Genomic DNA, 72,089 nt, shown 5'->3' with positions numbered 1-72,089 from the left:
AGCCGCCAGCAGTGGTGGATGTGAGGACAGAGATGGCGGAGTTTGAAATTTGTAAAAATTGATGTCATGAGCTGCTGTATATATTATGACTATTGATGACTATTAAGGTAAATACAGTGTTTGTTCTCTATTAATATCTTTCATTTGCTAACTATCCCTATCAGTAGTTAGTGCCTTCAGTAGTTTGAATCTTTTATTTAGCTGGCAGTAGTGGCGCTCGCCGTATTGCCGTAGTTCCAGTAACGAAGATTTTTGTGAGGTAAGTGATTTCTGAAAGGTGTAGTTTAATGTTACTCAGGGCCATTCCTTTGTAGGGATTTCTGAAAGTCAGATTGCGTTGCGCTAAAAATACTGTGTGTCAGTTTAAGCACAGTCATATGTACAATTGTTCTAAGTGGACGTTTCATATGTCAAGTTGTTCAAAGGGGACGTTTCATATGTCGACCCTTAGCCTAGGATACCTCACTGGAATCTTCTGATTTTTTTTTGTAGTTTCTGTAATTAGTGTAGATTTTGTTTATTGCTAGTGCGTAATTGTAGAGGGAATCTCCTTGGTAGTTGCAGTCTTTCATTGTTGTAATGTAAAACAGTTGTGGCATGCATGTAGATTTGCAACAAGTATTTCGCAGCTGCGCTTGTAATTAACTACATATTATTTTCAGTGCTATGTTAATGTGTTCTCTTATTTTTGCTCTTCAAATTGTGTTTTTCTGTGTTATCGTGTGAAATATTGTCACAATAATGGCGTGTGAAAAACGTAACACTCGGCTCCAAAGTAAAATGAGAAACGACAGTGAAGACGAAAGCAATGTGTTAGCGCCACTGTGTAATGAGTTAACTAATGTTCAAAGTAGTAATTTGGTAACTGTGCATAGGGAAATGGAGCGGGCGTCAAACAATGGCGTAGACAGTCAAACAGGTAGTGAACAGGGAAGCATTATCGATCGATCGGTCGGCAACAGCTCGCCTCAGGAATCCGAAATGATAGGACACAATTTTGTAAATACTGTAGATTCAGGTTTTGCGTCCTCACCGTTTTCTCAAATGAGTCAAGACACATTTTCTGCTTGTCAAAATGTGAATGTTGCTGGTGCAAATGCACTGCCGAAAAGCGTAGAGGAACAGATTCCAGACACTAATGCATTGTTATTACAATTAATGCAACAGATGGGACAAAATCTTCAAAAGTTAGACACAATGGAACAAAATCTTAAAAAGTTAGACACAATGGAACAACACCAGAAACAAACACAGCAACAGTTACACACAATGGAACAAAATCAGAGACAAACACAGCAAAAGCTTCAAAAGTTAGACACCACACTTGAACAAACACGTGAAGATTTAACTGCTGAGTTACATAACATTGAATCGAAATGTCAAAAGGTCTGTAATGACGTAAAAACACAAATTTGTGAGCATTTCCAACCTATTTTTTCGCGTCATGAAAATGCATTACAGAATCATGAAGCAGCCATAAAAGAACTGCAAACTATTGTTCATGAAAATCACGACACCTTGCAAGCTAAAATTGACTCAGTTGCATCTACCGATTCGGTAACGCAACTTGCAAAAACTCAGGAAAACTTAAAGGACACAGTAGAAAGACACATGGAGGAAATTAGTTCATTATCAGAGAAAGTAGCCGAACTTTCGGATCAGGTCACTAATTTATCTACAAAGGTAGATGATGATCTGAATGACACAAGACCCGTAGCCTTCACTGACACAGAAGAGTATGAACAAATAAGAAAATTCAAACAAAATCAGAATCAAATTAATACGCAGTACAAAAGAGAAATCCGGGAAGTACAAGATCAGCTGACACAGGTAATACAAGAATTACGTATTTCAGAGGATACTCGCGCTCCAACACGGGAAGAGGAACTTAGAAATACGGAAAAGCCACAAAATAATAGCACAGGGCATTTCGGTAATTATGAAAGAAATTGGCAAGGTACACCGAATTTTGAGATGGAACCGCCGACACGACGTAACAATGACCGATATGCTACTCGCCGACACGATGATTTTGACTATAAGCTGTTCATTACTACACGTAAATTCAAAACATTCAAGAATTCTGCCAACGACATTCATCCACAAGCGTGGCTCCATCAATTCTCTCATTGTTTTCCTCCCAACTGGTCATTAGAACACAGATTAGAATTTATGTGCGGCTATTTGGAGAATGAACCAGCTGTAAGAATGCGATCGGTCATTCACGATTGTCACAGTGAAGGAGAATTTTACCATGCGTTCCTCTCAGCATATTGGTCACAAGCTACACAAGATCGCGTAAAACATAGCATCATGATGATGAAACACTCTGAACAATCTGAATTTTCCAGTCTTGTCAAATATTTTGAAGACATGTTGCACAAGAATCAATACCTGTCAAACCCATACAGCCCCTCAGAACTCATCCGCATTTGCTTAATCAAACTGCCCGAACATTTGAGACATATTATTTTAGCAGGACGTTGCAAAGACGACATTGAAGCTTTTCAGGGACTGTTACAAGAACTGGAAATTGACACAGACAGTCGCGGGATGCGAAAACAGGAAAACAATCACTACAGGTCACATCCGTCACAATTCCGTGACGACAGAAACAATAAATGGCCACGACAAACCTATTCTTACAACGTAAATCGTGACCAAAACAGACACCACCCATATGACAACCACTGGCAGAGTAATAGTTACAGGGAAAGATCACCTCTCCGCAGTAATGACTATCACAGAGACAATCAGAGAAACAGACAATATGGGAACCAAAATAACTATTATCAAGGGAGACAGAATAACTTTAGACGCAACGGTCCAGCGCGTAGTTACGATTCAAGGAGAAATTCTCCACCACGTGACCGACAAGAAAGAAACTATGGAATCTACCGACATGACGACAGACGATATGATCGTAACGACAGACCTGAATTGCATCAGAACTGGCGAGATTTAAACAGAGCTGGGCCCTCTCGGCAAGGCGAATTTGTGGAAGTTAGGCCTCCAAATCCCAATAACGACGTGCGCCAACAAAGAGACAATAGGCGATGACTCACACCACTGGCAGCCACAAGACGTACTTATGAAACTGATGACGCAGCTGCCGTAGCTAGTAATTACGTAAAAATGGAAGACATTAGGGACATCTTACTCCAGGAACACGACGTAACACGTAACAACATTGCATATCCTGTGATTCACATTACTGTAAATGACGTAAAATTTACGGCAGTACTTGACTCTGGCAGTCCCATTTCAGTAATTAGCGAAACAGCTTTTAGCAAATGCAACAAAGCGAACGATTGCCCCACACTTCCGTTACGTAAGATTAAATTACAAGGTGCAATCTTTGGAAAAAGTGTAGATGTACGCCAACAAACCAATTTAGAATTCTTTTGTCAAAGCCACAGCTTCTCTATGAACTTCCTTATTGTTCCATTATTGTCGACGGAAATTATACTGGGAGTAGACTTTTTGAATGAATACAAAGCAATCTTAAGCTTTCACGATGCTGAAATAAGTTTAGAGAAAGAAGGTAAGTCAATAGCTTTGAAATTTGAAGACTGGCTCTCAAACCATGATGAGGAAATTAATCGGCTTTACGTTCTGTTAGACAACAGTTCGGAATTTTCTACGGAACTAGACACCAACAATCACTCTGCAAGTACTGACAGGGATGACATCGACGGCATATTTGAAATTAATGAGTTAATTCAGAATAAAATTCAGACAATTGAGAATTGTAATGACACTGATAGGCAGGACCTTTTTGAGATTTTACAAGCACATTCCACAGTTTTTACTCACAAAACAGGAACAATCAAGGGATTTCAATACCAATTTCGTGTTCGTGAGCATACTAAATTTTGTGTTAGACCATACGTAATTCCGGCACATTATAGGGACCGTGTTAGAACAGAAATACAATCTATGCTTGACGAGGGCATTATTGAGCCTGCAGTAAGCTCATACAACAATCCATTACATGTTGTTGAGAAGAAAAATGGATCGATCAGGCTTGTTTTAGATTCGAGACAAATCAATACTATCATCATTCCTGAAACAGACAGGCCGCAGACGATGGAAGAACTTCTTCAAAATTTTAATGGTGTAAAAGTGTTGTCTTCCATTGATCTCAGATCCAGCTTTTATCAGATCGAACTTCATCCAGAATGCAGAAAATACACAGCTTTCCTTTGTTTCGGCGTTTGTTATCAGTTTCGGAAACTTCCTTTTGGTTTGAACATTTCTTCAGCAGCATTCATTCGTGGGTTAAATTCCATATTACCTGAGTTCTTAAAACGTCACATCACTTTATATGTGGACGATATTCTAATAGCAGAAGCTTCATGGGAACAACATAACCGCATCCTCAACAGTTTGTTACGTATTTTTGCAGAATCTGGAATTACAGTTAACTTGGAAAAGTCAGAATTCGGTAGGTCAAAGGTGAAGTTTTTGGGACATATTATTTCTTCTGAAGGCATTCAGCCGGATCCAGAAAAGTTAGAAGCAATCAGAGCCATTCCAGTTCCATCCACAAAAAGACAAGTCCGCAGTTTTCTAGGTCTCGTAAATTTTTACCGTCGTTTTCTGAATATGCAAATTCTAGTTACACCAAAACTTTGTTCTCTCACTGGAAAAAATACTATTTGGAACTGGGACGAACAAGCACAGTTGGAATTCAATTCTTTGAAAGAAGCGTTACTTCACGCGCCAATACTAGCTCATCCAGATCTGTCACAAGATTTCTGCCTTAGCACGGATTCTTCTAAAGTCGGTCTTGGTGCCCACTTATTTCAAGAAGCCATAGAAAATGACACTACTGTTCAGAAAACCATTGCTTTTGCTAGCCGAGTGCTAACAAAATCTGAAAAAAATTATTCCGTTACTGAATTAGAAGCTTTAGCTATCGTTTGGGCATTTAACAAATTCCGTTTCTTTCTTTCTGGTAAGCACGTAAAAGTATACAGTGATCACCGTGCATTACAATTTCTTATGTCTTCAAAATTAAATCATGATAGGTTAAAACGTTGGGCATTGTTTCTGCAAGAATTCCGCTTCACAATAGTCTACATTCCCGGCAAGGAGAACATTGTTGCGGACGCGCTGTCACGCGCACCGGCTGGGCTTGAGAAAAGTAACACAGAAGGCAACCTCGAGAAAAATTTCAGTATTCTTTACATTCAGAAAGTCGCCTTTGAAAACTTCATCACCACATCTTTAAAGGACATTGCTCATGAACAAGATAAAGATCCGATTTGGAAAGATATCAAAAGTAAATGGCATGAAAAGACACACACTCAGATTCGGCATTATTACCTGGTTAGAAACAACATACTCTTCAAACGCTGCACTGTTGATGACAAGCTATGGGTACTTTGCATTCCAGACGATTTTGTTAATAAGCTCATTTGGTACATTCATTTCAGCTACGCACATTTTGGCCCACGAAAATGTTATCATATTCTTCGAACGACTTGTTATTTTAACAATATAGAAAAGCGAATTCGAAGAGTCTTGTCTATTTGTAAACTTTGTCAAAAGGCGAAACCATCTACTATCTCACATCGTGCTCCGTTATTTCCTATTATTCCTTCTAAATTAAAAGAATTTGCTGCTGTTGATCTCTTGGGACCCCTTGTCAGAACATCGAATGGATTTTCGTACGTTCTAGTCGCTGTTGAACTTACTTCAAAATTTGTTTCTTTCACTCCGTTACGTAAAGCCACTGGACGGTCTGTATCCAACGCCTTTGTTAAAAATTTCTTACGTGAAGTTGGACACGTTAGTAAAGTCATTTCAGATAACGGACCGCAATTCAGATCTGCTGTTTGGTCACGCATGCTTCGGAATCATAAAATCAAACCTGTTTTTATTTCATTGTATTCACCACATTGTAACCCGTCTGAACGGATTATGAAAGAAATCAATAAGCTTTGCAGACTTTATTGTCACAGAAAGCATCAGCATTGGGACAGATATTTACACTTATTTCAAAATGTGCTGAATGAAATGCCTCATGATTCCACTGCTTTACCACCTACTCTTGTACTGAAGAATGAAGAACCTCCGAACAGAATCAGAGAGCTTGTACCTTTCCCGAATACACGTAAACTTCGACACAAAGACATAATTGATTTGGCTCTTAAAAATATAAAATCTGCAGCAGACAAAAGGAGAAAACTACACGGTAAAGCAAATGCAAAGAAATTATATATTGGTCAGAAAGTTCTCATTAAAGCTCATTCATTGTCACATAAGAAGAAACACTTGAGTCACAAATTCTTTCTAGTTTACAATGGACCTTACAGAATCCGACGTATACCACATGATAATTGCGTTGAAGTTGAAACTCTGCGTACTAGGAAGAGTAAAGGTTTACACCACATTTCTCATGTAAAACCATTTATTGACAGATAATCTGCTTTTTAACTTAGTCTTTGCAATTTTCACTTCACGCTACTTGTACAATTTGTCACACTGAGAAACTGTTAACATGCAACTATGTTTTAAAGCTAACTAACCATCCAGTCAAGAACCAAGAGAAATTATTTAGACAAGTAATTACGAATGCATTGTTATTGCGAACAGACGACACAGTGTAATTGTGTGTGTACATTCTTGCTTGTTAGTTGCACGATTAGAACATTTACCAGCACTGCTAATGAAATTTTCATGCAACATTTTGGTTTGCTTGAGAGTGGATTCAGGATTTGAAGTACTTTCTGTGAGATTCAAGATGACTTAGTATTTGGTTTCTTTGACAGCTACACGATTATATCACGATGTTACTAATGAGTGACAATTTACAATGTTGCTTTTGCGGTGTATCTGTTTTATATCTGCACAGTTTTTTCTGAATTCTTCTATAAAGTGAGACATGTTTTAGTAGTAACTTTTGTGGTATAGCTACAATGAGACAGCCTTTTCCGTAGCACAACAATACTTTACAGCACAATAATTCCTTCATCGCGGCAATAAGCGTAATAACTAAGTTATCTATACGCAAAGCATTTCACTTTGTTTATCATGAGGTAAGTACATTGACTTCTGCAGAACTTAGCTTTCGGAGGACAATAACTACGACACTTCCCAGAGATTATCTTACAGCAAGACGCACATTTAGCGCCACAGGACACGTATTTGAGTGATTAATTTTGTACTTAAAACATTTATTTTTAAAGATTTTTGAATTACAAAGAAAGTTTTTCTCAATACATTTCATTCCATTGCTGAAACCTGTAACACCTGAGGGTATAATTACAATAAACCTCAGGGGGGTACACGCCTACTTTGTGTACCATGTGTTTGGCAAGCACAAGGAGCCCTAGCTAATATGGTATTTGCTTATACAATTTAACACATCGGTACCATATTTCTCTAACACATAAATTACACAGCTATCTGATCATTTAACAGAGAAACTAACATCTTTTTACTACGTCAGTGACACATGTTTACGTAATTACAGAATTGGATTATTTCACACTTAAGAAATTGTATTTTGTCTGTACTGTGTGAACTCTTCATATTTTTTTCGGAACCATTGTGATACTATGAGAGCTTTGATTGATGTATTTGGTAAGGGAGCATGATTTTAAAGTACATTTGAGGTAGAATTCTTCTATTTCAATGAGCAGAGAATTTTTTTTAGGTTTTGAAATTATTGCAGAAAGGTACGACTTTTTTGAGATTTGACTGAGGTTTTATGATGTTATTTTTACGACGACGATGTGTATTATGCTGCTGAGGTATGTTTATGATTAATAGGCTGATGCTATATGAGTTATTTGATTATGCTACTTATCTGTTATGATGCAATATTGAAGAAGTGTCGACGAATAAGGTAAGGACGTAATGAAAGAAGTTAAGGACTCTTGACTTGTGAAAAAGGATGTTGGAAACCAAGAATCGTACTTTAAGAGTTATGAAATGTGTGTAAATGCGTGAATGTATCACAATGCCACCGAAAATTTTTTTGGAGACTGTTATATTCATAGGATTTTGTTTCTACACATTTGCAACGTAAATTCTCGACCTGTGAAATTTTTATATGAGACTGTCAGTGTAGCGAAAACTACTGTCGTAAATATTTCCGTAAGAAAGTGACCACCTGCACGTGCGTCGTCGGCACACAGCTGTGTCAGACACCTGGAGAACAAGCCATTAGGGTGTGCCTTCCCGGAAGCCTATATTCCGCTAATGACATTCCTTTGTAGAGGGCATCGCTAATGCGACACGCTCGTTACTTGAAAACATATGATTTTTGTAATGCGTTGTGGGCACACAGCTGTGTCAAACACCTGGAGAACAAGCCATTAAGGTGTGCCTTTCATCGCTAATGCGACACCCTCGTTACTTAAAAACATATGATTACTCGCACTTTGTGCTAATTATTGAAATGCTTATGAATTGATGGGAAATATTCGTACATCTGCACACCTGATTATGACAAGTGTCTTTCTACGAGAGATTTTTCTACTGACTTACGAAATGCCACATGACTATTGAATGATATTTTTATGCTTTGCTTTTCGTAGTTGCTTATTTCACTTGATATCTGGTTTCCAGCTGTGTTGCAACATTGCTTTTATAAAATGAAAAGCATTTGCTAATGTGAACTCTTTCTGTCAACAGATTTATTAATTAATTATTTTATGATCCACATTCTTTAAAAAGGAGCACTTGGAAAGGAAAGAACAATACGAAGGAACTCGTAACAGTAAAACATAATTTTCTTTTCAAGTACATGGTAATATTTTTTTACAATCAGTTGTTGTGGTGCACCACTTTAATTACATAGACATTAAGATGTGAATATGCATTTCCCTTGTCTGCATTGTTGTTTTTACTGTAATATTTTTTCTGCTTGAGCTATGTCATGTTTAGGTATAAGTTGCTGCTGTTTGTCAGGCATAGTGTTACTGAATTTGACTTTGTGTTACTCTTCTAAGCTAGTTTTTCTTGTTTCCTGCATTGCCTTATATTATTTGTAATATTGCACTTGCTTTGCTAATTTATGCTGCTTGCTTTGCCATTTCTATATTTTGTCATTGATGTTTGTGTTAATTTTTTTTTTTTTGCTGCATTGCCTCGTCCCTTGGTATATATATCTGAGCTCAGTAGATTTAAGTTAGCTTAAGAGGGGGTAGACTATATAAGAAACTGACTATGGAGAATAGGTAAAGAATGCATTGCGAAGAGAGATTTGGGCCCCAAATGAGTATGGTACAATCAGAAATAATTATTTTGAAAGAAATATGAATAGAATACCGGAACGAGGTATAGGTAGGATTATCTTGGAAATAAATAATGAGGTAAGAAATATGTGAACACATAAATACAGAAAGCATGCTTGGATAGGATTTTTTGGTGGAAGCAAAGGTTGAAATAAGACGAACGATCTATGGAATGAAGGGAGATCTCCAAGCAAAATACTGCAGTAAACCAAACCCTGTCCTTTCCTCTTTGCTGCCTTTTCCAAATATGTAATTGTGTGTTGTCCTTTCCTTTTGTGTTATCCCACTATGTGTTTGTGTACCCTTGTGTATTTGTGTTTTCCTGTCTTTATGTGTTTAGCTGATGAGAGCTATGTTGTAGAATTTTTCTAATACTCTGTTATTTTCTTTGTAAAGATGCTTAGACTTTATTTATTCTGTTTTGTTTTAATGCTCATGGGTAAAGTTGATGTTTCAAAAGTTATTCTGATCTTTTATGTATTTACTTATGTCATAATTCCTGTAACACTGATGTATATGTTTATTTCTATTGTTTTGTAAAGCCTATATTACTAAAAATGTTATCTGTATTGTTATGTTTTTAATGATGTATTTTGTACCTTTGTAATTGTATTCTTACGTCATAAAATTGTAATTGACACCAGTTCATCATATTATTAACTTGTAAGCATTCATTTCACTGCACACTTTTCTGTTGGTCATACTATATGGACACTATGTGAGAAGTAGGGACTGTTAGTGTTTGCACGTGTGTTACTAATTCAGCAAGGGACTGGATAACAGCATTGCTGGTTCTAAGGACAATTCCCAAAAACTTTGTGAATGCACAAGTGGTGGTTATGGACTTGCTCTATTATCCGCAAGACTCTTCAATGGTGATTGTGCACCTGCACAGTCGCAACAGATGGCTGCTGGCCATCTCTACAAGGACTACAGTGGGTCTACACCTCTGGTGGCCCACAAATACCACAATCTCTACCAGGACTACAGTGGGTCTGCTCTGTGATGACCTACCTACCAATCTTCTTCAAAACGTCGAATGACTCTGCTGTGGGTTTGCTCTGTTGTGGCCCATTACCTGTCAGCATGTCAAGAGTCAGCACTGTCTTTCCGTTGGAAGGACAACACTACTTCTTCAAGACTGCATGGAAATCCACTACTTCTGTGTGCAATTTCTTTTACTAATGAGAAACTGTAATTACTATTATGATGAATGATCAGGACTATCTTTATGGACTGTGAGAAAATTTTAGCTTTTGACCAACATTGTATAAATAAGTGTGTGCATTTGATATCTTTCTTACTGTAATTATGAAAAAATTTTTCAAATCTGTATTGGCCACTGGCCAAAAAAAATTTTGTAAAATTTTTTGTGGGGAGCATGGGGGCTATGTAAGTAGGCTGTTTAGATTTTTATATGGGTAATGCCACGTAGCGCTCTCTGTATGAAAATCACTGGCTGTGCTGTGTGCAGTATGTGGCTAGTTTGCATTGTTGTCTGCCATTGTTGTCATGAACTGCTATAGCTGGATGCGAACAGCGCGTAGCGCTGGGCAGTTGGAGGGGAGCCGCCAGCAGTGGTGGATGTGAGGACAGAGATGGCGGAGTTTGAAATTTGTAAAAATTGATGTCATGAGCTGCTGTATATATTATGACTATTGATGACTATTAAGGTAAATACAGTGTTTGTTCTCTATTAATATCTTTCATTTGCTAACTATCCCTATCAGTAGTTAGTGCCTTCAGTAGTTTGAATCTTTTATTTAGCTGGCAGTAGTGGCGCTCGCCGTATTGCCGTAGTTCCAGTAACGAAGATTTTTGTGAGGTAAGTGATTTCTGAAAGGTGTAGTTTAATGTTACTCAGGGCCATTCCTTTGTAGGGATTTCTGAAAGTCAGATTGCGTTGCGCTAAAAATACTGTGTGTCAGTTTAAGCACAGTCATATGTACAATTGTTCTAAGTGGACATTTCATATGTACAATTGTTATAAGGGGACGTTTCAGTGTTATTGGCAGCCGGCCGGCGTGGCCGAGCGGTTCTAGGCGCTTCAGTCTGGAACCGCGCGACCGCTACGGTCGCAGGTTCGAATCCTGCCTCGGGCATGGATGTGTGTGATGTCCGTAGGTTAGTTAGGTTTAAGTAGTTCTAAGTTCTAGGGGACTGATGACCTTAGATGTTAAGTCCCATAGTGCTCAGAGCCATTTTTTTTTGTTATTGGCAACGCTGAATGTTTGTAACATGTTTCAGGTAGACACGCCATTTGCTGAGTCGGAGCGTAGGAGCGGGCCTGAACGTGGTGAGACTGCGAAAGCCTTTTACACTAACGATGACTGTGTTCCTGCTGCTAGACAGGAATTCCGTCGTCATTTCAACCCTAGACGGAATTTACCATTGAGACATGCAATCAGGTTACGGGTGAAAACTTCGAAGCAACAGGAAGCTCGCTTAAGCCGGAGTCACCAGGAAGACGCAAAAAATTTCGGTTACAGGAACGAACAGAGGAGGTGCAAAATGTTGAAACAAACATTTGAAATAGTTCTATGTGCACATCGTTCTTACTGTGGGCATAATTTTACGGAATGATTTATAGTTGCAACTGTAGAAGATCAAGGTTGTGCAACAATATATGAAAGTGATTGTGAAAAGCGAATGACTGTTGACCTTTTGATTAAAATTATTGACAATGAAGGTTTCTTAAATTTGCTATAGATGAATGACGAGGCACATATTAATCTCACTGGTTATGTTAAGAAGCAAAACTGACGTTAGTGATGCGAGGATAATCCTGATGAACTCCATCAACGCCCCTTACACATTTAGAAAGTCACAATCTGTTACACTGTCTCGCCAGTGGGCGTAATCGGCCCTTCCTTGGTTCAAATGGCTCTGAGCACTATGGGACTTAACTTCTAAGGTCATCAGTCCCCTAGAACTTAGAACTACTTAAACCTAACTAACCTAAGGACATCACAAACATCCATGCCCGAGGCAGGATTCGAACCTGCGACCGTAGCAGTCACGCGGTTCCAGACCGTAGCGCCTAGAACCGCTCGGCCACCCCGGCCGGCCGGCCCTTCCTTTTTTGAGGTTTAAAACGAACGAGCAACCACGGTCGCATCTCAGCAGTCTGCTGCCGTGGTTCACACATTCCTCGCATGTGAACTTTAACAATTTCTTGCAAATGAGTATCGATTTCACCAATATGGTGCTACGTCTCTTTGTGTTCCAATTTCAGTGGCAGCAGTGTGCAGAGTGTCTGTTTGGTAACCATATAATTTCAAGGAAAAGGGACATTTTATGGACGCCCGGATCTCTCGACTTAACCAAGCTGTGATTATTTCCTTTGGGGGTCCCTGAAATACAGGGTGTGTGCTAGACATCTCCACACAATTGCGGAACTGGAATACATAGTTGGTGCAGGAATCAGAAATATTCCTATACATATGCTTGAACATATCATGAACGATTTACACCGCAGGTTATCTCAGTGACAACGTAACTACGGTGGTTGCCTACAACATATCATTCTTGAAACATGAACAATGCATGAAATGGCAATACGTCAAGGTTTCGTTGCTGTATTTGAAAATGTTTTACGATATAATCCTCGGCCTGTTTCGCTAAATCCGAATCGGCCCGTTTCTCCGCCGCACCATGTACGAAAATGCAAAGAAGAAAAAGGTACGCAGCAGAGGACCAAAAGAAAAATATCGATAATCACTGGAGAGCGGAATTACGAGTACCTCTCAAATTCCAGAAGCGGGAAGTTCCATATTTGTCTGTGAAGAAATAAGCTGGAGACTCGAGCCCACTGAATACGCGATAAGTCGCTGTACCTCAGTGGTGGAATTTAGTGGTAAGCAGTTAGGGGGTTGGAAAGCTGGCGAGGTTAAAGTTGTAGAATGTTAATAACATTGGTTTTATGTACAAATCTTTAAGAATTTTGGTGAGAGGATTGCGTCGGCACAGGGCCGGCCGGCCGCGCCACCGTTGAGGGCTCCGTCCTCGTGCAGGCGCTAACGAAACCGATGCTCGTCTCTCTTCTGGCTCTTCTCAAAAGAAACCAAACTGTCGAAATTCCCGCACGTGCTCATAAATACTGCTTCGGGCACTGTACGCGCCAACTGCAGCAAGTTTTCTCAGTTGGCGTTGCTTTTTTTTTTTTTTTGTCTCGAACGGGTTCTTTCCAAAACAGGTACGGGTGAAGCGTGTTAACTGAGGATACATCATATTTTCGAATTAATTGCTTTTTCTGGCTTTGAATATACGAGTTGGAGACAGTCAACCCGGTAACAAGGGGTGAGCAAGGTAGCAGAAGTGGAATCGAGCAAAATTTTCCAAGTGAACGTAGGTTGGAAATGCATCATTGTCCACCTACAAACATAGAGCGGCAGCCGACCAGCGGCGAGCACGTGGAAATGTTTTCGGTAAGCGTACGTGTTCGGCTGTGTTTAGCAGTGGGATTTTGTTCATGAATTTGAGAGAGAGACAGTATCAGTCAATTCTTGGACGATTCAACTTCGTAGTATCGTTTCTACTCTTTTCCAGTGTGATTAAAATAATATTTAAATCTGTTCACGAAACTTCAATGATGAACGTTGGTGTGGTCGGCGTAAATAATTCTCAGTACCTTGAGGAATCTCAGAAGCTTAGTGAATTAGCGTTGTGTAAAATAATTATTAACAAACAATGTAAAATGGTTTATCACTTTCGTTTGTCTCTTGTTTGTAGTTTTCTCCATATTTCTCATTGTCACAGTATATTTAGAAGTATGTTTACTGTATGAAGATCGTGGTTTTGGGTGACGCACCAACTTTAAAAATGATTTGTTGCGATATTTCCTCTCATTATTATATCTATCATTTAATACTTTTTAAAGAGCATATCATATCACACACAGAATCTTGAATTACAAAAAAAATTCTATAAAAATGTTCTCCTTAACACCTCGGCGGCTTACAACAAATCATTCTTAAAAATGACTGATGAAAATGTATATAATTCGGGATATACGACGTTTTGAGGGAACTTGATTCTTTAAGGAGACGGGGGTGGGGATTTACTGGTTTAAATTTTCTATGCCATTGATTATGCGATCACCGCATCTCAAGCCGGTCGGAGTGGCTGTGCGGTTCTAGGCGCTGCAGTCTGGAGCCGAGCGGCCGCTACGGTCGCAGGTTCGAATCCTGCCTCGGGCATGGACACGTGTGATGTCCTTAGGTTAGTTAAGTTTAATTAGTTCTAAGTTCTAGGCGACTGATGACCTCAGAAGTTAAGTCGCATAGTGCTCAGAGCCATTTTTGAACCACATCTCAACAGTATTTCGCTTCTACAGCTGTTCCATGTCAGAAACTGTCTCCACCGTCTTTTGTTGCAATGAAGCGTCACTCTGTTTCTTGTGTGACTCTGTAGCGAAGTGCGTAAGTGCCAGAGTGGTTAAGTGCCAGAGTACAAATTCAGAGATCAAATTTGGGTCCCCAGTCGGTCCTAGAATTTCTGTTCTGTCCCTTGTTCCTTCTTTCATCTCTGGCAACTATTTTCCCTCTTATAACTGATTTGGATAGTCAGTTCCAACGCTAGAAGAAACCAAGGACACAGTATCTGCAATAGAGTCACGTATAGCAAAGCATTGTGGTACTCATACAACTTGAGATTGAAGACAGATTTGCTGCCGGCCGTTGTGACCGAGCGGTTCTAGGCGCTTCAGTCCGGAACCGCGCTGCTACTACCATCGCAGGTTCGAATCCTGCCGCGGGCATGGATGTGTGTGATGTCCTTAGGTTAGTTAGGTTTAAGTAGTTCTACGTCTAGGGGACTGATGACCTCAGATGTTAAGTTCCATTGTGCTTAGGGCCATTTGAACCATTTGGACTGATTTGCTTCCAGTTTTGTGTAAGCCATAACCTAACGTTATCCACTGCGCTGTTTGCTAACTCATTTACATTACATTTCTCGTTCTTCACATTCACACTTATGTCGTCTTCAAATAGAAAAAAAAATTTTTTTGAATCACCTGTCATGTTTAGTGCTAGCTCACTGATGTACGAAAGCGTGATGAAAAATAATGCCTTCGAAATTTTTATGTGAAAACTCTTAAAGCTTTTTAAATAAAAGAAACATAATTAACCTTGTACATCGTTATTTTCCAGTCTACATATCTGCAGCCCTCTGTCGCTAGAGGGCTCCGAACTGTAGACTGTAACAGGGCGGTGTGTAACGTAGCTACGTCGGTGCGTGAAAAACAACTTACTGTAATCGAGTTTCAAATTCGAAAAGTTCATCCAACATGGAGAACCCTCTCTTTCAGCATGACAATGTCAGAAGATACACGAGCGCTGCGACATCTGCAACAATGTGACACTTGGGTTCACTCTCATCGTTCATCCTCCATGTTGTTGTGGTCTTCAGTGCAGAGACTGATTTGATGCAGCTCTCCATGCTACTCTATCCTGTGCGAGATTCTTCATCTCCCAGTACCTACTGCAACCTACATCCTTCTGAATATGTTTAGTGTATTCATCTATTGTTCTCCCTCTACGATTTTTACCCTCCACGCTGCCCTCCAATACTAAATTGGTGATCCCTTGATGCCTCAGAATATGCCCTACCAAACTATCCCTTCTTCTATTGAAGTTGTGCCACAAATTTCTCTTCTCTCTAATTCTATCCAATACCTCCTCATTAGTTATGTGATCTACCCATCTAATCTTCAGCATTCTTCCGTAGCACCACATTTCAAAAGCTTCTATTCTCTTCTTGTCTGAACTATTTATCGTTCATGTTTCACTTCCATACATGGCTACACTCCATACAAATACTTTTAGAAACGACTTCCTGACATTTAAATCTATACTCGATGTTAACAAATTTCTCTTCTTCAGAAACGCTTTCCTTGCCATTGCCAGTCTACATTTTATATCCTCTCTACTTCGACCATCATCAGTTATTTTGCTCCCCAAATAGCAAAACTCCTTTACTACTTTAAGCGTCTCATTTCCTAATCTAATTCCCGCAGCATCACCAGATTTAATTCGACTACATTCCATTATTCTCATTTTGCTTTTGTTGATGTTCATTTTATATCCTCCTTTCAAGACACTGTCCATTCCGTTCAGCTGCTCTTCCAGGTCCTTTGCTGTCTCCTCCATACAATCCTGAAACGGCCCAATCCGATTTTCATTTGTTTTCAAAAGTTAAAAAACACCTTCGAGAACTTCACTTAGATTGTGCTGAAGTGGTCAAAGCAGAGGTGAGGCAGTGGCTCCATCAGCAAAGTCAAATACTATATTGTGACTGTATTAGTGAACTGGTCTGTCGTTAGAACAAATGTGTTTGCCGCCAGGTGATATGTTGAGAAATAAATATGACGCGTGAAGGTTAAAGTTGTAGAATGTTAATAACATTGGTTTTATGTACAAATCTTTAAGAGTTTCACATAAAAATTCGGAAGCACTACTTTTCAGCTCGTTCTCGTACATTAAGAAAAGCAACAGACACCGAATGGAGTCCTGTGGACTTTCCTCCCGCTTCTCTCCAGCACCTGCGTATTGATCAACTCTGCCCCAGTTAATTCAATAATGTTTCAACTTACGCACCGACTGAGCTCTCCAGGCACGACTCCCTACTCTCTTCACAGTTTTAATCTGCCAGGCAATAGTATAGTACCATACTTGAATTAGTGAGGAAGTTTCATTCCATCATATATCTTGTCCTGCTGAAGATAATGTATTTCTACTTGATGGCAGGAGTAGGTTTTTAACGTATCCGATTTCCCCCAGTCGCCGTTGTGCGACTGTTTACCGTTGTGCCCTGGAGAGCTGCATAAGTTTCCGGAACAGGCCTGCGCTGCCGGGAGCTGGGGGAACCGGATGCAGCCGCACCCTAAAGCCCGGCTGCGTGCAGGGTAGCTGCGGATGTGGCCGTTCTCTCCCCTACCGCGTTGCAAAGTAGCCCCCGCTATTGTCAGCCGTCGGCGCGCACGAGACCGGTTACTGTCTCACAGCTTCTTGAGCGCATTGACCGAGCACGAACCTGCCGCGCTGCCTTTATGTGACCTGTAGACTTTCACATGGCAGAGCTGCGTTGCGGTCTTCTTTGACTGGCGATGTCTATTATAAAATACGTATGGCTTGACTCCGTAGCGCCGTGATAGGCGAAGCACACGAAAGACAAAAGCCTACAAGGATTCCAGTTAAGTGAGGGCTGCCATACTGACATGGATTCATGTTCCTTGTCTCACTACCCGCGCTATAAAACGGGGATGCTGGGATAATTATCCCCTACTGCAAAAAAAAAAAAAAAAAAAAAAAAAAAATCTGAGGGGTCAGAGAAACTGTTCGACTTTGTTTCGTTCGTAAATGCAAATTATTTTTAAAATATTGTTACTATTGTCACCGTTTCATATGCCTGTAACAGTGATGTCGTAATTTGCCAGCAATTACATTTTTTTTTCAAGTACTTCACTACTGGCCATTAAAATTGCTACGCCAAGAAAAAATGCAGATGATAAATGACGGCCTTGATACGCCTGGCCATTGATGGCGTGTACAGGTACAGCTGCCCATGAAGCTTCAACACGATACCACATTCATCAAGAGTAGTGACTGGCGTATTGTGACGAGCCAGTTGCTCGGCCACCATTGACCAGACGTTTTCAATTGGTGAGAGATCTGGAGAAAGTGCTGGCCAGGGCAGCAGTCGAACATTTTCTGTATCCAGAAAGGCCCGTACAGGACCTGCATCATGCGGTCGTGCATTATCCTGCTGAAATGTAGGGTTTCGCAGGGATAGAATGAAGGGTAGAGCCACGGGTCGTAACACATCTGAAATGTAACGCCCACTGTTCAAAGTGCCGTCAATGCGAACAAGAGGTGTCCGAGATGTGTAACGAATGGCACCCCATACCATCACGCCGGGTGACACGCTAGTATGGCGATGACGAATACACGCTTCCAATGTACGTTCACCGCGATGTCGCCAAACACGGATGTGACCATCATGATGCTGCAAACAGAACCTGGATTCATCCGAAAAATTGACGTTTTGCCATTCGTGCACCCAGGTTCGTCGTTGAGTACACCATCGCAGGCGCTCCTGTCTACGATGCAGCGTCAAGGGTAACCGCAGCCATGGTCTCCGAGCTGATAGTCCATGCTGCTGCAAACATCGTCGAGCTGTTCGTGCAGATGGTTGTTGTCTTGCAAACGTCCCCATCTGTTGTCTCAGGGATCGAGACTTGGCTGCACGATCCGTTACAGCCATGCGGATAAGATGCCTGTCATCTCGACTGCTAGTGATACGAGGCCGTTGGGATCCAGCACGGCGTTCCGTATTACCCTCCTGAACCCACCGATTGCATATTCTGCGAACAGTCATTGGATCTCGACCAACGCGAGCAGCAATGTCGCGATACGATAAACCGCAATCGCGATAGGCGATACGACCTTTATCTAAGTCGGAAACGTGTTGTCTTCCTGTCGGTTAAATTTCGCGTCTGTAGCACGTCATCTTCGTGGTGTAGCAATTTTAATGGCCAGTAGTGTAGAATTAATGTGTTGGAGTTTACTACTTGTGGAATGAACGTATAAAAGGACAATGGATTGGCTGAGCTGTCATTCGTACTCAGATGATTCATGTGAAAAGGTTTCCAACGAGATTATGGCCACACGACGGGAATTAACAGACTTTGAACGCGGAATAGTAGTTGGTGTTAGACGCGTGGGAGATTCCATTTCGGAAATGGTTAGGGAATTCAATATTCCGAGATCCACAGTGTCAAGAGTGTGCCGAGAATACAGAATTTCTGGCATTAGCTCTCACCACGGACAACAGTGTGGCGCAGACACATAACGACCGAGAGCAACGGCGTTTGCGCAGAGTTGTCATTGTTAACAAACAAGGAACACGGCGTGAAATAACCGCAGAAGTCGATGTGGGACGTTCGATGAAGCATCAGTTAGGACAGTGCGGCGAAATTAGGCGTTAACGGGATATGGCTGCAGACGACCGACGCGAGTGCGTTTGCTAACAGCACGACATCGCCTGCAGCGCCTCTTCTGGGCTCGTGACCATATCGGTTAGACCCTACACGACTGGAAAACCGTGGCGCCTGGTTAGATGAGTCCCGATTTCCGTTGGTAAGAACTAACGCAATGAGGAGGTTCTCCGCAGAATCGGGGAGGAAAGGAACACACGGAAAATCCTGTAGAGAAGAAGGGACAGGATGAGAGGACATCTATAAAGACGTCATGAAATATCTTCCTTGGTACAAGAAGGAGCTGTACAGGGTAAGAATTGTAGAGGAGGGCAGAGATTGGAATACATCCAGCAAATAGTTGAATACGTTTGTTCCAGTTGCTACTTGGAGATAAGAAGGTTGGCATAGGAGGGCAATTCGTGGTTGGACGCGTCAGACCAGTCACAAGACTGATGACAAAAAAAGAAGAAAGCAGAAGAAGAGAACTGATAGTAGGGTTCTAGTGTGGCGCAGACCCCGCGAAGCCACAGACCCAAGTTGTCAATAAGACACTGTGCAAGCTGCTGGTGGCTCCATAAGTGTGTGGGTCACCGGTACATGGAGTGAATTGGGTTCTCTGGGCCAAATGAACCGATCATTGACTGGAAATCTTTATCTTTGGCTACGTGTGAACCATTTGCAGCCATTCATGGGCTTCATGATACCAAACAACGATGGTTTTTTTTTTATAGATGACAGTGCGCCATGTCACCGGACCACAGTTGTTCGCGATTGGTTTGAAGAACATTCTGGACCCAGATCTCCCTACATTAATCCCATCGAACATTTATGGAGACATAATCGAGAGGTCAGTTTATACACAAAATCCTGCACCGGCAACGCTTCCCCAATTACGGACGGCTATAGAGGCAACATGGCTCCATATTTCTGCAGGCGACTTCCAACAACTTGTTGAGTCCGTGCCACGTCGAGTTTCCGCACTACGCCTGGGAAAAGGAGGTCCGACACGATATTAGGAGGTACCCCATGACTTTTGTCACCTCAGTGTAGTCGACCCATTACACACTTACGTTGTACCGCGTATCTATGACAATAAAAGTGGGACATACACATCATATATGCTTAAATAGCTCATGAATAATCCATCTTCACGGTCTCGGTAGTTTCCACAATAGACCAGAAAATGTTCCACTATTCGCTTCGCAACAATCTAATTGAAAGAAAAACACTGCAGTAACTACGAGGTCTGTTCAAAAAATTCCGAAACATTCATAATTTCGCGCCAATGGTGTGTTGGAGTGAACAGCGTTTGGAATCCCTGCAGACGCCTGAGTGTAATATGTAACTGCTGGATGTTTCGTTGTCGTGTGTCTGTCAGTTATTGTTCAGTGCTGTGTGGAGTCGCACAGATTGCGAATTTCGAGATGGCAGAGTTGGAGGGGCAACCCATCTGCATTAAATTTTGCGTGAAACTCAAGAAAACCTTTACAGGGACACATCAACTGATGCAGGAAGCCTACGGTGATGAGTGCTTAAGTCGTACTCGGTGTTACGAATGGTTCACATGGTCTCAAAATGGCCGCACGGAAATTAAAGATAACTCTCGTTACTACGCTCTTTGGCATCTATCGAAGACTCTCATGTCAGGAACTTAAATGAAATTTTGCGTGCCAATCGAAGTATGACTGTCCGAGAGAATGCAGAAGAATGTAGTAGTTCAGTTGGACCTTGTCATGAAATCATGACCCAGCATCTTGTAATGCATCGCTTTGCCGACAAGTTTGTCGCACGACTCATGAATCAAAACCAGAAAGACCTCTATCTCGCGATCTGTGAAGAGCTTTCGGATCGCGCAAATGAGAACAAGATGTTCCTTAAGAGAATCATAATTAGTGATGAGACATGGGTCTACGGTTATGATGTTGAGACCCAGGTTTAATCCTCGCAACGGGTCGTGAAAGGTTCTTCGAGACCAAAGCAAGCTCGTCAGATCAGGTTAAATGTCAAACCTATGCTGATTGTTTTCTTTGATTGAAGGATTACTTTATCATGAATTCGTGTCACAGGAAAAAACTGTTAATCTATGGTACTAACGGGACGTGTAGCGACGCCTGCGAGAAAATGTGAGAAGGAAACGGCCTGAAATGTGGCGAGACAATTCATGGCTTTTGCATCACGCTAACGCACCCGCACATTCATCTCTGTTATCCCTAGTATGTAATGGCAGTTGCACCGCTGTTAGGTCTACACAGTATTATTGTCTACTAATTAAATAATTGACAGCACTCATGTAACTTCTATTACACCGCTATAGGTTCTACACTGTATTAACTAATTCATTAGTTGACAGCGCAACAGAGCGGTAACCATATAATGGCTACCATCAGGGTGTGTTAAGAAGTAATGCCTCCGAATTTAGTATTCTGTTCTCAAGATCGGTTGAGGTATCACATGTCATGCACTTTACTCGGTCAACTTTCCTGCTTCCGTGACACAAGTTGCAGTCTTCTGCCACTAGAGGGCTCCGAATTGACCCGTGTAACATGGCGATGTGTAAAAAAACTACGTCTGTGTGGCGTAACAGAACTACGTCTGTGTGTGAGAAGCAACGTGCTGCGGTGTCTGGCGTTTATATAGTATCCAATGTGGTGATTGTCGGTTAGTTGATTTGGGGTGAGGGTACAAACAGTGAGGTCATCAGTCCCATTGGATTAGGGAAGGATAGTGGAAGGAAGTCGGCCTTCTCTTTCAAAGGAACCATCCCAGCATTTGCCTGAAGCGATTTAGGGAAATAACTGAAAACCTAAATCAGGATGGCCTCTTGCGGGTTTGATCCGTCGTCCTCCCGGGTGCGAGTCCAGGGTGCTAATCAGTGCTCCACCTCGCTCGGTGCAGACTGCTGCGATCGAGTTTCGAATTCGGAAAGTTTGTCCACTCATGGAACATCCTCCCTTTCAGAATGGAATGCCAGACCACACAGGAGCTCCGCGACATTTGCAACAATCCGAGAGCTTAGGTTCACTGTCATCGATCGTCCTCCATACAATCCCGACTTGTCCCCATACGATTTTCGTCTGTTTCCAGAACTTGAATACCTTCGAGGAGTTCACTTTGATAGTAATGAAGCGGGGCGAGCAGAAGTGCCGCTAAGACACCAAAGTCAATCTAGTGACAGGCATCAACAACCTGGTCTCTCGTTGGGAGACATGTGCTCGAGGCCAGGTGACGGTGCTGAGAAATAAAAATGAAGGATAAAGCTGTAGGAAGTTAATAAAATTGTAAGTAGGCTGTTTATGTTTTTTATTGGCAACGTTACATAGCACTCTGTATGAAAATCACTGGCTGTGCTGTGTGCAGTATGTGGCTAGTTTGCATTGTTGTCTGCCATTGTTGTCATGAACTGCTATAGCTGGATGCGAACAGCGCGTAGCGCTGGGCAGTTGGAGGGGAGCCGCCAGCAGTGGTGGATGTGAGGACAGAGATGGCGGAGTTTGAAATTTGTAAAAATTGATGTCATGAGCTGCTGTATATATTATGACTATTGATGACTATTAAGGTAAATACAGTGTTTGTTCTCTATTAATATCTTTCATTTGCTAACTATCCCTATCAGTAGTTAGTACCTTCAGTGGTTTGAATCTTTTATTTAGCTGGCAGTAGTGGCGCTCGCTGTTTTGCAGTAGCTTGAGTAGCGAAGATTTTTGTGAGGTAAGTGATTTGTAAAAGGTATAGGTTAAAGTTAGTCAGGGCCATTGTTTTGTAGGGGTTATTGAAAGTCAGATTGCGTTGCGCTAAATAATATTGTGTGTCAGGTTAAGCACAGGCTTGTATAATTGTTCTAAGTGGACGTTTCACATGTAAAAGTGTTCAAAGGGGACGTTTCATATGTCGACCCTTAGCCTAGGATACCTCACTGGAATCTTCTGATTTTTTCTTGTAGTTTGTGTATTTAGTGTAGCTTTTGTTTATAGCTAGCGCGTAATTGTAGAGAGAATCTCCTTTGTAGTTGCAGTCTTTCATTGTTGTACTGTAAAACAGTTGTGGTATGCATGTAGATTTGCACCAAGTATTTCGCAGCTGCAATTAACTAGATATTACTTTCAGTGCTATGTTAATGTGTTCTCCTATTTTTGCTCTTCAAATTGTGTTTTTCTGTGTTATCGTGTGAAATATTGTCACAATAATGGCGTGTGAAAAACGTAACACTTGGCTCCAAAGTAAACTGAGAAACGACAGTGAAGACGAAAGCAATGTGTTAGCGCCACTGTGTAATGAGTTAACTAATGTTCAAAGTAGTAATTTGGTAACTGTGCATAGGGAAATGGAGCGGACGTCAAACAATGGCGTAGACAGTCAAACAGGTAGTGAACAGGGAAGCATTATCGATCGGTCGGTCGGCAACAGCTCGCCTCAGGAATCCGAAATGATAGGACACAATATTGCAAATACTGTAGATTCAGGTTTTGCGTCCTCACCGTTTTCTCAAATAAGTCAAGATACATTTTCTGCTTGTCAAAATGTGAATGTTGCTGGTGCAAATGCACTGCCGAAAAGCGTAGAGGAACAGATTCCAGACACTAATGCATTGTTATTACAATTAATGCAACAAATGGGACAAAATCTTCTAAAGTTAGACACAATGGAACAAAATCTTCAGAAGCTAGACACAATGGAACAAAATCAGAGACTAACACAGCAAAAGCTTCAGAAGTTAGACACCACACTTGAACAAACACGTGAAGATTTAACTACTGAGTTACATAAAATAGAATCGAAATGTCAGAAAGTCTGTAATGACGTAAAAACACAAATTTGTGAGCATTTCCAACCTATTTTTTCGCGTCATGAGAATGTATTACAGAATCACGAAGCAGCCATAAAAGAACTGCAAACCATTGTTCATGAAAATCATGAGACCTTGTGGGCTAAAATTGACTCAGTTGCATCTACCGATTCGGTTACGCAACTGGCAAAAACTCAGGAAAACTTAAAGAACACAGTAGATTCGATTTCAACACAAATGGACACTCTGAAACTTGGTTCAGAAAAACACACTGAGGAAATGTGTTCACTATCGGAGAAAGTAGCTGAACTTTCGAATCAGGTCACTAACTTATCTACAAAGGTAGATGATGATCTGAATGACACAAGACCCGTAGCCTTCACTGACACAGAAGAGTATGAACAAATAAGAAAATTCAAACAAAATCAGAATCAAATTAATACGCAATACAAAAGAGAAATGCGGGAAGTACAAGATCAGCTGACACAGGTAATACAAGAATTACGTATTTCAGAGGACACTCGCGCCCCAATAAGGGAAGAGGGACATATAAATACGGAAAAACCACAAAATAATAACACAGGGCATTTCGGTAATTATGAAAGGAATTGGCAAGGTGCACCGAATTTTGAGATGGAACCGCCGACACGACGTAACAATGAGCGATATGTGACTCGCCGACATGATGACTTTGACTATAAGCTGTTCATTACTACACGTAAATTCAAAACATTCAAGAATTCTGCCAACGACATTCATCCACAAGCGTGGCTCCATCAATTCTCTCATTGTTTTCCTCCCAACTGGTCATTAGAACACAGATTAGAATTTATGTGTGGCTATTTGGAGAATGAACCAGCTGTAAGAATGCGATCGGTCATTCACGATTGTCACAGTGAAGGAGATTTTTATCATGCCTTCCTCTCAACATATTGGTCTCAAGCTACACAAGACCGTGTAAAACATAACATCATAATGATGAAACGTTTCGAACAATCTGAATTTTCCAGTCTTGTGAAATATTTTGAAGACATGTTGCACAAGAATCAGTACCTGTCAAACCCATACAGCCCCTCAGAACTCATCCGCATTTGCTTAATCAAATTACCTGAACACTTACGGCATATTATTTTAGCAGGACGTTGCAAAGACGACATTGAAGCTTTTCAGGGACTGTTACAAGAACTGGAAATTGACACAGACAGTCGCGGGATGCGAAAACAGGAAAACAATCACTACAGGTCACATCCGTCTCAATTCCGTGACGACAGAAACAATAAATGGCCACGAGAAACCTATTCTTACAACGCAAATCGTGACCAAAACAGACACCACCCATATGACAACCATTGGCAGAGTAATAGTTACAGGGAAAGATCACCTTTCCGCGGTAATGACTATCACAGAGACAATCAGAGAAACAGACAATATGGGAACCAAAACTATTATTATCACGGGAGACAGAATAACTTCAGACGCAACGGTCCAGCACGCAGTTACGACTCAGGCAGAAATTCTCCACCACGTAACAGACAAGAAAGAAACTATGTAAACTACCGACATGACGACAGGCGATATGATCGTAACGACAGACCTGAACTCCATCAGAACTGGCGAGCTTTAAACAGAGCTGGGCCCTCTGGGCAAGGCGAATTTGTGGAAGTTAGGCCTCCTAATCCCAATAACGGCGCGCGCCAACAAAGAAACAGACAATGACTCGCACCGCAGGCAGCTGCGTGCGCCGGCTGGCTCCGAGAAAAATAACATTGACGCTAACCTTGAGCAAAATTCCTGTATTCTTTACGGACGAATACCGCATGATACTTGCATTCAAGTTGAAACTCTGCGTACTGAGAAGAGCAAAGGGTAAAAGATTGCACCACATTTCTCATGTAAAACCATTTATTGACAGATAATCTGCTTTTTAACTTAGTCTTTGCAATTTTCACTTCACGCTACTTGTACAATTTGTCACACTGAGAAACTGTTAACATGCAACATTTTGGTTTGCATACGAGTGGATTCTGGATTTGAGGTGCTTTCTGTGAAATGCCAGATGACACAGTGGTTGGTTTGTGTGACAGCTACACGATTATATCACGACGTTACTAATGAGTGACAATTTACAATGTTGCTTTTGCGGTGTATCTGTTTGATATCTGCACAGTTTTTTCTGAATCTTCTATAAAGTAAAACATGTTTTAGTGGTGACTTTTGTGCTATTGCTACAAGGAGACAGCCTTTTCCGTAGCACAACAATACTTTACAGCACAGTAATTTCTTCATCGCAACAATAAGCATAATAACTAAGTTATCTATACGCAAAGCATTTCACTTTTGTTTATCATGAGGTAAGTACATTGACTTCTGCAGAACTTAGCTTTCGGAGGACAATAACTACGACACTTCCCAGAGATTATCTTACAGCAAGACGCACATTTAGCGCTACAGGACACGTATTTGAGTGATTAATTTTGTACTTAAAACATTTATTTTTAGAGATTTTTGAATTACAAAGATAGTTTTTCGTGATACATTTCATTCCATTGCTGTAAGCTATTATACCTGAGGATACAATTACAATAAACCTCAGGGGGGTACACGCCTACTTTGTGTACCATGTGTTTGGCAAGCACAAGGAGCCCTAGCTAATATGGTATTTGCTTATACAATTTAACACATCGGTACCATATTTCTCTAACACATAAATTACACACCTATCTGATCATTTAACAGAGAAACAAACATCCTTTTACTACGTCAGTGACACATGTTTACGCAATTACAGAGTTGGATTACTTCACACTTAAGAAATTGTACTTTGTCTGTACTTTGTGAACTGTTCATATTTTTTTGGTACCATTGTGATACTATGAGAGCTTTGAATGATGTATTTTGGTATGAGATCATGATTTTTAAAGTACGTTTGAGGTAGATGACACTACTGAAATGAGCAGAGAATTTTCTTTAGGTTTTGAAATCATTGGAGGAAGCTACGACGTTTGACATTTGACTGAGGTGTTATGATGTTATTTTTACGACGACGATGTGTATTATGCTGTTGAGGTATGTTTATGTCAATAAAATTCTTGACCTGTGAAATGTTTTTATATGAGACTGTCACTGTAGCGGAAACTACTGTCGTAAATATTTCCGTAAGAAAGTTAAGTGACCACCAGCACATAATGTGACGTGGGCACCCAGGTGTGTCAGACACCTGGAGAACAAGCCTTTTCAGACGCTCAGGTAGAAAAGAAAGCCATTAGGGTGTGCCAGAGGCACAGGTGGAAGAGAAGGACAAAGAGAGGCCTAGACCTCTGTTAATGACATTTCTTTGTAGAGGGCATCGCTAATGCGACACGCTCGTTACTTGAAAACATATGATTTTTGTAATGCGTTGTGGGCACACAGCTGTGTCAAACACCTGGAGAACAAGCCATTTGGGTGTGCCTTTCATCGCTAATGCGACACCCTCGTTACTTAAAAATTTATGATATTTACTGAAATGCCTAATAAAATGACAAGAAATATTTTTACATCTGCACACCTGATTATGACAAGAGTCTTTGTACGAGAGTTGAGAGCAATTAAATTATGAAATGAAATGTCACATGACTACTGAATGACATTTTTATGCTTTGGTTTGCGTAATTGCTTATTTCATTTGATATCTGGTTTCCAGCTGTGTTGCAGCATTGCTTTTATAAAATGAGATGCATTTGCTAATGTGAACTCTTTCTGTCAACAGATCTATTAAATGATAATTTTGTAATCCACATTCTTTAAAAAAGGAGCACTTGGAAAGGAAAGAACAATAAGAAGTAACTCGTAACAGTAACACTTAATTTTCTTTTCAGGTACATGGTAATATTTTTTTACAATCAGTTGTTATGGTGCACCACTTTAATTACATAGACATTAAGATGTGAATATGCATTTCCCTTGTCTGCATTGTTGTTTCCTGTAATATTTTTTCTGCTTGAGCTATGTCATGTTTAGGTATAAGTTGCTGCTGTTTGTCAGGCATAGTGTTACTGAATTTGACTTTGTGTTACTCTTCTAAGCTAGTTTTTCTTGTTTCCTGCACAGTGCCTTATATTAGTTGTAATATTGCACTTGCTTTGTTAATTTATGCTGCTAGCTTTGCCAATTTGCATTTTTTGTCATTTCTGTTTGTGTTGATTTGTTGTCATGCTGCATTGCCTCGTCCCTTGGTATATATATCTGAGCTCAGTAGATTTAAGTTAGCTTAAGAGGGGGTAGACTATATAAGAAACTGACTATGGAGAATAGGTAAAGAATGCATTGCGAAGAAAGATTGGGCCCAAATGAGTATGGTACAATCAGAAATGATTATTTTGAAAGAAATATGAATACAATACAGGAACGAGGTATAGGTAGGATTTTCTTGGAAATAAATGATGAGGTAAGCAATGTGTGAACATAAATACAGAAAGCATGCTTAGATAGAATTTTTTGGTGGAAACAAAGGTTGAAATAAGATGAAAGATGTACGGAATGAAGTTGTGGGGTGGACTGCAGTACCAAATGTTACACTGAAAACAAACCCTGTTCTTTCCTTTTGTGTTATCCCACTATGTGTTTGTGTACCCTTGTGTATTTGTTTTCTTCCTGTCTCTGTGTAGTTTCATAGAATTTTTCCTTCTAATACTAAGCTACATTCACTATGATGAGGAATACTGTTCTCCTCAAATATAATTGGCATTAATAATATGGTATTTTCTTTGTAAAGATGTTAGACATTATTTATTCTGTTTTAATGCTCATGTGTGAAGTTGATGTTTCGCAAGTTATTCTGATCTTTTATGTATGTACTCATGTCATCATTCCTGTAACACTGATGTATATGTTTATTTCTATTCTTTTGTAAAGCCCTATTACTACAAATATTATCTGTATTGTTATGTTTTTAATGAAGTATTTTGTATCTTTGTAATTGTATTCTTATGTTATATAACTGTAATTGACGCCAGTTAATCCAATTAAGCAACTTGTACGCATTCATTTCACTGCACACATTCTGTTGGTCATAGTATATGGACAATATGTGAGAAGTAGGGACTGATAGTGTTTGCACGTGTGTTAATAATTCCGCAAGGGACTGGATAACAGCATTGCTGGTTCTAAGGACAATTCCACAAACTTTGTGAGTGCACAAGTGGTGGTTTATGGACTTGCTATCTTCTCTGCAAGACTCTTCGATGGTGATTGTGCACCTGCACAGTCGCAGCAGATGGCTGCTGGCCATCTCTACCAGGACTACAGTGGGTCTACACCTTTGCTGACTCACCAGTACCACAATCTCTACAAGGACTGCAGTGGGTCTGCATTTATGATGACTCACCAGTACCACAATCTCTACCAGGACTACAGTGGGTCTACTCTGTGATGACCTACCTACCAATATTCATCAACTTCGACTGACTCTGCTGTGGGTTTGCTCTGTTGTGGCCCATTACCTGTCAGCATTTCAAGAGTCAGCACTGTCTTTCTGTTAGAAGGACAACACTACTTCTTCAAGACTGCATGGACATCCACTACTTCCGTGTGCATTGCCTTTTATTGCTCAGACTTTGATAAAAGAAACGGCAGTTTTGCTGTGGTGAATGATCAGGACTGTCTTTATTGACTGTGAGAAAATTTTAGCTTTTGACCAACATTGTATAAATAAGTGTGTGCATTTGATATCTTTGTTATTGTAATTATGAAAAATTTTTTCAAATCTGTATTGGCCACTGCCCAAAAAAATTTGTAAAATTTTTTGTGGGGAGCATGGGGGCTATGTAAGTAGGCTGTTTATGTTTTTTATTGGCAACGTTACATAGCACTCTGTATGAAAATCACTGGCTGTGCTGTGTGCAGTATGTGGCTAGTTTGCATTGTTGTCTGCCATTGTTGTCATGAACTGCTATAGCTGGATGCGAACAGCGCGTAGCGCTGGGCAGTTGGAGGGGAGCCGCCAGCAGTGGTGGATGTGAGGACAGAGATGGCGGAGTTTGAAATTTGTAAAAATTGATGTCATGAGCTGCTGTATATATTATGACTATTGATGACTATTAAGGTAAATACAGTGTTTGTTCTCTATTAATATCTTTCATTTGCTAACTATCCCTATCAGTAGTTAGTACCTTCAGTGGTTTGAATCTTTTATTTAGCTGGCAGTAGTGGCGCTCGCTGTTTTGCAGTAGCTTGAGTAGCGAAGATTTTTGTGAGGTAAGTGATTTGTAAAAGGTATAGGTTAAAGTTAGTCAGGGCCATTGTTTTGTAGGGGTTATTGAAAGTCAGATTGCGTTGCGCTAAATAATATTGTGTGTCAGGTTAAGCACAGGCTTGTATAATTGTTCTAAGTGGACGTTTCACATGTAAAAGTGTTCAAAGGGGACGTTTCAAAATTAAAATCTTTAAGAGTTTACATATACAAATTCGAAGATGTTACTTATCAGCCCGCCATCGTACATTGCTTTAGAGGTTACACAGAATAATTATTATTAGTTTTAGTGGTAGTGGTCAGACTGAAATTACTGGCAGCCTGGAGTCTTGCAGTTTCTCTTAGCTGAGAAGTAAGGGGTCCAGCAGTGAAGTGATTACAAATAACGAGTATAGTGCACTCATATTAACTTGGTTGATATTAAACAGGAATGCAATGTGTGGTTGAAGCAATAGTTGCTAGTGAGATAAGTGGTATAGAGCATGGTTTTTTTCCAAACTCTTTTCCGTGGGAAGCGAGTAAGTGCTCCACGAAAAAACTACAATACTGGCCATTAAAATTACTGCACCAAGAAGAATTGCAGATGATAAACGGATATTCATTGGACAAATGTATTATACAAGAACTGACATGTGATTACATTTTCACGAAATTTGGGGGCATAGATCCTGAGAAATCAGTACCCAGAACAACCACCTCTGGCCGTAATAACGGCCTTGATACGCCTGGGCATTGAGTCAAACAGAGCTTGGATGGCGTGTACAGGTACAGCTGCACATACAGCTTCAACACGATACCACAGTTCATCAAGAGTAATGACTGGTGTATTGTGATGAGCCAGTTACTCGGCCACTATTGACCAGACGTTTTCAATTGGTGAGAGATCTGGAGAATGTGCTAGCCAGGGCAGCAGTCGAACATTTTCTGTATCCAGAAAGGCGCATACAAGACCTGCAACATGCCGTCGTGCATTATCCTGTTGAAATGTAGGGTTTCGCAGGGTTCGAATGAAGGGTAGAGGCACGGGTCGTAAAACATTTGAAATGTAACGCCCACTGTTCAAAGTGCCGTCAATACGAACAAGAGGTGACCGAGACGTGTAACCAATGGCACCCCATACCGTCACCCCAGGTGATACGCCAGTATGGCGATGACGAATACACGCTTCCAATGTGCGTTCACCGCGATGTCGCCAAACACGCATGCGACCATCATGATGCTGTAAACAGAACCTGGATTCATCCGAAAAATTGACGTTTTGCCATTCGTGCACCCAGGTTCGTCGTTGAGTACACCATCGCAGGCGCTCCTGTCTGTGATGCAGGCGTCAAGGGTACCCGCAGCCGTGGTCTCCATGCTGCTGCAAATATCGTCGAACTCTTCGTGCAGATGGTTGTTGTCTTGCAAACGTCCCCATCTGTTGACTCAGGGATCGAGACGTGGCTGCACGATCCGTTACAGCCATGCGGATAAGATGCCTGTTATCTCACTGCTAGTGATACGTCCTGAACCCACCGATTCCATATTCTGCTAACAGTCATTGGATCTCGACCAATGCGAGCAGCAATGTCGCGATACGATAAACCGCAATCGCGAAAGGCTACAATCCGACCTTCATCAAAGTCGGAAACGTGATTGTACGCATTTCTCCTCCTTACACGAGGCAGCGCAACAACGTTTCACCAGGCAACGCCGGTCAACTGCTGTTTGTGTATGATAAATCGGTTGGAAACTTTCCTCATGTCAGCACGTTGTAGGTGTCGCCACCGGCGCCAACCTTGTGTGAATGCTCTGAAAAACTAATCATTTGCATACCACAGCATCTTCTTCCTGTCTATTAAATTTCTCGTCTGTAGCACCTCATCTTCGAGGTGCAGCAATTTTAATGGCCAGTGGTGTATTAATAATATGGCGTTTTTCTTTTACGACATTTTCAAATACTAACTTTTTTAAATTTTATTGTCTTTGTTACTGGTCATGATTTAAAATTGAAGTAACAATTGAATAAAAAAGCTTTTCTCATTTTTAAAATTTTATTAACTTTCAGAATAAACAAGGTGTTCCATACGAGTACCAGGATTGTCAAAGAGTTCAGTCAGAGGAAAAGACTGGGAGCCCTGATATAGAGGAAACGTGTGTTGTGACAAGTGTCTGCGCTCAATGTTCATAGCTTATCTCTCTGAGAATGAGTTTTACATAGCACTCGCAATGCGCTGAGAATATTGCTTCAGTAATTTATAAAAAAGTTTTGGAAATAAGCAGTACCAGTTGTCTCATTGACTCAATGGTTAAGAGGATAATTTTAGTTAGAGGATTATTTTTCGTTCAGAAGTTTAGTGAGGCACTAATGTTGTTGATTTGTGTGGGTAGGCGGGGGATTGGGGGGGGGGGGATGAGGTAGGGGTAATTGTCTTTGAAAAACTGCGAACCTGGCTAGAGCTAATTGTCATTCACATTGTGCAACGTGTCTTTTATTTCTGCCAGACAAAAGTGAGAGAAATATATTAATTTTGATAAAAATATGCAATGCATGAATAAAGGTTTGCCTCACGAAAGGCACGCTACGAATGCGATGGCACGATGTCGCTAGTAACAGTACACAAATCGAGATAAGACCAAATTTTCTACCGTACTGAATCACCGTCATTTAAATTCTAAAGCTGTTGCACACCATGACCTTTTCATGTAGGAGGTCCTGGTGGCTATTGAGCGTCATCATTATTTGAAGGTCGTGGCCGTGGAAATACTATACTGACTTCCTCGTAGAAGCGGTAATGAATATTAATTCGCACTTGGTAAGAATAGATCTGCAGATACGACTTGCGGTGAATAAAATACTTAAACGACATGAGGCGATAAGCAGTCGGACGTTTTGCCTTCAAACAATGTGCGCAGTATTTCTTGATAAATCTACCAGGAAAGTATAACATAATGAAATTGAATCAGTCTGGTAGTAGCAAGAGGCAGAATCTGCAGCACCCCAGAAAATGAAGTCTCATGTTCATAATATATCGTTGATTTCTCATAAACAACGAATGAAATACAGAGGTTATTTATTTCGCCTAATGCATTCTGTCTGCGAATTACAATTAGGATCTGATATTAGATTTATATTTTGTGATATGACATATTATAAGACGCGCTTCAACTGGTGGGTTTCAATCGGTAGCTTACATTTGAAGGCTCGTGACAGTTCGAATGTAGGCAAACCGGACGAAAGTTAGACACTCCCAAGAGACATCACATTGTGCTATGTAACACCGTCTGTAGCTTTGAGAACGAACTCAGTTCGGCAAGGAATAAGAGTCCACGAGTTTCTTTAGGTATTTCGTATCACGTCGAAGCCACTCATTGATGATTAGATCCTGTACAGCAAAAAAAAACCCTCTTGCGACCCATCCAAGAATACTGATAAAGCGTGTGGGACCCGTGCCATATAGGACTGACAGGGGATATTGAAGGCATACACAGAAGAGTAGCACAAATGGTCACATTGATCCATAGGAGAGTGTTAGAGATGTGCTGAAAGAACTGAACTGGCAAACACTTGAACACGGACGTAAACTATCCCGAGAAATCCTAGTTACAAAGTTTTAAGAGCCGTCTTTAAATGATGACTATAGGAATATGCTACAACATCCTACATATCACTCGTGAGGACAAGGTTAATTGCAGCAGGAATTTAAACAATCATTCTTCCCGCGCTCCGTAGGTGAGTGAAACGGGAAAAACCATTATAACTGGTACAACCACTTCACAGTGGTTTGCAGAGCATAGATGTGAAAGTAGATGATGATGATATCAATGAAAGGGCAACAATTGGTTACTGGGAATACTGAAATAGTATTCCCGATTCATATTCACAGGAATCTGAATGAGTGAAGCCACGGAAAACAGCCTCGAAACATCAACAACCTTCTCCGACATTAACTACGTAGTTCACACATTGCGGAATAAACGCCCCGTTGAGTCGTCGGTGCACTCAATCGCTTGCATCATTTATAAGGAGCAATCAAAAAGTTTCGGTTCGAAGGCCAGAATCGGTATCCAACCAGGCAAAATAGCCATGAGCATTGCGGCAATCATCCACCGACGCAACAGGTTGAAGACAGCCTTTTGGTAAAACACAGTGTCCGTCTGCGTGAAGAAGTCCTTAACTAAGTGCTGAACATCCTGTTCCGACAGGAATCTCGACCCTTCAAGGCCTTTCTTAAGACACTAAAGGCGTGATAAACCCTTCAAGGCCTTTCTTAAGGGATTGAAAGCGTGTGGAAAGAAGGGGCTGTAGGGCGGGTCTCGACTGTGTCCCATTTGAGATAGTGTAACTTCTGTGTTACGACATTTGCTGCCATATGGGAACGTGCGTTGTCATGAAGCAGCAGCAACCCATGTCGCACCATTCCACAACGATCGTTTGTGACAGACATGCTGCCCCACACACATTCTTCATTCTCTGATGGATGTCTACCGCTGTTTGTCCTTCAGCAGCCAAGGAAAGAGTAACAGCACGTTGATCCTGTTTGCACGCACTTGGTATAACGTCGCCATAGTTTACGTTTCCTCATTTACCGAACGCAGGTCGGAAAGTCACGAATGACACATAAATGCCATGCCTTCAAATAGCTGCTTAACCGTATCGGAGTTGCGGTACGCTGCGTATACACTGCAGCAACGCCCTGAAACTAAAACTCTTTGATCGCCCTTTACATTTTGTCCGACGAGCTCATAATAAAATAGACACTAAGCAATAACGAGATACAGTGCTCCGCTACTAGTTAAACTTACTCTCACCATCATACATAACTCCCTACAGACAATTATAAGTCAAGGGCTAGTAAAATACTTAACGCTGACAACAGACATTGAAATTTGTGGCAAATATCTGTTCCTGCAAAACTGTACACACTATCTGATCAAAAGTATCCGCACTCCCTTATGTAAGGCGGAACTGACCATTAATGTCACGGAAAGCCAGTATAAAAGAAGGCGGGGAGTATTGTATTGTTAGTAGAGAAGCAGTAACAGCAGATTGGGTCGGTCAGGAGAGCCCAGCCTCTTGCAACGTGGACTAGTCTTGGACGTCAGTCAAATGGGGCAGTCAAATGAAAATGAACACCCGACACAACGGGACTATGGAACGGTTCCATTCAAAAGTAATTCAAAATGCGTTAAGGCATTAATCCCATTGGGAGACGAGATTATCAATTCCTGATTTGTAGAACGCGATCGACCACTAACGGATCCAGAACAACACCCACTCTTGCGCTTCCTCTGCTCGTCGAGTTCATCGAGCGACGAAGCACCATAAATGCGTAGCGCTATGAAAACACTTTGCGGTAACTGCGATGCGCCTTGAAGTCAGTACTCCCAGGAATGCTGTCGGGCAGCATCATCTTGTTGCACGATAACGCCCCCCCCCTCCCTCTCCCCACTCTGCCCATCGGACGAAGGCTACACTTCGGCAATTTTGTTCGGAAACGCTGCCCACTTCACCATATGATTTTTACATCTTTGGCGACCTGAAGAAAGACGTGCGTGGAGATCATTTTCAGTCGAATGAGACAGTGCAATAGTGAGTACGGCTGTGGATCCGTCAATGCCCAAACTCGTTCTACGAAACAGGAATTGATCGTCTCGTCTCCGAGTGGGATAAATGTCTTAACGCCTCTGGTGATTACTTTTAGTTGGAATCATCCCATGGTTCCGTTGTGTCGGATATTCGATTTTCATTTGATTGGCCCTCAAACACGGTCCAGTCACATTAATGTGATCACTGCCAATGTTCGACATCAACGAGCAATAGCCGCTCACAGATGGCAAGTGGCACACTAGCAGTAGAAGGCATATAAAGCGTGTCGGCGGGACGCGGGAAACAATGCAGGCATTGTTGCCATCTCGTGGTCGTGCGGTAGCGTTCTCGCTTCCCATGCCCGGGTTCCCGGGTTCGATTCCCGGCGGGGTCAGGGATTTTCTCTGCCTCGTGATGGCTGGGTGTTGTGTGCTGTCCTTAGGTTAGTTAGGTTTAAGTAGTTCTAAGTTCTAGGGGACTGATGACCATAGATGTTAAGTCCCATAGTGCTCAGAGCCATTTGAACCATTTTTTGCATTGTCGCTGTGGGCAAACGGAGCTATTTATCAGACCTCCAAAAGGAAATTATCATTGGCTTTCGGGCCAAGGATGAAAGCTACGTCTGCGTTTGTAAACTACGTCTATGTTTGTAAACTGTTCGTGTGAAATCGTGGTTAAAGTATACCATACGTGTCAGAATGGTGCTACCCAAAACTGACTCCGAGGCAACTGTGCTGCATCACGGGCAATATGTAACAGGGGTGAACGACAGCTGCGGAGATATGTTACAGACGAATAGACGTGCAACTGTTGTGCAGCAGACCAGCCAGATGCACCGAGGAGCTACCAACTGTCTCCTCAACGACCGTTCAGCGAATGTTGCTGCGATGGACCACCGCAGCAAGCGCCTGGTTCGAGCACCCATGCTGACTGCTGTTCAGGCCAGTACCACAGCTGGAAGTCCACTGAGTGGCGAAAGATGGCTCTTTTAGATAAATCATGTTCCATTGGTGTGTATAGCCCTACAACAATAGTCGGTAGGATCCAGGCTGCAGGAAGGAGCGTTGGGTCAACAGATGTGTGCATCTATCCTTGGTGGCCATATCCACCGCTACAAGCAGTCGTTTTTCCTTGCCACGATGGGATCAACTGCAGGACAATGCAATGTGACACACAGCTTGCAGTGTACGTGCGTGGTTTGAAGAGCATCAGGATGAGTGTATCGTACTCCTCCGGTCACCAAACGCCCCGGATTTAAGCCCAGTTGTGAATCCATGGGACCACGTCGATCGGGCTGTTCGCGTCATGGATCCTCGACCATAAAACCTAGCGTAGCTGGCCAAGGCATTGGAGTCAGCATGGCTCCATACGGCAGTCGGTACCGGCCAGAACCTCACTGACTGTCTTCCAGCACATACGCGCTGCAAAACTTGGTTCAAATGGCTCTGAGCACTATGGGACTTAAAATCTAAGGTTATCAGTCTCATAGAACTTAGAACTAATTAAACCTAACTAACCTAAGGACCCGAGGCAGGTTTCGAACCTGCGACTGTAGCGGTGCGCGGTCAAAACTTGGTTATTCAGGCTTTTGACAGGTGGTCACATTAATGTGTCTGGACTGAGTACATCAGGGACATTTCAACCCTTCTAAAGCTACCCAAATCGACTGTTGCTGGTGTGATTGTGAAGTGGAAAAGCGAGGAAATAATCGCAGCTACACCAAGTCCAGGCAGTCCTCATGCCTGACGGACCAAGATCGTCGAACATAGCGGAGGACGGTTGCAAAACAGCGAATGAAATCAACGGAAGGAATCTTTCGCGAGTTGCAGAGTGCTACCAGAAGTTCAGGTAGCACAATGGCTGTGCGTAGGGAGTTAAAATCAATGGGATACAGTGGTTGACCAGCTCCTCAAAAGCACGTATTTCTGTAGTCAATGCTAAATGACGCTGGAGGTGGTGCAAAGAGCGACGCAACTGGGCAGTAGATCACTAGAAACGAGTGGTTTGGGTTTAGCGAATGCTTGGAGGAGGAACTCCCGCATCATGTATAGTGCTAGGAGTGAAGTACGGTGGAGGTATGGTTACGGCATGAGGGTGTTCTTTGTATTTAGGGTGTGGTCCCTTTATTGCGCATATGAAAATGCTCCCCTCATGAACCAAGGACCTTGCCGTTGGTGGGGGGGCTTGCGTGCCTCAGCGATGCAGATAGCCTTACCGTATGTGTGCAACCACTACGGAGGGGTATCTGTTGAGAGGCCAGACAAATGTGTGGTTCCTGAAGAGGGGCAGCAGCCTTTTCAGTAGTTGCAAGGGCAACAGTCTGGATGATTGACTGATCTGGCCTTGTAACAATAACCAAAACGGCCTTGCTGTGCTGGTACTGCGAACGGCTGAAAGCAAGGGGAACCTACGGCCGTAATTTTTCCCGAGGACATGCAGCTTTACTGTATGATTAAATGATGATGGTGTCCTCTTGGGTAAAATAATCCCCCATTCGGATCTCCGGGCGGGGACTACTCAAGAGGATGTCGTTATCAGGAGAAAGAAAACTGGCGTTCTACGGATCGGAGCGTAGAATGTCAGATCACTTAATCGGGCAGATAGGTTAGAAAATTTAAAAAGGGAGATGGATAGGTTAAAGTTAGATATAGTGGGAATTAGTGAAGTTCGGTGGCAGGAGGAACTAGACTTCTGGTCAGGTGACTACAGGGTTATAAACACAAAATCAAATAGGGGTAATGTAGGAGTAGGTTTAATAATGAATAGGAAAATAGGAATGTGGGTAAGCTACTACAAACAGCATAGTGAACGCATTATTGTGGCCAAGATAGATACGAAGCCCACACCTACTACAGTAGTACAAGTTTATATGCCAACTAGCTCTGCAGATGACGAAGAAATTGAAGAAATGTATGATGAAATAAAAGAAATTATTCAGATAGTGAAGGGTGAAAAAAATTTAATAGTCATGGGTGACTGGAATTCGGTAGTAGGAAAAGGGAGAGAAGGAAACGTAGTAGGTGAATATGGACTGGGGCTAAGAAATGAAAGAGGAAGCCGCCTGGTAGAATTTTGCGCAGAGCACAACTTAATCATAGCTAACACTTGGTTTAAGAATCATGAAAGAAGGTTGTATACATGGAAGAACCCTGGAGATACTAAAAGGTATCAGATAGATTATATAATGCTAAGACAGAGATTTAGGAATCAGGTTTTAAATTGTAAGTCATTTCCAGGTGCGGATGTGGACTCTGACCACAATCTATTGGTTATGGCCTGTAGATTAAAACTGAAGAAACTGCAAAAAGGTGGGAATTTAAAGAGATGGGACCTGGATAAACTGAAAGAACCGTAGGTTGTACAGAGTTTCAGGGAGAGCATAAGGGAACAATTGACAGGAATGGGGGAAAGAAATACAGTAGAAGAAGAATGGGTAGCTTTGAGGCATGAAGTAGTGAAGGCAGCAGAGTATCAAGTAGGTAAAAAGACGAGGGCTAGTAGAAATCCTTGGGTAACAGAAGAAATACTGAATTTAATTGATGAAAGGAGAAAATATAAAATGCAGTAAATGAAGCAGGCAAAAAGGAGTACAAGCGTCTCAAAAATGAGATCGACAGGAAGTGCAAAATGGCTAAGCAGGGATGGCTAGAGGACAAATGTAAGGATGTAGAGGCTTATCTCACGAGGGGTAAGAAAATTAAAGAGACCTTTGGAGAAAAGAGAACCACTTGCATGAATATCAAGAGCTCAGATGGAAACCCAGTTCTAAGCAAAGAAGGGAAAGCAGAAAGGTGGAAGGAAAATATAGAGGGTCTATACAAGGGCGATTTACTTGAGGACAATATTATGGAAATGGAAGAGGATGTAGATGAAGATGAAATGGGAGATACGATACTGCGTGAAGAGTTTGACAGAGCACTGAAAGACCTGAGTCGAAACAAGGCCCCCGGAGTATACAACATTCCATTGGAACTGCTGACGGCCTTGGGAGAGCCAGTCCTGACAAAACTCTACCATCTGGTGAGCAAGATGTATGAAACAGGCGAAATACCCTCAGACTTCAAGAAGAATGTAATAATTCCAATCCCAAAGAAAGCAGGTGTTGACAGATGCGAAAATTACCGAACAATCAGTTTAATAAGCCACAGCTGCAAAATACTAACACGAATTCTTTACAGACGAATGGAAAAACTAGTAGAAGCCGACCTCGGGGAAGATCAGTTTGGATTCCGTATAAATACTGGAACGCGTGAGGCAATACTGACCTTACGACTTATCTTAGAAGAAAGAATAAGGAAAGGCAAACCTACGTTTCTAGCATTTGTAGACTTAGAGAAAGCTTTTGACAATGTTGACTGGAATACTCTCTTTCAAATTCTAAAGGTGGCAGGGGTAAAATACAGGGAGCGAAAATCTATTTACAATTTGTACAGAAACCAGATGGCAGTTATAAGAGTCGAGGGACATGAAAGGGAAGCAGTGGTTGGGAAGGGAGTAAGACAGGGTTGTAGCCTCTCCCCGATGTTATTCAATCTGTATATTGAGCAAGCAATAAAGGAAACAAAAGAAAAATCCGGAGTAGGTATTAAAATCCATGGAGAAGAAATAAAAACTTTGAGGTTTGCCGATGACATTGTAATTCTGTCAGAGACACCAAAGGACTTGGAAGAGCAGTTGAACGGAATGGACAGTGCCTTGAAAGGAGGATATAAGATGAACATCAACAGAAGCAAAACGAGGATAATGGAATGTAGTCGGATTAAGTCGGGTGATGCTGAGGGAATTAGATTAGGAAATGAGACACTTAAAGTAGTAAAGGAGTATTGCTATTTGGGGAGCAAAATAACTGATGATGGTCGAAGTAGAGAGGATATAAAATGTAGACTGGCAATGGGAAGGAAAGCGTTCCTAAAGAAGAGAAATTTGTTAACATCGAGTATAGATTTAAGTGTCAGGAAGTCATTTCTGAAAGTATTTGTATGGAGTGTAGCCATGTATGGAAGTGAAACATGGACGATAAATAGTTTGGACAAGAAGAGAATAGAAGCTTTCGAAATGTGGTGCTACAGAAGAATGCTGATGATTAGATGGGTAGATCACATAACTAATGAGGAAGTATTGAATAGGATTGGTGAGAAGAGGAGTTTGTGGCACAACTTGACAAGGAGAAGGGATCGGTTGGTAGGACATGTTCTGAGGCATCAAGGGATTACCAATTTAGTATTGGAGGGCAGCGTGGAGGGTAAAAATCGTAGAGGGAGACCAAGAGATGAATACACTAAGCAAATTCAGAAGGATGTAGGTTGCAGTAGGTACTGTGAGATGAAGGAACTTGCACAAAATAGAGTAGCATGGAGAGGTGCATCAAACCAGTCTCAGGACTGACGACCACAACAACAACAACAACATGAAAATGCTAAATGCGGAAGAATGTGAACACATTTTGCAGCATTATGTATGCTGTACAGTAGAAGAACAGTTTGTAGACGATGATTGTCGTATAAGCATGACAGTGTTCTCTATCATAAACCAGCATGTGTGAGCCAGTGTTTTGCTCCAGTAACATTCCTGAAATGGACTAGTCTGCCCAGAATCCCAACCTGAACCCAATGGAACATCATTAGGATGAGTTAGTCTCTTGAGGTAGAATGGGCTGCCATTCCTCAACAGGCGTTCAGAAACCGCATTGAAAGTGTCCTGAGCGGAGTTGGAACTATCATAAACGTGAAGGGTGGACGCATAGTGTATAATAACCACTAATATTTGTCTGGGTACTTGTTGTCGGACAGTGCACACGTTAATGCCACTGCATTTTTGCACCATCAGTGGGAGAATCAATCCGCTGTCGTCAAATGTTTCGTTTTTCACGCAAGATGCCGAGGTGCTTATATTACTTGCGGACAGAGAGTGTTGATTTGTTCCGCATTTATTGTATCAGTTGCAGACACGTACGGAAACAAAAAAAACATTTCCATTGCATGTAGCCTTGCACTTAACCACTGAGATACAGAAACAATTAAGCAAGTGGATAATTATCTTTCAAACTTGGATTTACGGCTGGTTTTCTGAAAATGGAAGTCACCTCCCAAATATTATGAATTGGTATGATACCAGCAGTGCTGACGCTACGCCTGGTATTTAGCTGATAAGAATTAGGCTCTACAATACTGGTTGGATTTCGATGAGTCTTATCCATATTTTGTGGCATATAATGAAAAATGTTACGCGCACGCACACTGAGCATTCATATTTTTGACTGAGATACATTGTTCAAGATTAATACTGCGTAGATAAACGCAAATTTGTGTTCGGCAACTGCATATTTATTTCGTTTGTACCAGATGTATCCCAGCTGTGCATTTTCAACATTTGGCGGCATAAAGAACAATCCATTACCTTTCTTTCATTGATATTTCAGTAGTGTATCGTAAGGTCATCCATAAAGTAGTACAACAAGGTGCCAAGCACAGCGTTATATGCTCCACCGCGGCGGTTGGAGCCTGCGAGTTACAGACGCTGGTCGGAGCAAAGAGATGCTTTCACACGCGACGCCTGTGGCGAAGGCGTACAGGCATTCGATTTACTTATCGATGTACACAATGTGATCAAAAGTATTCGGACTCGTGGCTGAAAGTGACTTACAAGTTCATGGCGCCCTCCATCGGTAATACTGGAATTCAATGTGGTATTGGCCCACCCTTTGCATTGATGACAGCTTCCACTCTCGCAGGCATACGTTCAGTCACGTGCTGGAAGGTTTTTTGTGGAATGACAGTCCATTCTTCATGGAGTGCTGAACTGAGGAGAGATATCGATGTCGGTCGGTGAGGCATGGCACGAAGTAGGCGTTCTAAAACATTCCAAATGTGTTCTATGAGATTCAGGTCAGGACTCTGTGCAGGCAAGTCCATTATAGGGATGTTATTGTCGTGTAACCACTCCGCCACAGGCCATGAATTATGAACAGGTGCTCGATCGTGTTGAAAGATGCAATCGCCATCTCTGAATTTATCTTTAACAGTGGGAAGCAAGAAGATGCTTAAAACATCAATGTAGGCCTATGCTGCGATAGTGACACGCAAAACAACAGAGGGTGCAAGCCCCCTCTATGAAAAATACGACCACACCATAACACCACCGCCTCCGAATTTTGCTGTTGGCACTACACACTCTGACAGATGATGTTCACCGGGCATTCGCCATACCCACACCCTGCCATCGGTTCGCCACATTGTATACCGTGATGCATCACTCCACACAATGTTTTTCCACTGTTCAATCGTTCACAATGTTTACCCTCCTTACAACAAGTGAGACGTCGTTTGGCATTTACCGGAGTGATGTGTGGCTTATGAGCAGCCGCTCGACCATGATATCTAAGTTTTCTCACCTCCCGTCTAACTGTCATAATACTTGCAGTGGATCCTGATGCTATTTGGAATTCCTGTGTGATGGTCTGGATATATGTCTGCCTATTACGACCCTCTTCAACTGTCGGCGGTCTCTTTCAGTCAACAGACGAGGTTGGCCTGCACGTTTTTGTGCTGTATGTGTCCCTTCACGTTTCCACTTCACTATGACATCGGAAACAGTGGAACTTGGGATGGTTAGGAGTGTGGAAATCTCGCGTACAGATGTATGACACAAGTGACACCCAATCACCTGACTACGTTCGAAGTCCGTGAGTTCCGCGAAGCGGCCCATTCTGCTCACTCACGATGTCTAACGACTACTGAGGTCGCTGATATGGAGTACCTGGGAAAATTTGGCAGAATAATGCACCTAATTTGAGAAACGTGTGTTTTTGAGGATGCACGGATACTTTTGATCACATAGTGTATGCTCGGCGGCGATGACACCATGACGACTTCTCTGCAATTCAATTATCCTATGAGCCGGATTATATGCTTTGTCCAAATTAAAACCATTATCTCTATTCATTAAATTATTACCTGATCTCTCTATAGCTTCCTTGAAGACAGAATCCCAAAAGGAAGAGGTTAGGTTTGTATGTGTAGGTTTAAGTTGTACGGGATGTCCTAATGTGCCATCAACTTTACGGCGAACGACATCATCCAAAAAGGGGAGACAGTGGAAGAAATTTTATTTGCGCGGATTCATGCCCGAAATTTAATGGGCTGCACATGTACATGTTTGCAACAGAAAATGTGTCACACTTACACATTTCTCTACAGGGAACTTTCCTGTTGCAGACTTCATGTCCTTGCTCACTTGAGAAAGAGCGGCTACAAATACTATCAATATTGTTTTACAAGTAAATTAAATTCAGTCCCAATCCCCGATTCAGAACAATGCTTTAGGGATATTTTTTGTGATTGTAAGATAAAGGCCGGAACTGAAAAACACTTTACATCCTACTCTCTATTTACTATGCGATAGGGTGGATCTCGGTCAGCTCTTACCATTCGGTCATGGCATAAGGGGGAAAAAATTACAGTAATAGGAAAGTGACCTGGCGTATGGTATCCGAAATCATAGCAGACAAAACTGAAACACGGACACAGTCTGCAGTGACGCTCTCGGTAACTGTTTACTGTGAGTCACTGCAGGAAGTCTGCCAGATCTCTTCTTAATTGCTAATTAAACACCACGAATGCAGCTCAAATGAGAGGCAACGGAGCCCATGCCGAAGAGCCTAGCGATTTACACAGGATGGGGGCAAACGAGCGAGGTCAATTACGGAACTAACGTCAATGTTTGATGACATATTTCTTGTTTCTGCCTTACGGCAGAGGAATAAGTCACGTGTGCTGATCTGTTTCACATATATTAAGGAATAATTTCTCTTCAGCTGACGTTTAACTATCAATCGATTTATTTGGAGGGAAGGAGAGAGAACTGTAAAGAAAAGAGAATGACTCATGGGAATTACAGGAAATTCATGCACTTTGTTACTGAAAGTAACTAATGGCAACGAGTGACGTTTCAGGCAAATAAAGGTATATCACTGAAAAACATAGTAATAGGACATAATTTGAGGCTATACATCCAGTTTCAAATTTAACTTACAAAAAATTTCTCTTTCCTTCATTCTACATCTACATCCATACTCGGAAAACTACCTTGAAGTGCATGGCACGAGGAACTTCCCTTTGTTTCAGTTATTAGGGCTCCTTCCCGTTGACTTCGCGTTTGAAGTATTGAAAGAATGATTGTTTAAATGCCTCTGTGTGCGCTGTAATTAACCTAATCTTGTCTCGCGATACCTATGGGTGCAATGCATAGGCTTTTGTAGCACGTTCTTCATTAAACTAGTTTTTGGATTCATGGATCATCATCAGCTCACAATAGACGGTTTCAACCACAGATAAAATAACTGCTGGGAAGATAGATTATAAAACAGCAGACGTTTGTCTGCATGCAGGTATTACTGTCTGTATAATGTCTCTGTCTGCTCTACGCTAATTATTCACCTGATACCGTAAGAAGCCAACACGCCATCTGTTACTAATATGACCACCTTCCAAAAGTCTGAAGAACCATCTTTCGCCTGAACATGGCCCGCAAGGATGGATGAATGCTTGTGCTGATCCATCTTGCCTTTCAGAACGAGACTACCCAGAGAATGCCACGAAAACATTCGCCAGACCATAATGCTCCCTCCTCCGGACTGGGACCCTTCCGACGATTGTTGCACCGTGTTTGGTTTCAGCCGTTTCAAGCCATACACGTCAACAGTCATGGGTTCGATGGAGCACAAAATGTGACTCATCTGAAAAGGCCACGTGTCGCCGCTCAGTGGACGTCCAGTTGCGGTACTGACGTGCAAATTCCAGTCTTCGTCGCCGATGGACATCAGTCAGCATGGGTACATGAACTAGGCGCCTGATGTGGAGGTCCATATGCAGCAACATATGCTGAGTGATCGTTCAGGAGACACTGTTGGAAGCACCTTGGTTTATCTGGGCGGTCAGTCGTTCAGCAGCTGCACGTCTATTCGCCAGTACACCTATCCGTAGCCGTCATTCACCACCGTCAACTCTGGCCCGTGCTTCACCACAGTTGCCTCGGCGCCGTTTTTGGATAGCGTCATTTTGCCATGCGCAGAATACTTTAATCACGGAGGCATGCGAAGTTTCTCGAAAATGCTTCCACCCTTAGCCCGAAAGCCAATAATCACGTCCTTTTGGACGTCAGATAAATCGCTCCGTTCCGCTTTGGGACAACGACTGCATTGTTGTCCGCATCCTCGCGACACGATTTATATACCCTCCACTGCTAATGCTGCCACCTGCCATCTGTGAGTGATTATTGCACGTTGTCGGCGAACATAGGCGGTAGTCACATTAATGTGAGTGGACTGTGTAAATTGTGAACTGTGTTCAGATAATGACTCTTAATGCGAAAAACATTTCAAAACTGTGGACTGCTCAACAAGAAGTGGTAAGGTGCATGTTAGAAAATATTGCGATAGGCATGAAAACAAACAAATGGATCGGGAAACAATATTGAATGAACACCCGATTATGACAGTAATGAAAATGAAATTGAGTTGGGAACGACATCTAAGCAGGCAAAATAATTCTCCGCTGTAATTAATGAAATGAAGCTACATGAAATTATAAAACATACAGGAGCTGCGTCTAGGTGAAAACTATGATGAACAGAGAAGTGTAGAAGAGGGCTTGATCCAGCAGTCGACGTCGAGTGACTAACGATGAAGATAATACTAAGTATGTGGCACCAGATGTCTACGCACAGGTCACGCAATCTCCGTAAATTACGAACTTGTAGTTTGTTGCATGGATATGGCGCCAGACAGCGTCCCATTGAGTTCCATCAGGTTTAGATTGACGAATCTGATGGCCAAGACATCAACGTCAGTTCATTGTCTAGCTCCTTAAGACACTGTAGCAAAAGTCTGGTCGTGTGACACCGACAGTTATCCTGCTGGAACATGCCACGCCCTCGAGAGAGAGATCAAGCGTGATGGGATGCAGGTGGTCTGCAATAAAGTCCACATAGCCCATAGTTCTCATGGTGCCTTCAGCTACTATCATAGGTAGGGTCGGTTCGAGAACATTATTCCGGCCGGTCGGGATGGCCGAGCGGTTCTAGGCGCTACAGTCTGGAACTGCGCGACCGCTACGGTCGCAGGCTCGAATCCTGCCTCGGGCATGGATGTGTGTGATGTCCTTAGGTTAGTTAGGTTTAAGTAGTTCTAAGTTCTAGGGGACTAATGACCTCAGATGTTAAGTCCCATAGTGCTCAGAGCCATTTGAGCCAAAATTATTCCACACAAGTGACTTATCATTTGCTCCCCCCACTCCCTCCTCGACCCCTCTCCTCGCCTCTCCCCGCTTTTCACCCGTGCCAATTTTCGCTGCTAATTGCGATATGCACAGTATACAAATCCTCCGTTTTGCAAGCGGATACTACTGATAGTGATACGTCCTGTATAGAAATCTTAGAGTTTGGTAGCCCCCAAAGCGATCAAAGCGGCGGTTTGTGTCACTTGGACCTAAAACCAGCTCTGATCACAGGTCCCATGGGAGCTTAGGCGAATGTTCCCCAGAGCGTAAGAATGTACTTATCCGCCAGCGTCCGTTGCGCGGTGTGTGTTTCCAGCAGCCCTTCTCCCGAATGACGGGTTGGCTAGTGGAACAACATACATGACTCATTCTACAAAGCGACACGTTTCTTGTGATTCACGGTTCACGATCGGTTATCAGGATCTTTATTAAACATGTCAATATCCGACGATTTCAGTTTCGATTACGAACAACATTTAAGCGAACTTTACCTCCAAGGATGAGTTACGATTTCGTGAAAGCATAAAGCATAGGGTAAGGCATCTACATTAGGGGAGGCAAGTCGGGCTTGTTCGCCCCGCACGGGTTCTCACCCCCCCCCCCCCCCCATGGCAGTCAGGCAGAGCTTCCTTCCTCAGCTCCCCACAACCGCCGCTGATAATAGTGCAATTTACAGTTAACACATTGTATAAAAATCGTTGTACATATGTATGTTTGTTCCACATCTGCTCTTTAACTACTAGATCGATTTTAACCAAACTTGGTATACATGTCATTTACTATCTGGAAAGAAGCACTTTGGGAATGGGAGTGAGAGGGAAGAGAGGGGGAAAGGGGGCAACTTATAAGCATAGCTCAGAAACATGTGTAGCCATTTCAACCAAATTTTTATATGCCTTATCAGCTATTTGCATTATTTGTGTAAATATACCCCTCAGGGGTGAAGTTCTGACAAGTAAATATATTCGATGTTAGTATTGAGTCTATAATTTTCGGGGTCGCTAGGCTCACTGTGACAGCCCCGATGACATTTCAGTCTTGGAGGTTGGGGGGGGGGGGAGGAGTTTCTGCAAAGCCAGTACCACATCAGCATATCTCAGTTATGCCTGAAGCTAGACACACGTATCAAATTCTGTATGGGAAACATTATTGTGACAGTAATACACCTGTAGCACCCCTACTGCTGTGGGTGGGGATGAACAGTAGTAACATTAAAGCATAACTCAGAAACACCTGGAGCCATTTAAACCAAATCTGGTATATAAAAAGAGCTTACATTTCGTAGAGTGGCTAAACATCCGGAATATTTTAGGCAACTAGAACTGCCATTTGTTCTGGGGTGGAAGGTGTTAGCTAGAATGCTACATCCTCTAGAAAATTTTATCTGCTTACCTTTTGAAAACGATTCTCGGTTTAAATAACTGTTGGCTGTTGAATATTAATGTGCGTCAGAATCAGTCGGTGTGGGATGCTAATTAAAACGTCCTCTCTGTAGGTATGAAACAGTTGAGAATCAGGCGGTTGCCATCGGCACACCTTTTTAATATACAAGGGGCTATCAGAAAGTTTCCGTTCAAACACCTACAGTCCAGAACCTCTGTGCTAATCAGGCACATTCGCCGTGAGCATTGAGGCGACCATATCACCGACGCTCCTTGCTGGAGACACTGGTTTTATGAAACACCATGGACTGTTGCGAGAAGAAGTCCGTAACTAGGTGTTACGCATCCTCGTCCGGCAGGAACAGTCGACCTTCCAACTCCTTTTTTAAGGGACCGAAGGCGTGGTAATTACATGGGGAGAGATCAGAGCTATAAGGCAGGTGCTCGAGTCTCTCCCACTTGAGTTGTCCATAAATGGATGAGGCTGGCCTACCACATCGACCTGCGACCAGCACGAAACTTAACGCACGATTCCACAACGGAGGTTTTCGGCAGACAAGCTGCCTCATACACATTCTTCATTCGCCGATGGGTGTCTGCCGGTGTTTGATCTGCAGCAGCTAAGAAAAGAATATCAGCCCATTCGTCCTGTTTGCACACATTTGGTACTAACGTTGCCATAGTTCACGTCTCCCCATATAGCGCACGCACCTTGGAGAGACACGAACGCCACATTAATCCCTTGCCTACATTTCGGCGCTTATATAGGGTGTTTCCGTAAGAGCGTGCAAAAATGTAACACGACGTAGAGAATGCTTCACTGAACAATTTGTGGTAGGGAACCTGGGGTCGGAGAGGCCAGTTTATAGAAGTAAACTTGTCTACCGCTTTGTCTAGCATTACTGTTTTCCAGCTTATTTAAACTAACATGCGTACAAGTTAACATGTACTGTCTGCTGCTTTTTTTTACATGTACGTTATTTATTTCTTGTAAGGAAACGAGGATCACGAGCCTGATTATTAGGAAGTTTTTCCTGGTCGCTGGATTGGAGGGGGAGGTCCTACTCCATCGCCTTCGAGGCCATCTGCCCTGAATCCCCTTGATTATTTCCTATGGGGTATCTAAAGTCGCTTGTGTATGAGACCCCCGTGAATACAGAGATGGAATTAGTTGCCAGAATTGTAACTGCCTGTAATGTGATTCGAAACACACCGGGGATATTTGTCAGGATGCGTCAGGAACTGGTTCACCTGTGTCATGCTTCCATTGAGGTTAATAGCCAACAGTTTCAGTACATTCTATAAGATGCATTACAAACGGTACATTCACAGTGTCAATGACGGTTGTTGCAATTAACTGTTACTAATGTAAATAAAGAAGTACGCAGTACTGTGATTTTATTCCTTTTATCTCCTTAAGCTGGATTTTCCGACCCCAGGTTCTCTACTTCAAACTGTTAAGTGGAGCATCCTCTATGTCCTATTAAATTTTTGCACGCTCTTCCGAAAACACCCTGTATAACCGCATCAGACTCGCATTAAGTTGCATATACGCTGCAGCAACAGCCTCAAACGGAAACTTTTGATCGCCCCTTATACAGGGTGGTCTATTGATAGTGACCGGGCCAAAATATCTCACGAAATAAGCATCAAACGAAAAAACTACGAAGAACGAAACTCGTCTAGCATCAAAATGCCCGACCCGTGTGTGCTATGTATGCTGCTCGGTATCCTGGATTACATCATCCAAGTGTCCGGACCGTTCGCCGGACAGTTACGTTATTTAAGGAAACAGGCAGTGTTCAGCCACATGTGAAACGTCAACCACGACCTGCAAATTGAGCGAGAATCGGGAATCTCAAAAAGTCAGTGTTGAGAACGCCACATCAACATCGATTGCACCCGTACCATATTTCTATGCACCAGGAACTTTGACTGTCGTGTACAGTCCTGCCACTGGGCACAAGAGAAATTTCGGGACGATGAGAGATTTTTTGCACGCGTTCTGTTTAGCGACGAAGCGTCATTCCCCAACAGCGGTAACGTAAACCTGCATAATATGCACTATTGGGCAACGGAAAATCCACGATGTCTGCGACAAGTGGAACATCAGCGACCTTGGCGGGTTAATGTATGCTGCGGCATTATGGGAGGAAGGATAATTGGCCCCCATTTTATCGATGTTAATCTATATGGTGCAATGTAAGTTGATTTTCTACGTAATGTTCTACCGATGTTACTACAAGATGTTTCACTACATGACAGAATGGCGATGTACTTTCAACGTGATGGATGTCCGGCACATAGCTCGCGTGCAGTTGAAGCGGTATTGAATAGCATATTTCATGACGGGTGGATTGGTCGTCGAAGCACCAAACCACGGCCCGCACGTTCACCGGATCTGACGTCCCCCGGAGTTCTTTCTGTAGGGAAAGTTGAAGGATATTTGCTATCGTGATCCACCGTCAAAGCCTGACAACATGTGTCAGCGCATCGTCAATGCATGTGCGAACATTACGGAAGGCGAACTACTCGCTGTTGAGAGGAATGTCGTTACACGTATTGCCAAATGCATTGAGGTTGATGGACATCGTTTTGAGCATTCACTGCATTAATGTGGTATTTACAGGTAATCACGCTGTAACAGCATGCGTTCTCAGAAATGATAAGTTCACAAAGGTACATGTATCACATTGGAACAACCGAAATAAAATGTTCAAACGTACCTGTGTTCTGTATTTTAATTTAAAAAACCTACCTGTTACCAACTGTTCGTCTCAAATTGTGAGCCATATCTTTGTGACTATTACAGTGCCATCTGTCACAAAGCGAAAAAAGTGATCAACTAAAACATTCATATTTCTTTACGTACTACACGAATATGTAATAAAAAATGGGGGTTCCTATTTACAAAAACGCAGTTGATATCCGTTTGACTTATGGCAGCGCTATCTAACGGGCCAATCATAGCGCCATCTGGTTTCTCCCTTCAAGTTAGACAAGTTTCGTTCTTTGTTGTAGTTTTTTCGTTTGACGCTTATTTCGTGAGAGATTTGGGTCGGTCACGATCAATGGACCACCCTGTATATGACGTATTCGTACATGGGTGAAACCGCGGGTAATAATCTAGTCCATACTGATGCTGAAGGTACGGTAGAGATAATGTACGAATCAGTTGTGCACTGTCATACAGATAATTTGTGGTATAAAGTCCATGTATCATTTTGGTGACGCAGTATCCACAAACCTTATGTGTGAGATGACTCACAGGGCGATAAATGCATTCCTTGATATAGTCGTTCCCATCCTTTCCGATTCTGTTACTCCTGAGCGAGAACGGATATCAAGCAATACCCTCAATAACGTTTAGCACCTAACCAATCTTTAAGTATTAAAAAAGTCTTCCTGTCTAAAAACTGACAAAAAATTAATATTATTTTGTTAATGCAAGAACAAATAAAAATCACATGTTTCGATTAGATACAGAGAACAAAAAGATGGTTTTAGACTGAGGAATTAGGAAAAGTCAACAGCAGCTACCTATCGATATGAAACAGGTCATCCCTTAAACTGTGTAGAAGACGAACTGGAAATCTTTCACACGGAAAAGTAAGGAAGCAAACTCGACTTGCTGGAGGAAATAAAAATAGCCATTCACGAAATAAATTCACCAGTGTTCTTAACGTGCAAATGATTGACAACACAACGAGATTTTTTAATGGGTTTTTGGTTTCAATTAATGCAAATGTACAATTACAAGTATTGAGTGTTTCATGGAAGTAATAGCTAGAGAATGGCCTATAACCGAAACAACATCATTGGAAATGTAAACAGAATCTGAGCATGCAGTGTGGCTCCTCTGGCATAGCAGCTCACAACTACTTACGGACAACAAGATAAACGTCATGTGGACACACTTGGTACACACAGCTGAAGAAGAGGAGACGGCCTGCTCCGCCTTTGAGATGTGCGGAGTGGACGATTTTACGTAAGACGAGGATCCACAGAGAAACTTATATAATTTATTTTATTTAATAAACGCCACAAACTGAGTGCCAACAGGATGACTTGAGAGCATTGTCTCTTGAAACATGTAGTTTAATGGTATAAAGCAATATTAAAATGATTAAACGCAAATAATTGTTACTGATGAAATATAACAACCACTACCTCAAATCCTAAAAATGGATGACATTACACTCTTTAAAACTCTTTGTGTCTGCAAATGGGCATCGTAAATCATGATTCTAAGAGGCCGCGCTGGAAAGTAATGCTTCCGAATTTTTTTATGTCAAAACTCTTAAATCCTTTTGAATAAAGAAACGTTATTAAGATTCTACAAAAATGGTTCAAATGGCTCTAAGCACTATGGGACTTAACATCTGAGGTCATCAGTCCCCAAGACTTAGAACTACTTAAACCTAACTAACCTAAGGACAGCACACACATCCATGGCCGTGGCAGGATTCGAAACTGCGACCGTAGCAGCCGCGTGGTTCCGGACTGAAGCGCCTAGAACATCTCGACCACAGCGGCCAGCTAAGATTCTACATCTTTATACTTCATGTCTACATATTTATTTCTCGACATATTTACCCTCGTGACAAACACTCTACTCCACGACACACCAGTTTCCGTCACTGTAGGACGTTTTACTTCGTTGACGGAGCCAGAACCCCACCTCTTGCTTGTACCGCTTTACCACTATCAAAGCGAAGTCCTGGAACGTGTTCTTCAAGTTTTGGAAACAGATGAATATCGGATGGGGCCAAGTCGGGACTAGATGGAGGGTGATCGATAATAGTGTGGTCTGGCACCGCCATGCTGAAGGATGGGGTGTTCCATGTGTGGTCGACCTCGAATTCGAAACTCGATCACAGCACGCTGTTTCTCACGCACCGACATACGAGTAGTTAAATTACACACCGCTATTATACACGCTAGAATTCGGAGCCCTCTAGCGGCAGAGAGCTACAGGTACGTAGACGTGATGAATAAAGGATGTAGGATGTTAATAACGTTTGCTTTATTTAAAAACCTTTAAGGTTTTTCAAGTAAAACTTTCGGAGGCGTTACTTTTTAGCATGCCCTCGTAATTCGTTCGGTACTTCGCATTTATTGTCATTGCTACCACAGTCGGAAATGCGCTTTCACACCTGTAATTTGCAGCGAATTGAATCAACATTCTTCAATCACCGATGGTAAAGTCAACATTCTTCAGTCCCCGATGGTAATGGGACTACCAGCATTTCGTCAAAATTTTGCTACTTTCGTATTAGCAAAGTCTGTTTTCAACGTGTTATTTCAGCGAAGTCTAAGAAACTGCACTTTATTTCAGATTTATCTGTCTGAAAGTGTACAGTCACTCAGTGAAAATTGTCTGTGAATCCAGGCATTTACTTATCGGTTATCCAAGTCACGGAAACAGACGTCACTAGAATTCATACTGTTGCCTAATATAACTGAATGGAGAGCAAATGAAATAAACAGATGGGTAAAAAATGGCATGGACTTCTTTTGGGAAAGTAAGTAAGATTTTCGGAAAGACAGGTACCAGTGTTACTGGAAAGAATTGTTACCATCAGAGTGCATTATCAATTCTGACTTATGGTATTGACACACGGACTTTTAATGTGAAAAGCATTAAAATCTGGGGGGACTCAATGAGCAATGGAGAGATACACTTTGGAGGTTAATAGGAGAGTCAAGAAAACGTACAAATAGATAAAGAAACAAACTCTGGTATAAGAAACAATTATGATTGTAATGAAAATGAAATTAAGGTGACTGGAACATGTAACCGGTGTAGTGAAATGTGGATGAAGCAGTGAAGTCCTTTGCTGGATTCCAAGAGATGAGAAAAGACTTAGGTAACGGCCTTATAGAATATGGATAGAAGACATTAGAAAATAAGCAGGAGGAAAAGATTCGTATTACTGAAGTCAGTAGAGTATGTGAAGCTCTGGAGGATGCCGTCAAACGCGGGCGTACAACACAGTTCTCGATTAAGCTCCCGGGCTTGTTCCCGTGCGTAAGTCATCTCTCCCTTGATCTCGAACTATCGATTGGTACCCAACAGATTGATTTGGCAGCTGGTCGGAGATGCCTGAGCCATAATTGCCTGTAGTCTTAGAATTTTCCTGTTATTAAGACCTTCGCTGGCCGGAGTGGCCGTGCGGTTCTAGGCGCTACAGTCTGGAACCGAGTTACCGCTACGGTCGCAGGTTCGAATCCTGCCTCGGGCATGGATGTGTGTGATGTCCTTAGGTTAGTTAGGTTTAATTAGTTCTAAGTTCTAGGCGACTGATGACCTCAGAAGTTAACTCGCATAGTGCTCAGAGCCATTAAGACCTTCATTTCTCTTCTGATGTGTCTACTGCGTATGTGATCGAGTCTGCTAGAACCTTTGATTTCTCTCAGAAGCTTTATTTCTGTGGCTCGAATTCGGCTCGTGTCGTTGAAATTTGGTATCCACATATCTCTGTCATACGCAGCAGTCGGGACTGACATATTTCAACGCTGTTCTACTAAAGTGCACTTACATGTAAGCGGTCCGTTGCGCCCTGCTGTTGACAATTAGTTATCGTTGGTCATAGCAAGTCGTTTTATAGAACACAATACCCATTGTTGTTTCTGCCTGGCGTTCCAAATAAAATATTACTTTGTCCATCTAAGTTGTTGGCGCCGAATGTGTCATAATTTCTTTATAATGAGCACCAGCTGCCTCATCTAGTGCATCATCACTATCGACATTGTCTGGAGATGAACAAACTGCGATAATTTTGTCATTGGGAATCATCGTTTTAAAACAAAAGTCATGAATGACTTTCGGGTTATTCTTCTGCCGTAGCTCCATCACCAAATTCAGTATAGTTTTTTTCAAGTGTTGTCCTTGATCCGTTCTATGCAGTGCATCTAACTTTTTTACTATGGGCGCGATAATCTTCTTTCTCTTTGTTGTCTTTTTACAGTCCCAGGAAGCGGGGAAATATACTACTTAATATTAACATGCTAACTGACTCTGTGTCAGGATCCATGTATAGCTGTGGCTGAATTTAAGTTTAAAGATTGTCGTAGTCGATTGTTGCCGCTCTTATTTGCGGATTATCAAATTCTGTAAAGCCACTATCAAAAAATAAAGAAAAATCTATCCGGGATAATCGGAGATTCGAGTGACTTTTGTGATTGAGCTGCAACTGTAAGAACCAATTTATTTTTGATTTTTCAAAAATGAAGAAATAAAAACATATTGACAAGAACCCGCTTGCTGTGCCACGTTTTGATGGATTTAATTTTTTGTTATTTTTCATAATGTGAAAGCCATAAATTTTCAAAAATGGCCTGCAAGCAAATCTCAGATGAGACGTTTTTCAGGTGCTGGATGAATGTGATCACAGTGACTCGGAAGATGTCTTGAGCAAACCCGAGGAGAACTTTATTCGACAACAAGATGTGTCAGTGTCAGAAGACGACCATGAAGTGAATTCAGAAGAAAATGACGCTGCCAGTGAAAATTATGATGGGGATTCCGGTGAAGGAAATGAGTTCATTGCAAACTCAGGATGGGAATGGACAAGTGCGGCGTCCCCGATAATTGGCTGGTATCAGTATAACAGTATCAAACGACCTCACGGGGAAACACACGCAAGAGTGATCTCACCCACAATGTCCAAAGTTTTCAATGTGTTCTTTGACCACGAAATTGCAGGGAGGAAATAAATGTTTAACGTCCCGTCGACAGCGAGGTCATTAGAGAAGGGTCACCAAACTGTTGATACTATATGCACCTTCACCATTGCTGAAGCGTCACATGTTGTTCAGAATTACAAGAATTACAGTGCAGATGCTGCTCTGAACAGAATGAGAGTTAGGACACTTGCAGATTCTGTCAAACTGAAAGCGTTTTTGATGTGGTATTGATTGCTGTAGCTCCTCGCTGCCGAATGGAATCAATTTCTGAAACGTGGTCAACACACGAAAATATCATCGTCCAGTTTTTACTGCTGCCATGGCACGGAATCGATTTGCCTGTATCTACATCTACATAAATAGGCTGCAAGCCACCATACGCTGCACGTCGGAGGACAACGTTTATCTGTTTTTACGGAAAAGCAACACCTCAACAACGCTAATTTCGACCTCATTTTCTCCTGGTGTGTACAATATTAAAAAAAAAAACTTACGGAATGCAGTCGGATGATGTCATCGACAACTGTCTATATTTTGACAGGAGAACATGCTGTCATTTATAATGCAAAACTGCAGCAGGAAAACGCTGTGCAAGGTGGTTGGTTTGAAGATTATATTAAAAACTCGCAGATTTCTTACGTTTATTAGAGAGGATACGTTTGAATCACTGTGATATTCGGGTAGCCTTGATGTGATATCTCTGTTCACTCGTGTTTCTCTGTCTGACTTGTTACGGTTAATTTAGGTGAGGTTTGGTGTTGAATTGACGAACCTATTTTGACATGTTTTGCCTTCCACGAGCAGACAGATGGAGTCGCGAGGGGAAGCCCATTGTCACCTGTTCTTGCACATTCGCTTGTGGGAGACTTCGAGGAAAGTGCGGCTTTGAAACCTGTCTGTTTGTTCTCATTGATATGTAAACGATATTTTTGTTGTTTGGCTTCATGGGAATAAGAATCTGGCCTACTTCTTAGAATACTTGAATTCAATCCACCTGAATATTCGTTTCACGGTTGGGGTGGAAACGGATAGCTACGTCCCCTTCCTTGATGTATTGATCAGGAGAAAGGCTGATGGTACGTTGGTACAACCTGTTTATAGGAAGCCTGCTGACACTGAATTATATCTAAGAGCTGACACTTGTTACCGTCCAGCTCAGTGTACTTTGTACCTGATTCACAAGGCCCGCATTTCAGACCCTGAAATTTTTTCAGCTGATTTTCATCACCTTGAGGAAACTTTTTGTCAGAATGGATACAGTGAAAGGCAGATCACACGTGCGTTGCCCTATCGAAAACCCGTGCACCGGCTGAGTGATGATAATACCGAGTTGACACCGTTTTAAGGTCTACTACATTTCTGCGTTACGCAGGAAGATTTTCCAATAAGTCTGATGGTACTTGCGGAAATATGTTGTTAAATGTGTTTTCAGGCCTCCATCTAAAATTAGGGTCCTTTTGGATTCCGTTAAGAATTATCTTAGTTTGCGAAACAGCGATGTCTGTTGTAGTCCTCGCAATTGTTGCATGTCATATGTTGGTCATACTATCGGACATAGCGCACCTGTGTGCTGAGCATGAGCGTCACACACGGTTATAACACCCGAGCAAATCGACTATTGCAGAACATTGTCTCGGTAACGGTCACGACATAGAATATAACAACACGGAGATTCTAGCACGCACTTCCAGCCATTGGCTTAATGTCATTAAGAAAGCGGTGAGAATTAAATTTGCAAGTAACCTTGTAACCAGAGATGAAGGTTTTTTCTTAAGTTCTGCGTGGAATCCTGCTCTCTTTCTCGTCAAAAAACCGAGGGTCAGAGAGAATGCTACATCACCCATTATTTAGTAATTTTCACTATTGATAACCGTCAGCGTCGCTCATCTTTGGTTGTGTAACCTCCCCACAAAATTTTACGTGTCAATGTTATATAGAAATGGACCCAAGAACCAATATCGTCCCCACAGAAATATTTAAATAAAATAATATAATAATAAATGGGACCCAAGAATAACCTCCCTGCAATGAAATGTACTGACAAACGCAACAAAAATGTGAAATTCGCAATCTGACTCTGGTGTAAGCTCCCGCAAAATAATGAAAAACAATTCAGTGCTAATGAAACTTCAGTGACAATGAAAATTCAATTAAACCGAAATATCGGTCTTTGGCCCTGTACAAAAATCAGAATTAAATTCTTACCTCATTGTAACTGCTAGTCACATTTCTGCTCTTATTCTTGCGCACAGCTTGGAGGAACTGCATTGCAAATAATAATATTCCTTTTTTTTTTTTTTAATTTAACTGAGACTTTTGTTTAAGGGAAGTGGAACTTCAATTAAATAAATTTTTTTTTTTGTAAAATTGCTTTTGAAATCAAAATTATTATTGGGGCACTTGTTGGAAATTAATTACAATAAATAAACTTTACATTATCTGATGATTACCTTAATTAACAATATACCTCATTCAGCATCTTGACCAGTGTTGCCCACAGACTGCTCTGCATGACGACTACTAGCGTACTCCACGACGACTACCACTGAACTGCTCTCAACGACTACTGACTGAGTACTGCCCTCAACTAGACAGAGCTACAGACTCGCAACGACTGACCGACAGACTGAGAACCGCTCGCAACACTCGCGCGGTCAAGCGCATACTCTCTGGTCACAGATGCTACAATGCCTCGCCATCGCTGCTATGTTACATACGTGTTTCATAACCCTCCACTGGGGGGGCAAAAATTTGGCAGCGATGGTGAGTCATTTGGACTTGCCAAGCGCGGCAAAATTTTTCTTTAATTAACAAACTTCTACAACTTACAGAATATTTAGATGTAGTACATGAATTAAATGTTGTGCACACGCACTAAGTACAAAATATATCAGACAAAGACAAAATGTGAGTACAAAACATAGTAGCAAATCAGAAAAATGTATATACAAATTATTTGACAGATAACAAAGTGCACAGGCACTGAAAAAATTCTTTAGCATATTCAGAACAAATAAACAGACTGGCAAAAAATATTATGTTGACAAGTGACATGAGTGCACATGCACTGCAGTTGAGAACATATCAGTAAATGATGAAATGTATATACAATTAGTAACAAATGACATAAGTGCATACGCATTGAAGTATTGAATATACAGAATAGTACAAATCATATTGAAAAATGAGAAAAGTGCACAGGCACTGGAGTTCAGTAGAAAACATATTAACACACAACATAAGTGCACATGCACTGTAGTTCAGAACATATCATTAAAATAAAATACTAAAAAATTGTATATACAATATAAAAGACAAGAGTGCACATACTGTACTTGAGAACAAATCGAAAAAATGTCTTAGGTATTTTTGCAATAAATAAACATAATGGCAAAAATCATATCGACAAGTGACATAACTGTACTCGCACTGGAGTTCAGCGAATCAAAAAAAATGTATAGTCATGAACATAAATAATGTTAGCAAAAAATTATTTTCACTATGTGACAAGAATTAGGATAGGAAAGGGAAGGATTGCATCATGGTTGTAGCACTTTAGATTGCACACAGCTGTTCTGAAAGTCCATATCTTTCCACAGAAGTACAACACCAAGTGACACAATTTGCAGTTCTTTTCTCATCAGAATTTATCAGTGTAGCCAAGACACTGAACTCTCGTAGTAATATTTCATGTTCTCATTTTGGCAGTACATTAGGTACACCAAACAGTGGGACCATAATAACGTCTTCATCGCTCATGGTGGTGGACAGCATGTCGTGTCAACACCACGCTTTTACAAGGCACACCAACGTAGAAGTAGTGCAAACCCAAAGGTAGTGCTCCATGATCACTAGGATAGACAGGACAAATGGACATTGCAGTAATTCAGGGTAGTTAGCTCATGAGGTGAAGGACATTAAGTCACATAATATTGACAATTACAGTTTTCATTTGGGGCATTCATAGCCCAGTGTTGAACATTTCTGTACCATGAATGTAGTATTACAGAAAAATGTTCACAAAATTAAATTATTGGCATCATGGGTAATCGTATTACAATAAACAGTGGCAGTCCTTGGACGGTTACAAAGCATATTTAGTATGACAGAATAATGTTAATTATTGGCACTCAGTGGCCAGCAAGTATTGAATATTACAGAACATTACACTCATTCTTGGCACTCAGTGGCCATCAAGTACTGAATAGTACAAAACATTACACTCATCATTGGCACTCAGTGGCCAGCAATTACTGAATAGTACAAAACATTACACTCATCATTGGCACTCAGTGGCCCAGCAATTACTGAATAGTACAAAACATTACACTCAATCATTGGCACTCAGTGGCCCAGCAAATATTGAATAGTATAAAACATTGTTCCTCATTCAGTATTATTCAGATCATTAAGAAGTAATAACAATTCATTGAGTGACATTCAGATCATTACGAAGTCATTATTAAAAATCAGCTAATTACAGTCATAGCATTAATAAGCATGGGCATTATAAGTAGTCTCATTACAATAAACCGTGGCAGTTATTAGCCAGTTACAAAGCATTATTTTATACATATATTTTTTTGTATCATTACGAAGTCATTATTAAAAATCAGCTAATTACAGTCATAGCATTAATAATCATACACATTATAAGTAGTCTCATTACAATAAACAGTGGCAGTTATTAGCCAGTTACAAAGCATTATTTTATACATATATTTTTTTTGTATCATTACGAAGTCATTACTGAAGTGACATAATATTCAGAGTTGATTAGTATTATTTAGAACTTTCTCAAACTGGTATCACTATTTGGGACTGGTAATACATTTTTTTTTTGGTTGGCAATGCATTGCGTTTGGTAATTATAAGAGAAAGCAAGAAGAGAAAAAAAGAAAAGAAAATTGGTAGTGGGTTGTTCCTGTAAATCAAAAATGTGTAACGTCATTCGTCATGAGTCAGCTGTAGCAAGGTTATGTAACAAGGCAGTATATGTGATCACATTTATAAATGATAAACACAAATGGGTTCAAAAAAATGCAAGTACTAGAACAGGTATAATAAGTAACAGGTTTAGTAAGTATCATGAAAAACTTCTCCTGGAAAAAATACAAAATGGATTATTGACCTGACAGAAGAAACGCACACTATGCTGAAAAGTAGTGAACTTCGAATTAACAAGTAGTGAAATGTGTATAAAATGTGTTCCATAGCTGTCCTTTCCAAAACTTTCCGTCATCCTACTATGCAATATAACACCTGCTGTCAAAACAAACTGCAACAATTACTTAAATAACTATGTAGCATAAATACATAACTTCAACATTATCCTCATCTGTAAAAAAAAAAAACTTCATTATCCATCACTTCATTATTCGTAACTCCATCATTATCATCACCTGTAAAGAAAAACTTCATTATTCATAGTAGCATATTCTTCATCATTATTCATCAGCATTCATTATCATCTGCAAAAAAAAAAATATCACTTCATTTTTCATTATACAATTATTCCTTATTTCTATCATATTTCATCACTAAAACTAAGACGTGTAGTTCTGTCTGACAGCCTGCATCAATCGCTTCGTATTCTGAAAGAAAAAATTAGTTAAGACTGCTATTCTACGATGAGTATAGTATATTCTTGTTAATGCTTGTTAATCCTGATCCATTTACTCTTCCTCATAAAGTTATTGCATCTTCTATCGTTTATTCCGTAGGTGAAATTCCCATTTCTGTTGAATTTATTTCTTACACGCATCATTTCTTTCTGAAATTGATGAATAGAGAATAACGTCTTGCATTTAAATCATATACCCACTAAGTAATTACTGATTAACGGTAATATAATTAAGCATACAGCATAACATGACAGAAAACGTAATATGTCGAAAGCATAGGCAGTGTTCAAAGGCAAAAATGTACACGGAATATCACAATGCAGCAGCAAAAAAAAATGTAAAAGTCACGATGTTGAGATGTCATAAGGCCAAAAAAAAAAAAAAAAAAAAATGTCAAAGTCGACTGGTGTGTTTTATATCTCAACTATTTCACAGTGCATATAGACAAAACTGGAATACAATCGTACATAAAAAAGTGGAATATGTGCATGGTCTGATGTGTAACGACAAGAAAAGCGACCTGCTAACCTTACCTTGCCGGGCACTTGCCAAGAAAAAATACGATAATCATCAGTAAGTATTCATGAGAGTATAATTGCATACGTGATCATAAAATTAGCAAATGGCATTATAGCTTGTTAAATCATAAAGTGATTTCATTCAATAAACGGTTTAATGTTTGAGATATGGTGGTTGCCTTTCGATTTTCTGGTTCTCAAAGTTTCGACGTGTACAACATTGGGGTGAGGGATGCTGCGAATCCGATATGGACCTGCGTATAGAAGTTCAAATTTACTGCACTTACCTTTTAATTTACTGGATAAATGGTGTGTACGTACTAATATTTTCTGTCCAACGTGAAAGTCGCGGCGTGTACAAACCTGTTTTTGCTGTCTTCTCCGGCGCTCTGCGGCACGTTTGATGTTGTTCAGTGCAATGTCAATTATTTCACGGTGTCTTAGTCGACGACAGGTAGGGAAGTTGACTAATTCGTTAATTTTGTTTGGTGGTTCAACGTTTTTCAGTATAACAGACGGAGATAGCATAGTGGATTCATTTGGAATCGAATTAATTACATCTTGGAATGAGAGTATGTGTGTATCCCAATCAATATGTCTTTTGTGGCAGTATATTCGGCACAGCTTACCAATTTCTTTCATTAATCTTTCACAGGGGTTCGAAGAAGCGTGGTACTTGGATATATAGATCGGAGAAATGTTTCTGGCTCGTAACATGCGTGTCCATACGCTACTACGAAATTGAGATCCATTGTCAGAAATTACTTTCACCACATGCCCTACATGAAATAGAAAATGTTTTACAAATGCTTTCGAAACAGTTTTAGCAGTAGCTTTGCGTAACGGAGTGAAAGTAACAAATTTCGAAGTGAGCTCAACAGCGACAAAGATGTAGCAAAAACCTCTGTTAGTTCTCGGAATCGGACCAAAAATATCTACTGCGGCCATGTGTCTTAATTTAAAAGGTACAATGGGATATAAAGGAGGAATATGTGAAGTTGTGTCTGACTTAGCTTTCTGGCAAATTTTGCATGACGCTAAAACTAGTCGTATACGTTTTTCCATGTTCGTAAAATAACAGTTCTGTCTCAGTATAAGAAAACATTTTCGTGCTCCGTAATGTGCGTAACTTAAATGAGTGTACCAGATTAATTTGTTAACCAGTTCGTCAGGAATACATAATAACCAATTGTTGGTGTCAGGGTGAGAGCGGCGAAACAAAATGTCATTGCGTACAGTGTAATGGTTTCTAATCGTAACATTATTCTTATCTTGCCAAAGGCGTTTAATTTCTTTCCACACGTTGTCTTTACTTTGCTCTTGTGCTATGTCCTGTAATGACGATGAAATAAAATTTTCAAATGCAACTTGCTGAATGTACATGACACTGAAATTTGTTTTGCAGAAGTTGGTTGCTACGTCTTGCTGATTGTTGCAAACAGAACGGGATAATGCGTCTGCTACAACATTTTGTGTGCCGGGAATGTGAACAATTGTGAAATTAAATTCCTGCAAGTAAAGTTTCCATCTGCTTAACCTGTCGTGAGTGAATTTAGCTGAAAGTAAAAATTGTATCGCTCTGTGGTCTGTGTAAACTGTAGTGTGTCTTCCATAAAGAAAGTGCCGAAATCTCGTAAAAGCCCAAACAACACATAATGTTTCAAGTTCAGTAACGGAATAATTTCGTTCAGCAGGTGATAGAATGCGGTTTGCAAATGCGATGTTTTTAATTACTGTAGAACCATCTTCTTCAATTTCCTGAAAAATATGTACGCCTAAAGCTGTGTTGGAACTGTCGGTGGCAATGGAAAAATTTCTGGTAAGATCTGGGTGCGATAAAAGTGGAGCATTCAACAAAGCATGTTTCAGGTTCATAAATTCAGAGTGTGCTTGCTTATCCCAAGACCAAATACTGTTTTTACCTGTCAGTTGACATAATCTAGGTGTGTCTAAAGCAGAGTGATGAATAAATTTACGAAAAAAGTTAATTATGCCCAAAAAACTGCGTAGTTGCTTTTTTGTCGTAGGAACAGTAATGTCACGTAGAGCTTGAAGTTTTTCCGGATCAGGTGCAATGCCTTCCGCTGAAATTACGTGTCCAAGAAATTTTATAGAAGTTTTGCCAAAGTGCGATTTACTAAGATTAACTGTGAGTCCTTGTGCATGAAAAGTTTGTAACAGTTGTTCTAGAATCAGATTGTGTTCAGTCCAGTTAGCTTCTGCGATAAGAATGTCGTCTACGTACGTCGTGATTCTGTCTTTAAGTTCTGTCGGAAGTATTGTATTTAAACCGCGAATAAAAGCTGCAGATGAAATAGTTAAACCGAACGGTAATTTACAAAATTGATAACAGTCGCCAAAACAAAGAAAAGCTGTATATTTTCTGCAATTTGGATGAAGTTGAATTTGCCAAAATCCCGATTTCAAATCTAATGTAGAATAAATAGCTGTACCGTGAAATTTCTGTAAAAGTTCCTCTAGTGTCTGTGGTCGATCTGTTTCATTAACAATTATTTCATTAATGTGACGCGAATCAAGTACGAGGCGAAGTGAGCCATCTTTTTTCTTAACAATATGCAACGGGTTTATGTACGGACTAACTGCTGGTTCTATAATTCCTTGGTCGAGCATATCCTGCAATTCTTTTTTAACTTGTTCTCTGTGAATATATGGAATGGGATAATGCTTTGCTTTAAATGTGTCGTGCTGTTTCACTTGAAATTCATACATAAATCCGGACATAGTACCAGGAATGTTGTCAAAAACTGGAGCTTGCTGTAAAAGAATTTTGTGTAATTGCGTACGTTCGTCGTCTGTAGTTGCACTGCTTTGTCTAACTTTATCGGAAATCATTTGCATCACGTCGTAGTCAGCTTCGTCTGGAGTATTACCGTTGTGTACGTACGTATCCGTGAACAATGTGGGATTACAGTCTATGCCACGTGATACGGAAATGACCTCTGTGCGATTAATTGTTTGTTCTTCCGCAGATAGTGAGTACTGAAATTCTAAAGCCAATTGTGCATCCTCATCCTTTAACATTAAAAAGGAATTTTGAAAATCAATAATAGCGTCGTGTTGTACCAGAAAATTATTACCTAAAATTACGTCTGTTGTCAGTAAAGGAACAATCCAAAAATTAGAGTGGAAAGTATGACCTCCAATACAAAATGATAAATGTGTCTGCAATTTAACGTCTACTCCTTTACTCGATACTGCTCCTTTCACTTTTGTTTTGCCTAAAGGTAATGTCGGATAGGTATTCTCTTTGTTGCACTCGTTAAAAGTCTCCTCATTTATTACTGATATAGGTGATCCGGAATCAATTACTGCTGAGAATTTTGATGAACCAATTTTAATTTCGATAACAGGATGTGAAATAGTTTTCTGAACAAATGGTCTTTCCTGCAAGAGAGTGTCTCTGATATCGTCAAAAGTAATTACATTTTCGTGAACAACATTTTGCGTGTCAAACGTAGTGCTTGTGTTATTGGAAGATGCGATCTGTACATTATCTAGTCAGATTCTGTCTGACGTGTTATTATTATTAGGAGGATTCTGTGGCATTTCTACTATTTGAACCGTTCTATTACTTCTTCCAGACGTATTACGCTCTGGATGGTACCTACTGTCGGGTTCATTCATGAGAATAGGTTCTTGCGGATAATTTTGCTGTTGGTGATACCGACTGTTATTATATGTACGCTGATAATTGTGTTCATCGTTTTTACGTCTGTCGTGATAGTCATTCCTATACGGTGCATTGCGATAGGAATTGAAATATTGTCTTCTTTGTACGTAGTTGTTTCCTTGCTGTCGTGCGTTACTATTTGTTGTATCAGGGACTATACGTGCTCGCGGCGGAACATTAAAGCCTGGTTGACCTTGTGCATTACATTGTTGGTTACGTATGCTAACCGGTTGACTTTCATGCTGTTGCGGTGGAAAATTTCTATTGTTACCATAATGTGCTTCCTGTTGCTGAAAATTTTGACGATATTGACAATCTGAGTTTTGTTTGTGATTTAAGTTCTGGTAGTTGTCGTTCCTAAAGCGTCTGTTACTTTTCCTATTGAAATTACGTCCCTGATCATAATTACTGTAAGTTTGTTGACCTTGGTTATTATACGAAAAGTTTTTATTCACAAATGAATAATCAGATTGCTGTACTTCTAAAAGCTGCAAAAGATCCCTGAATGCTGAAATGTTTTCTTTTTGCTGGCCCGTTAGCAGTGACACTCGTAATGACCGTGGTAATTTGGAAATGCATAATTGTATAAGTGCGGATTCACTGTACGGTTCACTCAGGTATTGGTTTTGTTGTACCATGTGCTCAAAAAATTGCGTGACACTGGGAAAATTGGAGTTCTCATAATTTGGCAAACTAATTAACTGATCTTTAATTCCGCGCTGTGTCGTCTTCGACCAGTACGCTGATAGAAAAGCATTCTGAAATTCCTCTACTGAATAGCATTGCCTCGCGATCGGTCTCATACGAGTTGCCGGTTCGCCTTCCAAAAAACTGCAAATAAATTCAAGTTTGTGTGTTACAGGCCAAGTCGGTGGAAGAGCAAAGCTAAATTGTTGAATCCAATCCAGTGGGTGAATCTGCGTTCTATCGTTTTTAAATACTTTAAACTTTCTCACTGACAGAAAATGTTTGTAATCGAAATTATCATCTCTGTATGATGGAACAGGTTCGGGATCGTAAGAGTATCTATTGAACTGTGGTTGTTCGGAATCTAAGTCCCGTACTCTCCGTAGATTACTCAAATTATACGCGTTGCGTGAGTCTGGCAAATGTTCGAAAAGTGGCGCCTGCTGTGATGTGTTATTAACTGAAATATTTTTAATCTCTGTTACTTCTTGCTGTAAACTCGACAGTTTTCTACGCAACGTGTTGTTAGACGAGCCGATCTCATTAATTGTCTGCTGCAAATTTTGAAATTCAGGTGTTTGGTTAAATGAAATCGGTGCAGTATCGTCTGATTTATTATCATTACTACTTTCAATAGCATCAATACGACTGGCCAATTCATCATATTTTTCAGTCAGTATTTTTGCCTGATCATCGGTTTTAGAATCGGACGCATTAATCTGTTTTTGCAACTTACGCGTAGTTTCGCTCAGTTTTTTAACATCAGCTTTGATGACATCGCAATCCTGTGTTAGTTCTAATTGTTCGAATCTGTCTGTCACTGTTTGAATATTTACTGTGTGTGTATCTGTTTTTGATTTAAGATCAGAAATTTCATCCCGTAATTCCGCGTTCAACTGCTCTATGGTATTAATTTTGTCGGACACTGTAGTAATATTATTGTCTACATACGTCTTCGCTTTCGCGAACATTTTACGTTTGTCTTCCTGTCTCTGTGCAGTGATTGTTTCCATAACTTGACGTTTGACTTTATTTTGATCTTGAATAAATTTGCGGAAACGTGTATTACTGTTTTCTATGTGGTGATTAAAGCGTTCGTCAATCTGAGTATTTTGTTGTTCGAATTTCGCGTCGATCTTTTCATCCATTGTGCGCGAAAGTTCTGCTGTCATTGCTTTAAACTCGTCGCGTAATTGTGTAGCTTTTTCAGAGCATTGTTTAGCGACTCCGCTAATTTCGTCTCTGAGTGTTTCTGTTGCGGCTGTTTGCATTTCCCTTAATTCTTGCGCAACAGACTTAATTTCTTCGCTATTTTTACGTGAACAAGCCTCAATTTCTGCGCGCAACTGTTCCTTAGTGTCATGACACTGCGCGGCAACAGCTCTAATTTGTTCACTAAGCTGTCTGGAATTGTCGTCTAATTTTTCATTTAACTGTCTGGAATTGTCGTCTAATTTTTTATTTAGCTGTTCGTTCTGTTCCCTAAGTTGTTTAAAATCTTCACTTTGTTTGTCTAATTTTTCATTCTGTTGTTTGGCATCTTCCCTATTTTCATTAAGTTGTTTACTCATTTGTCGCAACAATGCCATAATTGGATTCGACTCAAAGTCAGCATTTCTATTCTCTGTGCTGTTTAATGGTGGATCTGGAATTGTTTCGCTTTCTGTAACCATTCGGTTCTTTTGAGATTCACAAAAAGGTTTGTCAGTCGAATGTCCACTGTCGGTCATTATTTCGGAATTAAATAGATCCGTCGTACTTTGAGTATCCTGTTCATTTTCATTAGACAAATTTGTCTGTACGTTACTTGAATTTTCCAAACCGGGTGTGTTAAGCTGGGCAGCGCTCATTACAATAGGGCGCTCCGCATCATCGATTGTCGTCAAATCAACAGAAGACACAATCGAGTTCGTTCGTTCATCATTAAGACAAAAGCCATCATTAGTGATTGGAATACACTGATTGTTAGTGAACGCAGGATTGTTATCATTACACTGCGTGTCACAAGTCCTATCGGTAACGTTGTTTGAGTCGGTAATTTCACTCATAATACTTCGCGATACACTATTCATAGTCTTTCGCGGCATTTTTGCAATAGTCACAATTATTCACAAAACAAATAAGCACAAATGCAAAAGCAACACACAAATACAACAGAGCAACGAATTGCCGTTGACCTGTAGAAAGAAAGTCACAAGATTAGTAAAAGCGTAGCGCCAAATCCTAATTATACTTAAGCAAATAAGAGCAGATATCTGACTGTTGTTCAAAAGATTCTCAACGAAATAGGATCCTGGACTGGGTGTCGCCAAGTGTAACCTCCCCACAAAATTTTACGTGTCAATGTTATATAGAAATGGACCCAAGAACCAATATCGTCCCCACAGAAATATTTAAATAAAATAATATAATAATAAATGGGACCCAAGAATAACATCCCTGCAATGAAATGTACTGACAAACGCAACAAAAATGTGAAATTCGCAATCTGACTCTGGTGTAAGCTCCCGCAAAATAATGAAAAACAATTCAGTGCTAATGAAACTTCAGTGACAATGAAAATTCAATTAAACCGAAATATCGGTCTTTGGCCCTGTACAAAAATCAGAATTAAATTCTTACCTCATTGTAACTGCTAGTCACATTTCTGCTCTTATTCTTGCGCACAGCTTGGAGGAACTGCATTGCAAATAATAATATTCCTTTTTTTTTTTTTTAATTTAACTGAGACTTTTGTTTAAGGGAAGTGGAACTTCAATTAAATAAATTTTTTTTTTTGTAAAATTGCTTTTGAAATCAAAATTATTATTGGGGCACTTGTTGGAAATTAATTACAATAAATAAACTTTACATTATCTGATGATTACCTTAATTAACAATATACCTCATTCAGCATCTTGACCAGTGTTGCCCACAGACTGCTCTGCATGACGACTACTAGCGTACTCCACGACGACTACCACTGAACTGCTCTCAACGACTACTGACTGAGTACTGCCCTCAACTAGACAGAGCTACAGACTCGCAACGACTGACCGACAGACTGAGAACCGCTCGCAACACTCGCGCGGTCAAGCGCATACTCTCTGGTCACAGATGCTACAATGCCTCGCCATCGCTGCTATGTTACATACGTGTTTCAGTTGGTGTAGTGGTGTTAGTGTTTCAGCGCGCGCGCGTATGTGTGTGTGTGTGTGTGTGTGTGTGTGTGTGTGTGTGTGTGTGCGTGGTGGCCGAGCGGTTCTATGCGCTTCAGTCTGGAACCGCGCGACCGCTACGGTCACAGGTTCGAATCCTGCATCGGACATGGATATGTGTGATCTTCTCAGGTTAGTTAGGTTTAAGTATTTCTAAGTTCTAGGGGACTGATGACCTCAGATGCTAAGTCCCATAGTGCTCAGAGCCATTTTGTGTGTGTGTGTGTGTGTGTGTGTGTGTGTGTGTGTGTGTGTGTGTGTGATTGTGTGCGCGTGTGCGTGTGTGTGTTATCTTTCCGGAATTGGTATGCAAACTGAGGTTTTAAATTTTCTTGCACAACGCTTTCCTGCTGCAGTTTAATCCTGAAAATGACACAATGCTCTCCTGTTGAAATATCGGCGGTTATCGACTACGTCAGCTGGATGCATTCTGGTGACCGGCCGCGGTGGCCGAGCGGTTCTAGGCGCTTCAGTCCGGAACCGCGCGACTGCTACGGTCGCAGGTTCGAATTCTGCCTCGGGCATGGATGTGTGTGATGTCCTTAGGTTAGTTAGGATTAAGTAGTTCTAAGTCTAGGGGACTGATGACCTCAGATGTTAAATCCCATAGTGCTCAGAGCCATTTTTTTTTTTTTTTTTTTGCATTCCGGTAAGTTATTTGAAAAACGCTTATTTAATTTAAATATACTTCTAGGTATCCAAAGAATCTAATATGAGTAATGTAGTACACAACTACGTCGAGAAATTAAAAAAAAAAGCACGGCGGCACGAGAGGAGCCTAAGTTGATTAACAACAATGACGACTTGCGCTTAGTTTGTTCATGAGATCCGGATAGATAAGGTTCCTCTGTACCTCTGTGCGTGTATTGCAGTCAGGGTTGGAGTGAGTGATTGAGAGCGAGTGTGACGTGCGCGGGCACTGCTCAGTGCAGTGTGCGCCTGTACCCCGCGTCGCAGCCGGACCCCCAGTCTCCGGCCGTGTGCGAGCGGGCGGCGGATGGGCGACGACCCGCCGGCCGTCAGCGCATTCCAGCAGCTGCAAGGCAGCACCACGCCGCCTCCGGCAACGCTGCTGTCCGCTCCTTTGCGGAAACGGTGACCGTATTACGCGCCTTACGCATATGCGCTTTTGTAGCCTCTGCTACGGTTGAGTCCCGCGTACTTAAGAGACGTCATTCACCACGATGAATCTGAAGCAGAGAAGAAAACCGAGCACTGGAAAACAGAGTGGGCAAATCAGAATATTGTCGCTGTGACGGAAGGTAAAATGTTGATAGCAAAGCGATTATCGAAATGGGGACTTTCCCACATACAGAGAAGAAGTAGGCAGTTGTGCACTTTACAGCTTACTGGTCGGGAGCATTTGTTCGCACGTCCTCAGAGTGCCGTAAATATCTTCTTTAAGAATGAGTTTTCACTCTGCAGGCGGCCAGTGTGGCCGTGCGGTTCTAGGCGCTTCAGTCTGGAACCGCGTAACCGCTATGGTCGCAGGTTCGAATCCTGCCTCGGGCATGAATGTGTGTGATGTCCTTAGGTTAGTTGGGTTTAAGTAGTTCTAAGTTCTAGGGGACTGATGACCTCTAATGTTAAGTCCCATAGTGCTCAGAGCCATCTGAACCATTTTTGAGACATGTGGAGTGGGGCGAGGGTTTGCCACAAGGGTCTGTTATAGGTCCTTCGATTTGAATTATATCAATGATCTACCATTAACGATCACTGATCACTCAAAATTTTTTCAATTTGCAGTTGATACGATTTATTGTGAAAGACGTGGACTGCAATATAAATAATGTATAAGGGGTAATCAGATGAAAATGGTACACATGGGAGCAAATAATGTAAGCTGTTTATTATTTCAGAAGTAATCGCCACAGCTACTAATGCTGTTATTCAGCTGTGAGACTAGAAGGTCAGTGCCTTCGTAGAAAAATGTTGTCGGTTGCCCAAGGAATCATGATTGTACCCATGTGTGCACTTCTTCGTCCGAAGCATATCGACGGCGACGAATGCCGACCCGCCCACACGTTCGACTACGCTGTAGAAGTTTCGCTGGGAAGCCATTACGCATAACCCATACAGTCCCGATCTTCAAATTTGTGGAGCCCCATTAAAGACATTCGTGGTCGTAGATTTGCTTCGGACGAAGAGGTGCACGCCTGGATACAATCATTGCTCCGTAGGCAAGCGATAACATTTTTCCACGAAGGCACTGGCGATTGC

Source organism: Schistocerca cancellata, chromosome 3 (assembly GCF_023864275.1).
Source record: "Schistocerca cancellata isolate TAMUIC-IGC-003103 chromosome 3, iqSchCanc2.1, whole genome shotgun sequence".
Lineage (NCBI taxonomy): Eukaryota > Metazoa > Arthropoda > Insecta > Orthoptera > Acrididae > Schistocerca > Schistocerca cancellata.
This window is presented reverse-complemented; position numbering follows the sequence as displayed.